We start from the raw sequence: 72,089 nt of genomic DNA on the forward strand, positions 1-72,089 counted from the left end.
CGAGGATTTCTCGAAAATCATGGCTCTTTCTGGCAAATCGACATCACCATCGAGTAGGGGAAGACTTCTTGTGTCTTGAATTACAAGAAATCATTGAGAGAAGTCATAGTTTACAAAGGCTGTTACGCCCTAATTCCAGCTCTATCTAGAATTTTAGTTCACCGAGAAATGCCTTCAAACATTCGCTGCACTGTTGTTGTTTGAGACGTTGAAAACACAATGTTCAAACATCATGTACAAACATTGGACGCGCCCACATGTGTGATACATGTTTGTACCAAGGGGGGAAGTGGCTGTCAAATACGAACAATCGTCGCCTACCTCGCATAACTGGTTCCAAACGTAAACAAGCCATAAGAAACCTACAGCGTTTGTTTACGTTTGGAACCAGTTTCATACAAGATGATCAGTAGGCTGATTTGACAGCACGTCCCCCCCCCCAGGTTTGAACACAAGGGTAAAAAGTTTATGTGTATGTGCAAACATGAAAGGCAGCAACACAGCGAAAACGCGTTCATCTTGAACACAACGTTGTATGTTCAATACCGAAGACTGGTCACAAATAAGCATTAGACTGATGCAAAATATGAAAATTTCGCTCCACAGTGCTCAAACGGTTCCAAATTGGGCCCTGATTAGCCTCCCAAAATTTGAACTCATATAGAGAGAATCTGACTTGGCACAAACCGTTTGAAGTTTATATGGGCATTACTATGGGAAAAAAAACTTTTTGTTCATTGTCTTCTAGGCTTTTTACATATTGTACTGTTAACAAATTCAATTGCTATTCTTATGGAAATTTTTATCAGCTACAACTTTGCAAAAAATCATTTTTAAGTCAAACTTCAAATTAAATAGTTATTAATTGTTTAAGAGTTATTTTACCTGTCAGAAGACGGTACTTTTTTTTTCCTTGATTTGTTTTCCGTGCTGAGCACCAATGCTACCGACGCCAGGAAGGCAGCTCCCACACCTGGACCCTACCTATCGACCCATCAACTCATGAACCGAAAAGTCTCGAAAAGCGCACCTCACGTCAAATCATTCTTTCGCTGAAGTTCACTCTCCCTCTCTCTCGAGGAGTTTTTGTTTACTTCTTCCATATTCCTGCCACCACTCACTCGAGGTGAGGGCTGGCTAAACTCGCAGGACAAGAGTTTTTTAAACCTCCAGTGAGTTTGAGGAGTTTCAGCAAGCCTGGTTATGCCTCAGAACATCCCGGTGGCGCTGACTGGGATTGAATCCAGACCTGCTGGGGTGAGAGGTAATCACATGAAAACAGTGATACAATTATCATTTGTACATTTTTCAAAAGTTACATTACGGAAAATTGGAAAAATATTTATTTCAGCAGGTTCGTAATGTAATATCCTATCGATTGGCGTACTTGGATTTTAATTTCATCTATAAATGACAAAGTTACAAGCGTTCAAAGCCTAACACTATTTCACCAAACATATTTTTTGATTTGCACCCCAGTATAGTCGACAAAGACGTAGTTCTACGCCAAAAATAAGCGAGCATCCTTTCCTGGAATTGGAGAGGTGAAGAGGTAACATTGGTTTTATGTAAAACAATGATGAATGAATTAATCATTCCTAAAGGCCTTTAAGGAGCTAAAGTTGCTATCGGAAGTGCTGATAGCTATTCACTTTCAAGCAAGCTTTTATTGATTATTGAGCTGCCCTTATGATGAAATCTAGGATAGCTCTGATGACAATGCAAGCGGCTGGTGATCGGAAGGTTCATGTTTCGAATCCCATGCAACGACATGTATACACTGAGGCAAATGGACCTAAGAAATTCATAAGGCTCAACTTATGAACAACAAGGGAAAATGGATGTAATTTCGGCCTAAATGCCCCTAATTTGGGCCCATACTTAAATTCAGCACTCGACTAAATTTTCAATAACGATCAAACATATACATTACTACCGTCCCAATGACTTGTTCATCTAAATAAAATTGATAAATAGCAGCTTTTTAGCGATGGGCCCAATCTTAGATCCATAGGCCAACATTAGAGCCATTTCTCCTATATGAATTTCATAAGCGTGACTTATGCTTGATTTTCTGTATCATGAGGTAGCTCTTATACGCCTTCAACCATTTCATTTTCCCAACCGTTGAAAGACGAGTGGTCACCACGAACGGGGGCCCCCTAGCCACAACGTCCACGTCAACTTTATTTTTCATAAGGCAAATCAATGACATTAACACTCATTTCTTATGGCTAAAATTCATATATGTTTCTTATGGAATTCTTACGTTACTTTGCCTGCGTGCATGTATGTAGTTTATTTGAATACCTGTGTGGTACGTGCCACGTCAGAAATAATGAAAACAATCACTAATTAAGAATAACTAACACCCATCCCTGTCTCCCCCCTCTCTCTTATTTTCGGGTTAGTTTTCCACAGTTGAACAATCGTATAATAAATGTATAATATTGTAAAATTAAACGTTACTTCACATGCAAATCAAGTATATAACAAAATCGTCAAGAAGTCGTTTCTTCAAAAGACGATTGTTTGTTGGGTACATCTTATTGATGAATATATTGCACTTATTAAATATTTGGTAACTACTTAAAATCATTTTGTATTCACTGGTGCTTCACATTACTTGCAACAAGCGTACTAATAGGGTCCATATTTAAAACAAAATCAGATTTAGGTATGTTTTTCAAAAAAGTTTAAAAAGTTCATTCTCACTCTAATATTGACTAATGGCTAAAGATTTGTTAAATGCGGTAATGATAAAAAAATCTGTGTTTATTTTAATAATTTATCCATATAGAAAGGTAAACCATAAGGGAACAATAAATTGCCTTTTGTTTTTACCTCTATCTTATGGCCATGTATACAGCATTGAATCAGAACCCACCGCAACAGCCTTGATCAATTTTCTCGGGTCATTAGGGGCGGCACCAAGATTTATCATCGATCCCTCTCCTTTGGTCGAGAGGATGGCCGGAATCCGATTTGTATTGTCTTCATCGTGCACAGAATTCCGCATCACGATGTGAGAGAATTTTGGCATTCTTGTGAATCATTTCGGCGGAAAATATACCGCCTCATAAATAAAATTTAGAGCTTTCCAAACCTATGTGGCCCGAAAGACAAGGAAGAACAGGGTATTTTATAAGGCAGCAATGTAGTTATGAGGGGGAAAGCAAAATCTAATCATTAAATTTATTATTCATTGCACTTCTCTGTCCTTTCATTTGCAGGCGTCTCGCTTGGCAACTGTGTGGAATCTTGGAAATATGGGACACACCAAATTTTTTGGATTTTTTTTCTCCTTTCGTTTCTCAGCAATCCAAACAACCTGTTCTGATTCGCATCCCGCAGCCAGTTTATTTAGTACTATAGACGAAGGATATACCCGACCAAGTCCAAATACTGAGTAGGTATTAAATTGCATCCCTTATGTCGCTATTTGGAAGGTTCCTACAGTGCAACGATAATGTCATGATGACGGCAAGGGGGCATCGTATAGCTGGGAAAATGTACCATGGTGTTCTGTTTATATGATGACAACGGATAGTGCCATTATTTTGCGGCAGAACGCTGAAGTGGGATTAAAATTCACTTTATGCAATATGCAGTTGGCTATCCGCGTGTTGTCTGTTGTTGCTATGGGGGTGTGTGTGTGCCATGATCACGAACCGAAGTTAGTAGGTAATATGCATCTACTGGGTAATATGACTTTCGACTTTTTTTCAAGTACATTTAAAGCTGCATTTTTGTTTTGAAAAATCCATGAAAAAATCTGTTGATTATATTTTTTCTCTGGTGCGTTTTACGCCATTTCCATATAGTGCCTCCATGGTGGAAGGGAAACCATATGGCATAAAAGCCGCAAAAATCCTTGACAATGCGTACGGAACAGGGAGAGGAAACAGGACTCGTGTTTAACGAGATGTTTCTGGTAACGCTAATTAAAACAAATTAAGGCATATTGTACGGCAGCAGCATGGCGCGAATCAAAACGCAAAGGTAATGCAGTTAGAGTGAACTGATCTATGGTGCATACAAGATAAAGCTAATATAAAAGGTTGGTACTTGGATTGGAAATCATCAAGCATTAGGAAATCTAGTGGTGCAAAGGGATATTTCTCGAATGTAAAAACATGTTTGAGTCTTCGGAACACTTATTCCTTCGTTCATATGGAATTATTACGCAGAAAAGGTGACCTTTATTAGAATTTTCGCACTTTTAAGTTAATATTATTGTTGGCTAATAATCTATTATTTACGACAAACATACGTTTGAATATAAAAACCAATAAATGATCCTTAAATATTGGAAAACGTTCCACAACAAACATCCAAATGATGCATAAAACATCGGGGAAAATCCTTAAAAAATATCAATATGATCCATACTTTATGTAAAATTTAGCAACACAATTGTTAAATTTCTAGAGAATGAACATTGAAATTGTACAAATTACCCATAAAAATATTGCAATTGATCCATAACACATTCAGCAGTGAACTTTAAACTAAAGAAAGTGATCCATAGGAACTCCAGTTTGCGCACTTAAAATATAGACATGTTCGGATTAGTGAAAGCAACTTCCTCAGAGCAGTCTCGTTTTGGACAGCTTGAAGATGATATAGGTTTTATTAAACTAATATAAAATCTAAGCCAATCTTAACGCTTATAATAAAACCTATTTCAGCTTCAAGCTGTCCAAAACGAGACTGCTCTGAGGAAGTTGCTTTCATTAATCCGAACATTCTTGAAGAACAACATCGGATATATCCTCAAAATGTCAAAGGAATCAACACCAGTGAAGAACAGAACAGCGATCGAAACTATACGCTTTGTGAAGGCCATGACCACGTACATGATCCAGTGTGATTCTGCGACCCATTACAGTTGTGCTGGTAAGACAACAGCTGTAAAGGAGGTTCCGTAGACGTACTCGAAGTGCACAAATATGCTGAAGGTGCAGACAGGTGCAAGTCTGTTCCAAAGAAACCACCTAGCAGAAAGAATAGTGCGAGGAGTGATGCCAGAGTACCAATGAGGTCAGCCTGGAGAAATCCCTAGACCTGTTGCAGCAGAGGAGAACACGCTGGAGGAAGAGAAATTCCTCCGTGAAAAGCGATAGGAGGCTGAGCGGGAGATTTTTCAAACCGAGAGTTATCTTCCGTCACTCTTTCAACAAAGATTTGGCTAGATTTAGGATTTAGGGATTCAGTTATTATTTTAGTTAAGCACGCAAACGATGTAGAATAGACTACTTACTAGTTACTTTTGGTAAATCAAGAATATAGCGTTTAGGAACAAATTGTAGGTTACCAAATTTTAGGATCAAATTGTAGTATCTAGATTATTAATTATTGGTTATTAAATTCAATATTTTCGCGAAGTCCACCTCCAACTAACCTACTTCAGTAGCTTGTTCACTACAAATCACTACAATTTAATTAAACGATAGGTATAGTAACAAATTTAGGCAATTAACCTAATTTTGCTGTAAAACTTTTGGAATTGTACCTTCTTTTCCTCTCTTTTTTTCTCGTTCTTACTCCGCCCTATCTACACGGTAAGAACAAAGTACCCAAAAGTAAGTTCTTTTCACTCATCTCGGCACTATAGTGCAGGTACCCAATAGTAGGTAAGGCGGGTCAAAGTAGTTTGCATTTTCTTGTGTGTAATTCGTATAGAATTTTCCCCTCGCTTTCTACCCAAAAATAAGTTAGTTGCACCCAGGCATGGAAAATCATTTGCATTCATTTCATACATTCATTTACATTCATTTGCTTCTAACTTTTTTCATCAACAGCATTCTGCAAAAAGATGTATAGAACTTGTGTAGGTTTTGTTATTAGCTACATGTTTTATCCATAACTCAAATCTGTATCTCGTATGCATCACGAACTAGAGCGGGCAGAATCTGTTACTGTTTTTCAGTGAATGTAAAATACATTCACTGAAAAACAGTAGTGGTTTCTGTTCGCTCTGCTTCGTCATGCATGATAGATATGGATTTGACTTGTTAACAAAAGTTGTAGCTAATAACAAAACCTACAAAGCTCTATATATCATTTTGCGGAATGCTGTTGAAGAAAAACAGTTGGAGGCAAATGAATGTTAATGAATGCACGAAATGAATGCAAATGATTATAGTAGATTATATAGATTATACTCAACTCACAGTTCCGTTGAACCAAACCTGACGTCTGTCATTTATGACACCGACCATTACCGCAGCTCTCCGAATCTCCCACAGGGTTTTCACTGGGCTTGGCGGTACAGCCCCGATAAGTCCCGATACTCCGAACAGCCATGATCCATAAATTAGACGTATATTATTCACGTTTTGGACACTATATTATTAATTTTGATCCATAAACCATGAAAAATTACTCCATTACTGCGTAACTACTTAGATTTACTGTCCTGCCGTATTTTTTAGGTAGAGGTGTAAGCTAATTCTAGACGCTTAAGCTCCAAGCGTCTAGAATAAGCTTCCAAAAGAAGCTTCTATAATAATCTTCTTAAGAAAATATGAAAAATAAGTGTTAGTTTTATGGGAAGCTTCTTAAGAATATTATTATAGAATCATCTTTTGGAAGCTAATTCTAGACGCTTGCCCGTCGCTTCGCACCTCTACCTAAAATACAACGGCAGGACAGTAAATCTAAGTAGGTATGCAGTGGAGCATTTTTCAAGATTTATGGATCAAAATTAAAAAAAAAAATTGTGTCCTAAACATGAATAATAAGCACGCAAACGATGATAATTTATGGATCATGTCTATATTTGGAAGTGCGCATTTTTGATGGATCATTTTCTTAAGTTTAAGGTTCATTGCCGAATGTGTTATGGATCAATTTCAATATGTTTATGGGTTATTCGTTCAATTCCAATGCTCATTCTTTAGAAATTTAGCAGAACATTTGTACAATTGTATTGCTAAATTTTACATAAAATATTGATAATATTGATATTTTTTATAGATCATCCACACTTTTTCAGGGATTTTCTCCGATGTTTTATGGATCATTTGGATGTTTTAATGGAACGTTTTTCAATATTTTACGGATCGTTTTATCAATTCTAAAGAGGCATACTTAGGGCTGCCATTATTTACTATTATTCAACTGAAAATATGAGTTCACACCATTTTTGACAACTTTGCGACAGTTTTTTTCATCTGTTATCCCGTCATTTGAATTTTAACCGAGTTTTTCAGTAATCCAAAAATCCAGTAAAAATACTGACTACTGCAAAAAAAACTAAGTGTGTATACAGAAGCAGCGGAGCTCCACACTCCTCCATCGAAACAGCACCGCAGCTGAGCTGCGAGTGCTATGAAATAAAAGTGACATCGACTCAGAGAGACCAGGCTTATATTGAAAAAATCTGGCAAAACACGAAAAAAATGTCTGGCAAAAATCTGGCACAGCCAATTAACATAGGAAGCTGCCAGATTTCTCAAAAAATCTGTCTGGCAGAGCTTAAATTTCTCTGGCTGTGCCAGATAAATCTGGCAACCTGGCAACGCTGCATCGACTTATTACCACTACATACTTCTCTCCCTTCCGCTCTCAGAATTCGCCGATTCGGTGTCTCTCGTTGTGTTTTCTGCTGAGACTGAGCAATATTCGATACCGCGAAACATCTCCGCAGTTATCTTTTCTTTCGGCGCAGGAGATGTGTGATAATCAAAAGTTAAGAATGTAGCTAAACATTTACAATAACATTCTACCAAATTTTCATGTGCGTAGTCCATTGCAACAGCTGAATGTACGAACGAATAGGGTGACTATAGCGCATTTTATGAAAACGTCACAAGTTTTTATGGCTGTTTTAAATCAATAATTACGAAGAATCCATAAAGCCTACAAGGTTACTACCAAAGGCACAAATCTAGGGAACTGCATGGAAAATGTTTTGTAGAACAACTAAATAAACAGAAATGAAAATTTTCAACATAAAAACACTAAAATGTATGAAATTTCACCAGTTTTTTGGTACTTTCAACATACTTTTCAATTTTAATGTATGACAATTAACTTTAATCGAGCTCTTTACTAAAGAGCATTGATAGCTAAGACTTTAATCTTTCATTAGGTATGTTGAAATCAGAAAACCACATTAAGATTAAAAAAATATAGCTAACCAAATTTGGCAGTACAAAAACCATAGAATGTTGAATAACTCACTTAGCAGTCATTTCCGACCCTATGTTTCATGGGGATTTTTTCATAACTTTAGGAGCCCTATCTACCCTGAAAATATGTAAAACCCGGAACCAAACACCCTGTATAAGTAAGTTATCCAAATTTTGTTTCAACAGAACTCCCAAAGTTTCAAAAACTTTGGTTTATAACGAAGAAAGAATTTAATGTTTGATATGCCCTTGAACAATGATGACAAGGCCACCACAGGGTCCATCAAGAGGATCATTTCGATAAATGAAATAGTGTGCGGCCCTTTTAACAATATAGTCAGGTTTAAGGAACTTTTCAGTTATAACGGTGATATGCACGTTATGAACTCTCAAAAAGTTAGATAGCTCTTAGTTAGTTTTAAGCATATCAGTAATCATGTATATTAATGATTTCTGTAAAAATTCCAATTTAGGGGCAGTAATGCTTCCTAAATCAAAATTATCAAAATTTCCGTTCGTATTCAGTTGGCTAGTATGTATTTTGATTTCTACCCGGTGCAATAGCAGCATAGGCAGCTCCATTTACTCGCTGAACATTGTTAGCAGCAAGGGGATCAAGTATAGATGAAGAATTCGATGTTTGTACCTACGAATATAGAATTTGTTCCTCGCTGACCGTTGTTAACAGCAGAGGAATTTGTACCTGTTTGGAAACGTTCAGCGTTTCCTACGATGTCGGTTAGAACGAGATTGTAGGATCGCTTTGCGAGTCTTACATTCTCAAAACTTGGATTTGTGGTTTTCCCCACAATTTGAACATTTAAATTTCTTAGGATCTTCCTTCACAAGTCAGTCGTCCTTTGCGTGAGAGGAATCACCACAATTCATGCATTTAGCTGGTATGTAGCAATTCTTAATTCCGTGACCCCATCCCTGGCACTTACGGCACTGGGTGAGGTTTTGGAAATTTCCTCCAGTCTTCCTGATGTGTTCCCACTTCACTCGGACATGGAGCATAAGGCTAGCTTCTTCTAAGTCCTTAAGGTTGTTTAGTTCACTAGACTTGAAGTGAACTAAATAAAAATCATAAGAAATCCCGTTGCGTGAATCGCCAGGATGGGATTTAATTTTCATTTTGATTACTTGGAGTGGCACAACTCAAAGTAATTTCGCCAGTTCATCTTTGATCTGATCCAGGAATTCACCTATGGGCAGAATTTTCAAGACAACCTTGAACACACGTTCAGTTTTGGCGTCGTAAGTAAAACATTTATGCTGCTTCTCAGTAAGATACTTGAGAAGATGTTTGAATCCGTCCAAGGTTTCAGCCAATACACGGCATTCACCCCGACGGCCAATTTGAAGTGAAAACTTGAACTTCACGAAGTTTAAAAGATCCGTGCGAAGAGCATGGAAATCGGAAGTTGTTATCACAATAGGGGGAATCATCTTGGCATTAAGCCGGAAAAGTTTACTAGAATTTTCCTGGATGATGGATCATTCTCATCATCCGTGAGCAAATCAAATTGATTGCTCAAATTAATTTCATCTGAAGGGGGATCAAGAGTTTGCCCTTTTCTTTTGCGCTTAGGCGCCATGGTGGCAGAACCAAGATTCTCCAAATCGACTTCCAAGCAGATTACTATACGAATCTGAAGGATCGAAGAGAAATTTTTCAAATCGATATCCAAAAAAGATTACCTTGGGTAGGGTCCAAACAAGGATTGAAGAGGAATAAGAGTCGAACAAGATAGAACATTTACAGGTATATTGAGCACTGAAAAGTGCTGTTTAAATTAGTTGTAGCTTTGGGTAGTAGTAATACTTCCTCCAGCAAAAGCAAATAGATCCGCACGACAAGAGAGCACGATGCGGACTGATATCCTTCCTTAATGCTGAGGATTTACACAGCATTATAATCGCTTCAATAGAGTCCATGTACTCGAGTATTTAACTTAAAGACCCTGTAAAGCAAATCTAGTAAACGTACTAGTACAGTTCATGCTAAGCGATGCTATTCCAATCTCGTTCTCTCTCGCATATGGGTCATTGTCAATTTGCGCTCGGTAGCCCTCGAGCACGAATGTTGAAACCACACGTCCTCAATGTGTGCTACCTTTTGCATTCATGCATCTCAAATGAAATACACCCTTCGGCGCATCCCGGATGCATTTACATTCAATCTAATCTAATTGATTTTCAATCACTCTGTTTCTCACCTCTACAGTGGTCGGTCTTCCGCAGCCTTAGGCTTGCCAACCAGCAACAACGACACAGCTTGGTGAAGTACTTAACAACACTCCATCTCATTTAATTTAATGCATATATTCACACATAATGTGGCTTCTGGACGTGCCGATGTGGTCACATTTTGTTGGTCGAGCCTGACAGCAGCCCCCAGCTCGCCCATCTCGAAACGTGCCCCAATCAATGCCATCCGATCAAACCATGGAGCCGCGGGATTTGAAGCGTATGTGTGTTTATCCCTTGGCACCATCTCCTCGCTTTCCATCATCCATCAGCTGGACTAGAGATTTTCGACGCCAAATGCATCCCAGACTTGTATATTGGTATCATGATGACTTTGCCGTGGTCGATCCATCCATTCATCTACCGACAATCGAAGAAAGGTTCACTTTGCGGCTTGTGCAATCGTGCTCCTGAAGCCGCTTTCTTTCAAGCACGTTCGATGTCGGCCGACCACTGTATCTCTCTTTCTCACTCTGATAGATCTTCAATAGGCACCCGGTTGAAGTGTCAACCCGGAAAAGAGCCGATGAGTTTGCAATCGCACACAAATCACTGTCGCTCCGGCCGGCTTCCAGTAGCTCCAGTAGTGGCACGAGAGTGCTGTTAACAATGTTGATGCTGTCGGTGCTGCTGCTGGGTGTCTGGGCTTTGTATGGCATGACTCATGTCAATTTTTAGGTTCACGATTTTTGCATAACCTACAACTAATGTTCAATATCACCGAAACAGTGCCACTGATTCGATCATGCCAGCCGTTAGATGGGTCATCGTTTGTTTTTGCTACCTTCCAAAAAGAAGCTGTCCGAAGCACGTGTATTCTTGGAATTTATTTTTGTCAAATTCTGTAATATGCTGTTCGACGCGTAGCGTAAAATTTCAAACCTTTTGTTTTTTACTTTTTGCTAAATTTTCCCTTCAGTGAACAATTTTGGCCCGGTACGGTACGGTCTGAAAATTAAATTACAAACAAAAAATACCCACACGCTGGCTGCCGGAGAACTGCTCCGCGCAACTGTTGCAGATTGGATTTCACGAGGTTTTTGCAATTTGGCGCAAAGTTTTTGCTTCCCGGAATATGAGCAGCACCAGCTGCTTTTGTGTGGTTTCTGAAGCCATCGGCGCACACACACACACCGCAGGTAAACTAGGGTGTAGTGGTCCCCAATTTCCATGAGTTTGGGACTTTGTTTAGCCAAGTGCCGGAGTGCCTTAGTAACCTACCGGTCGGTCGTGTGCTGTCGATTTGGGTGTCTGGTTGCTAGAAGGAGCAAAAAGTGTTGATCATGAGGAGGATTTTTTTCTCAAGCTGATTTTTTCTTCTTCAGGATGGTTTTCAAAAACAAACCATGTGCGGTAGTAAGCCTTTTGCATTGCACGGTGCACAACGCATTAACGAAATTTGATATTTACGCTTGATTAAATCGATTGGGAAGCTTGAATTTTAGGGGGGCTCAGTGGTTAACATTAATGGAGTGCTGAAAATTCAGATTTTATTAGAAGCGCATTAAATTTTAACGCATACCCATAGAGGGAAGTTATATGTTCTGCTGTATATCAATAACTTTTCAAAATTCAACATGCAATAACAAAATGCTCCTAACGCTTCTAACGTAGCGCAACAATAGGAGTGTTTCCCTTATGTTGCAAATGTGTGGAAATAAACCATTTATACAGTTTATTTGTGAAACAAGCTATAAATGGAATTGGAATCCTGCCTAATGTAATCCACATGGTCATGGTCCCACTTGTGTATGTATGAATGGACTAAGCGGAAATTTATTTTTCACTACCTGGTGAGTCGTAGATTTCATCATGGTGTCCCTGTGACCGTTATTATTTACGCACACAAAAATATTTATTGATTTTGTGCATACCATGGTATACCGGTCGATAGCGATGATACTTCTATGATATTATTCATTAGGGGACGTCTCCCGCGCAGTGTTTAACATCCAAACCTCTCACGTCAAAGTCACGAGTTCAAATCTCATCCCGAATAAGTCATGAATTCCACAAGAGTGTAAAAATGACTATTTAAAAAAATATATTTATTAAATTCAGGAGACATCACAATTTTAAGACATTAAGCGATTTTACCTGAAAGCGTTGATTACACACTAGTTGGCATTCGAACATTTGCAATGAATTTAGTAGTAGTAAAATTTAGGTCCCTGCCAGAGATGCCAGATTTTTTTTCATAAGTCTGCGAAAAATGTCTCTGAATTTCAGAAATGTCTGTAATTGGGCTGCATAAAATTTGCAGAAGTTTTGCGTGTGACCATTCGGTCATGAAATAGATTCGGGGGTTCGGTCATGAAAAAGATGCAAAATTTTAAATGTCATTAAAAGTCATGTTCGAGCAAAAAAGACCTGCGTTTAACGAATGGAATCTTATTGGAGTTGGAAATGCATCCATTTACGTCGTATACGTGAAAAACAATTAATAATAAAAAAGATAAATTACGATTACACGACACATGAGATCGGCTTCAAGTTGAAATTAGTTCCCTCATATTCAGTGTTGGAAAATATCAAAACATCAAATCTCACCAATGCCCAACATCACGATTGATTTCGTAGACAAAAATCAAGGAACAAACATCCGCGGTTGATTTTGCAAGCTGTGATATCGCAGCTCGGAATATCAAGCTAACAAAACCAACACCAACTGCAAATCTTACCAAACTGTGGTGAGATTGAGTTTAATGATTTTTGCTTTACACCCGAATGCAACTTCCATAACGGCTTGCAGCAGTCCATTCGCATCTGCCATCGGCAAACTATGCTTTCTCTTTCTAAGAAAACGATGTGCAATGGAATCATTTTTGTGTCGAGTCAACTCTCAGCTGGATTTTTGCATGTCTTGAATAGTCTCTCAATATCAATGGAGCTTGTAAAATCAATATCAAGCATGATATTTTTAACCAATATCACGCGTGATATTTTCATGTAGTTTCCATTGGGAATGTACATTACATTTTTCATTAATAAAACCAATGACATCTATCTAAATTTCACATAACATTTATGTGATCACATGAGTTCTATACGATAAATCACTTAAATTTAATTTGACATATAAGGTTCATGTGATTTTGTGGTGCAATTCTCAAATATGATATCACATGTATTTGAATTTCTAATGAATATATTCCATTGGATATATGATTTATTCTTTGAATGTATACTCTTCTAGAATGAGTAGGTTTTTAAACTACGTTCTCTAGAGTTTGAGTAATTTAAACTTAAATTTGAGTCGATCGTATATGGAATTGCGTTACTTACTTAGTAGGGGAAATGGGTGTAATGTCGGCCTAAATGCCCCTGATTTGGGCCCATACATAAATTCAGCAATCGACAAAATTTTCAATAGCGACCAAAAATATTCATTAGTACCGTTTCAATGACGCGTTCATCTAAATAAAATTGATAAATTCTTTACATTTGATGAAAGCGATGGGCATAATCTTAGATCCATAGGCCAACAGTTTTCCTTCAACAACAGCTGGACGTTTTTGCTACTTGGTGTCACAAGAATAGGATGGTATTGAATGCTTCCAAATGCTCCATCATCACTTTCTGCAGAAAAAAATCACCCACCTGCTTTACGTACAGCCTTCATGGTCAGACACTAACCTTCAACTAACCTTCAAAGAGCATGTGTCATATGTCACCAGTAAAGCATCTTCTCAGCTTGGCTTTATTTTTCGCTTTGCTAAAGATTTCAGAGACACTTCGTACACTTCGTGCTTGAAAACGCTTTATTGTTCACTGGTCCGTTCGACACTGGAATACTGTTCAGTAGTTTGGGCGCCGTTTTACAACAATGCCACGAATCGACTTGAGTCTATTCAGAGGAGATTTGTTCGTTATGCTCTTCGTTGGCTACCCTGGAGAGACCCTGTAAACCTCCCTAATTATGAAAGTCGTTGTAACTTGCTGAGCCTACAACTTCTCAGTGCTCGCCGTGACGTCGCTAAGGCTGTCTCCAACAAACCGATACTTATATTAACTGACTCACACAGCGTCGTTCAAGCGATCACCTCGGAAGCACCAAAACACCCATGGATCCAGGCGATTATCAAGTACGCCCCACCGAACACTCCCAGACTCACCAACAAGGTACCCCTACAGGACGTCAGACGGTGGATCATGCGGACCATTCGAGCGGCATGGGAAGCTGAGTGGTTCCGCAACAGAACTGCCTTTATCCGCAAAGTAAAAGGGTCAACTGAACCATGGAGAGAACTGGACAACCTGAGGGATCAACGCGTGATTTCGCGGCTTCGAACCGGGCACACTAAACTCTACTATAACTATGGTGGCCTGCCGTTCCGCAGAAGCTGCATCATCTGTGGGGTACCCTACACCGTCGAACACATCCTGTGCAACTGCCCGGAATTCCAAAATCTTCGGGAGTCACTCTGCCTAACTTCCAGCATCAGCGATCTGCTCGGGAATGATACTTCGGCCTCGGCAGCACTAGTAACCTTCTTAAAAGAAGCCAAAATCTACCACTCGGTATAGCAGGAATTTCTTTCGGCCGTCGGGACATCTCAGCTGGATGGATTTCCCCTATTGGACCCATGCCAGCTGAGCTCTGTTTTGTTTGGATTAATCGTTTGTAGCTTGTCTTAAATCATTTTGTTTTCTGTTGTTCTTCTGTTTCATTATTTTATATATTGTTATTTTTTCATATAAGTTGAAGAGCCAGCAACCAAAGTTATTAACTAAATGTTAATATACCATGTATCTAGAGGTTACTCACTCTAAGCCCTCTCCTTTCTTCGGAGATGAACTAGCCATAGGCTAAAAATCTCCTTAATAAAGAACTAAAAAAAAAAAGCTAAGGCTGTCTTCATCGCCAATCTCCTGCGTTCGGACATTGACTGTTGTCCACTTTTGCAACAGCTTAACATTAATATAAGACGAGTCAATTTGCGAACCCACTCTTTCTTTACGATCCCGACTTGTCGCAAAAACTATGGTGCAAACGAACCAATTACTAGCATGTGTAAAATTTTCAATAAATGTTATAACTTTTTTGACTTCAATGCTTCCCGTGCTAGCCTTAAGTATTTATTTTATAATGTTTTATCATCCTGATTAAGTAAAGATAAGTGTTTCCTGATTAAGTTCAAGTATATATGTATCTGTAGGATTTTATGTCATCTGTTGATACGAAAAGAAGAGGTTTTCCGCCCACTTGAGAAGGGGCAAGTTTGGTCCTTCTGAAGTGGGCTTTTCCCTCTCAAATAAATAAACATCAGTGCCATTTCTCCTATTGGTCCTTTTGCACGCCAGAAGCGGGGGAACGAGCACATCTTAGTGATAGATTCAATTTACCACCACCTAAATATGCAGAAATCGACAATCAAAACAGCAATTTATAAGCTTATTAATACAATTCTAAACACTTCGTGCTCAAAAAGTGTTGATGAATCAGGATCAGGGTTAGTGCTAAGATTTGTCATTATCATTGACAGACTTTCGCGCGATATTGACAGAATTGTTCATCACATAGTCACTGACAGACTTGATTCTCAAAAAAACTTTCGTCAATGGCAAAGATTCACCTGGTATCAAAAAGTGTAATCTCGTGCATTCTGTGTCACATTATTGTTATCCAAGTAGTTCAGAACGTAGATGCTTGTTTACTTTAACGGCTTTATTTAATTGTGTTGCTGAAGTCATCTTATTTCGTTACAAATTTAGTTAATAAAAAAATCTACACATGTTCGTCACTGACAGCAATTGACATGGTTTGCCTTGACTGTGACTGTTAGCTCAAATGAGTTGAGATTTTGCAGCACTGATCAGGGTTGCTGAAACGGTTCAAATAGGAAGAAACATCAAAATTAAAAAAAAAGCCAGCCCAAGTAGCATTGCAAGTTTTATTGAGGTCTTAAAGCATGCTACAAGCAGATATGCCAGATTTTTTTTTCAGAAGTCTGCGAAAAATGTCAGTGAATTTAAGAAATGTCTGTGAATTTAAGAACTGTCTATAATTGGACTGCATAAAATTTGCAGAAATTTTGTGTGTGACGGGGGGGGGGGTTGTTAACGGGGGTTTGTCCTGAGATAGATGCGAAATTTTAATTGCCAGTAAAAGTTCTGTTCGAGCCTCGGTTCGAGGAAAAAGACCTGCTTTTAACGAATTGAACCTAATTGGAGTTTATAATGCATCCATTTACGCCATTTATGTTAAAAACAATTCATAAAAAAGATTGATTACGATTACACGACAAATGAGGCCAACTCCAAGTTGAAATTAGTTCACTCATATTCAGTGTTGGAAAATATCCGGAGAACTTCGAGATTAGGGCGTAATTGCTTTTGTAAACAAACACGTCATTTGTCAATTTCTTGCGAATTAAAGCTCAATCTAAAAAACTAACAACACTAGCAGGTAGAGGCTTGGTTTTTCTATCATTTGGTATAGTTTGTTTGTAAGATTGTTCTTTTATTCGCGAGAAATCGGCAATTGACGTATTTGTTTACAAAAGCAATTACGCCCAAATCTCAAAGTTCTCCGGATATCAAAAAATCAAATCTCACCAATGCCTAAAATAACGCTTGATTTTCGTAGACAAAAATCAACAAACAAACATCTGCGGTTGATTTGCAAGCTGTGATATCGCAGCTCAAAATATCAAGCTAACTAAACTCACCAAACTGTGGTGAGATTGAGTTTAATGATTTTTGCTTTACACCCGAACGCAACCGAAACTTCCATAACGGGTGGCAGCAGTCACTTCGTGTCTGCCATCGGTGAAGAGTAAAAAGAGATAGCAAACTATACTTACTCTTTCTAAGAAAACGATGTTCAACGGAATCATTTTTGTGTCGAGTCAACTCTCAGCTTGATTTTTGCATGCTGTGAATAGTCTCACAATATTAAAAGAGCTTTTAAAAGCAATATCAAGCATGATATTTTGATCCAATATCACGCGTGACATTGAGAGTGTATAAGAGTAGAAAAATATTATTTGATTGATGATTTTGCCAACACTGCACATAGACTGAGTAAAGCTTTACGAAATTTTACTGGAATTTGTTTTGTAATATGAGCAAAATCTCGATGTGCATATGAAATTAGTACACGAAAATTGTTTTCATGTAGTTTCTATTTGGAATGCACATTACATTTTTCCATTAAAAAAAATTATATCTCCTTGAATTTGACATAACATTCATGTGATCACATGAGTTCTATATGATTGACATATAAGGTTCATGTGATTTTGTATAGCAATATGATATCACATGAAAGGTATGTGAAATTCTAATGAATATTTTCCATTGGATATGTGATTTATTCTTTGAGTGTATGCTTCTAGAATGAGTAAATTTTTCTCATATTCTAAAAGATTTATGAGTCTTGGAAAAATTTTCTCAGTTTACAAGTAAACTACGTTTTCTAGAGTTTGAGTAATTTAAACATCGACTCATAAGTTTATTTATTTATTATTTATGTGTTGTTTCATCTTCGATACTTTACCTAATATTCTTAATCCTATTTTTAAAAGTACTTTTGCTAATCACAAAATCGAAATCCTCGTTAGTATCGTTAAAAGCTCGCAGACAAGCGTCGAATGGATTGTTGAAACCGTAATCAGTCCGGTGAGCTTCTCAACTGTCGGGGTGGAACGTATAGAGGGACATCCTGTAGTATTTGAGGACAATCAATGTTACCACGCAGTAAGTCGAAAATAAAGGGTGATACGGTCAAAATTTGGTCAATATCAACTTGACGTATTTCTTTCAATTTTGCATTAAAAAAACCTGAACACCCCTCATTTTGAAGGTGTGTGTGTGTAGAATGTTGCTCCTATTTTGATTTTGGAATTCACTCTTCAGTTGTCAAAATGCCGTCCAAGCAAGAAGAGCAGCGTATCAAAATTTTGCTCGCGCATCGCGAAAATCCGAGCTACTCGCCCGCAAAGTTGGCAAAATCGCTAAAAGTTGCCAAATCAACCGTTACTTACCTTACCAATCAGGCTAAGGCCTTGTTGTCCTCTGCTGTCCGAAGAAGTCGTCTCCACTCTACTCGATCCATGGCCACAGTTCGCCAGCCTCGTAGTCTGCGAAGGGTCCGCAGGTCACCTTCTACTTGGTCGATCCACCTTGCCCACTGCGCGCCTCTTCTTCTTGTTCCTGTTGGGTCGCTTTCTAGAACCATTTTCACTGGGTCGTCGTGCGGCATTCTTACGACGTGCCCAGCCCACCGTAGTCGCCCAATTTTTGCAATGTGGACGATGGATGGTTCTCCCAGCAGCTGGTGCAATTCGTGGTTCATTCGCCTCCTCCACGTTCCGTCATCCATCTGCACTCCACCGTAGATGGTACGCAACACCTTCCGTTCGAAAACACCAAGGGCGCGTTGGTCCTCCACGAGCATAGTCCAGGTCTCGTGGCCGTAAAGGACCACCGGTCTAATCAGCGTCTTGTAGACAGTCAACTTCGTGCGGCGGCGAATTTTATTCGACCGGAGCGTCCTCCGGAGTCCAAAGTAGGCACGATTCCCTGCCATAATGCGTCTTTGAATTTCTCTTTTTCGGCGGTCACCAGTGAGCCCAAATACACGAACTCATCGACCACCTCGATTTCGTCACCGTCAATCTGAACTCGGGGTGGGAGGCTAACATTGTCTTCCCTAGAACCTCTTGCTTTCATATATTTTGTCTTTGATGCGTTGATGGCAAGTCCAATCGTTCTAGCTTCAGCCTTCAGTCTGATGTACGTTTCCGCCATCATCTCAAAGTTCCGTGCCATAATGTCAATGTCATCGGCGAAACCAAGGAGCTGGATGGACTTCCTGAATATCGTGCCACTCGTGTCTATCCCAGCTCTTCTGATCACGTCTTCTAACGCGATGTTGAACAGCAGACACGAAAGTCCATCACCCTGCCGTAACCCCCTTCGAGATTCAAAGGGACTCGAGAGTGTCCCCGATACTCGAACAACGCACGTCACTCGATCCATCGTCGCCTTGACCAATCGCGTCAGTTTATCCGGAAATCCGTACTCGTGCATAATCTGCCATAGCTGATCTCGATCGATTGTGTCGTATGCGGATTTGAAATCGATGAACAAATGATGTGTGGGCACGTTGTATTCGCGGCATTTCTGCAGAACCTGCCGAATCGCGAAAATTTGGTCCGTGGTAGCGCGGGCACCCATGAATCCCGCCTGGTATTGCCCCACGAACTCTCTTGCATATGGTGACAGACGGCGGCATAGAATTTGGGAGAGTACCTTGTAGGCGGCGCTCAGCAGTGTGATCGCGCGGTAGTTGCAGCAATCCAACTTGTCGCCCTTTTTGTAGATTGGGCATACGACACCTTCCATCCACTCCTCCGGTAATATCTCCTCCTCCCAAATCTTGGCAATTACCCAGTGCAGCGCTCTAGCCAGTGCTTCACCACCGTATTTCAATAGCTCACTTGGTAGTTGATCTACACCAGTTGCTTTGTTGTTCTTCAGCCGACCGATCTCCTCCTCAACTTCTTGAAGATCAGGGGCCGGTAGCCTGTCGTCTTCTGCGCGTGCTCCAAGGTCTGTTGCCGTGCCACCTTCGTTTTCTGCTGCTTCACCGTTGAGGTGCTCGTCATAGTACTGCTTCCACCTCTCAATCACCTCACACTCGTTCGTGAGAAGGTTACCGTCCAAGTCCTTGCACATATCGGCTTGCGGCACGTAGCCTTTGCGCGAACTATTTAGCTTCTCGTAGAACTTCCGTGTGTCGTTTACGCGGTACAGATTTTCCATCGCCTCGCGATCTCGATCTTCCTGCTGACGCTTCTTCCTTCGGAAAACCGAGTTTTGTCTGTTCCGCGCTTGTCTGTATCGCTCCACATTCAATCTCGTGCGGTGTTGCAGCATTCTCGCCCGTGCTGCATTCTTCTCCTCTACTAACAGTTTGCATTCGCCGTCAAACCAGTCATTTCTTCGGTCCGGGATTGCAGTACCTAGTGCCGCTACAGCAGTACTACCTATGGCTGAACGGATGTCCCTCCAGCCATCTTCAAGAGAAGCTGCGCCAAGCTGCTCCTCCGTGGGTAGTGCAACTTCCAGCTGCTGCGCGTAGTCCTGGGCAACTCCGGTGTCCCGTAGTTGCTCAATGTTGGGTCGTGGCGTTCGACTTCGACGTGTGTTATGCACCGTCGAGAGTTTTGAGCGCATGCATACTGCAACTAGGTAGTGGTCCGAATCTATGTTCGCACTGCGGTACGTGCGGACGTTGATAATGTTGGAGAAGAATTTCCCGTCGATTAGAACGTGATCGATTTGGTTTTCTGTGTGTTGGTCAGGTGATCTCCAGGTGGCTTTGTGGATATCCTTGCGGGGGAAAAAGGTACTTCGAACTACCATACCCCGGGAGGCTGCAAAGTTCACGCATCGTTGGCCGTTGTCGTTCGATACGGCATGCAGGCTGTTTGGCCCGATTGCCGGTCTATACATTGCCTCCCGTCCTACCTGAGCGTTCATGTCGCCGATGACGATTTTGACGTCCCGTTGCGAACAGCCGTCGTACACCTGCTCCAGCTGCGCATAGAACGCTTCTTTCTCGTCGTCGGGTCTCCCTTCGTGTGGGCAGTGCACGTTGATGATGCTGTAGTTGAAGAAACGGCCCTTAATCCTCAACTTGCACATCCTCGCGTTGATCGGCTGCCAACCAATCACGCGTTGGCGCATCTTACCCAGCACTACAAAGCCGGTTCCCAGCTCGTTGGTGGTGCCACAGCTCTGGTAGAAAGTAGCCGCTCGATGCCCGCTTTTCCATACCTTTTGTCCCGTCCAGCAAAGTTCCTGCAGTGCTACGACTTCGAAGTTGCGTGGTTGAAGTTCGTCATAGATTAACCTATCGCAACCCGGGAAGCCGAGCGATTTGCAGTTCCATGTTCCGAGTTTCCAATCGTAGTCCTTATTTCGTCGCGTAGGTCTGTGCCGATTGTTCCGATCCGTATTTCTTTCTTCGGTATTTGCAACTTTGTTTTTTTCCAGGGCGGCTTGTTGGGCCTGCCCCAACCCCCTGTCTCGCCGGGGGACCATCGTGCACAGCTCTGTTTAGAGTCCCACGCTGGCACTAGGACGGTGATCAGCCGCTCCTAACATGGAGAACAGACGCCGTTTTGAGCCGCACCTCCATGGTGAGCAGACGCTCAGGTTTGGTGAAGCATTTCCTCTATCACCGTACTATGGTTACCGCGCCAGTGTTCGCGTCGCACCTCTTCACTTTGCTATTGCCGGACTGGCAACATTGCCCAGGCTACGCCAACCAGCTGTGTCCATGTTTCAGCTGGTAGTCTTTTGTTATCATATGACTCGAGGAGGCGTGAAGTAGGAACTTGTGAGGACCAGGGCTAGGTATTCCGCTCCTTCCAGGTTGTCAACTCACCATTTTGTAGCCCAAATCAACCGTTACAAATGTAATTAAAGTGTTTGGGGAACGTTTGTCGACAGCCAGAAAGTCTGGATCGGGGGAAATCGAAAACCGGAAGCCGCTGAGACGACAAAGAGAGTTGCCGGTAGTTTCAAGCGAAACCCTAACCTCTCTCTCCGAGATGCCGCAAATAAGCTGGGTGTATCGTCTACAACCGTGCATCGAGCCAAAAAATGAGCCGGACTATCGACTTACAGGAAAGTAGTGACTCCAAATCGCGATGATAAACAAAATACGACGGCCAAAGCGCGATCCCGGAGGCTGTACACGACGATGCTGACGAAGTTTGACTGCGTGGTAATGGACGACGAAACCTACGTCAAAGCCGACTACAAGCAGCTTCCGGGACAGGAGTTTTATACGGCAAAAGGAAGGGGAAAGGTAGCAGATGTTTTCAAGCACATGAAACTGTCAAAGTTCGCAAAGAAATATCTGGTTTGGCAAGCCATCTGTACCTGTGGCTTGAAAAGCAGCATTTTCATAGCTTCCGGGACTGTCAACCAAGAAATTTACGTGAAAGAGTGTTTGAATAAACGTCTGCTGCCTTTCCTGAAGAAACACGGTTGTTCCGTACTGTTTTGGCCGGATTTGGCATCTTGCCATTACGGTAAAAAGGCCATGGAGTGGTACGCCGCCAACAACGTGCAGGTGGTTCCCAAGGACAAGAACCCTCCCAACACGCCAGAGCTCCGCCCAATTGAGAAATACTGGGCTATTGTCAAGCGGAACCTAAAGAAGACCAAAAAAACTGCTAAGGGCGAGCAGCAGTTCAAGGCAAACTGGCTTTCTGCGGCGAAGAAGGTGGACAAGGTGGCTGTACAAAATCTGATGGCAGGGGTCAAGCGTAAGGCCCGGCAATTCGGATTTGGAAAAGCGGAAGCCTAACTGAATATTTTTCCTGAATTTTATACTAATTGAACTTGAAAAAGAAATTTAATTTGATTTTTTAAATAAACGATTTCACCGATTTACACGCGTTTTCCCTTGACCAAATTTTGACCGTATCACCCTTTAACTAGTTGCTGAATGCTTGTGCGCCTAGCACGTAAGGTTTCCAAATCAATCAGCATACAGCGTGTAATGTAGTCAGGCAGATTTAGCGGGTCGTTTCATGGAAGGTTGCGCAGCGCGAATCGAATGAAAACCTTCTGATAAGGTGTCCAGACAGAGGCCACGTATTCCAGAATGCTACGTACCAAAGTACAGAACAATGTTTTTTTTGTGCAAAAATGTCTGTAAACTGCCACGTGTAGCGTCGAATGCATCCAAGAACCGTAGAAGCTTCAACCGTGACAAGTGCAACATGTTAGTTAGTCAATAGTAACACCAAGATCACAAATTGAGGTAACACGCTCTAATGACACGGATCCAATTGTGTATTGGTGGTTGACGGTGGTGCTCCGACGGGAAAACGATATCACCTTGCATTTTCCTATGTTGACACTCATACCATTTTCTTGGCACCATAGGAGTAGCCCATTTATGTCATTTTGCAGGGCGAGGCAGTCGAGTACGGTCACGATGACTCTGAACATCTTCATGTCGTCGGCGAACATTTGCTTAAATGAAGAAATCTGAAGGCACAGATCGTTGACGAAAAGGACAAACAGCATTGGGCCGAGCACACTTCCTTGCGGCACTCCTGAAGTAATTGCAAAGGCCTTCGAGCGTGCAGAATTGATCGAAACGAAGGAATGGCGGTCGGTCAAGTAAGAGAGAATCCAATCAACTAACCAAGTAGGGAATCCAATAGCTCTTAATTTTTCGGTAGCGTACACGTGTGGCACTGTGTCAAATGCTTTTGAAAAGTCGATGTAAATGGAGTCCACCTGTCGCCGGGCTTCAACCTCTCGCAACAGAGTATTAGTGTAGCACAGCAAATTTGTAGTAGTAGAGCGGTGCTGGACAAACCAATGCTGGAACTCCGATATTATAGGATGAACCACATTGTACAGAGCATTATGCACTAAGGTTTCAAAGACCTTGCTAATGCAACAGAGAATTGATATTCCACGGTAGTTTTCAGCTCGGTTTTGATTACCCACTTTATGGATTGGCACAATTGAAGCTGTCTTCCAAACATTGGGAAATGATCTTTCGCTCAGCGAACGGTTGAATATGCAGGAGATCGGAGAAGTGAGTGAGCGTGCGCAATATTTGAGCAGAGATGGGGGAATACCATCTACCCCAGGGCCTTTAGAAACATCGAGGTCATTCAAGGCTTTCATAACGTCGTCCGGTGAGAAGCGCAACGTTGGGATATTCAGGTTGTACTCGTGCATGCGATAGAAACTTGAAGGATTTAGAGGTGGTGAATTTGTGTTGTAAACTGATTGGAAGAAGCTGGCAAACAAGTTTGCAACATCGACAGGGGAGCTAGCAGCGATCCCGTTAAACTCAACTATGTCCGGAATACGATTACCAGACCGTTGTGATTTCACGAACTTCCAAAACGCCGATGGGTGCTGCTTCAGATTCGCTTGCCTTCGCTGGACTTACTCCCCATAGCTAGACTTCAACAGTCCGTTGTATCTCGTTTCGATTAATCGGAGACTATTTTTGCTCTCGTTGGTTCTGGTACTGAAATAGCATTTGCGCGACTTACGCAATACGTTCCGCAAATTACGTAGCTCAGGGCTCCACCAGGGTTGCACTGAGGTTAACCTCGTAACACGCCTCCGGAGAGGAACTCGCGCATAGAGTGTTTCATACAGATTGTCGTAGAATTGGTCAGCATTAGCGTTGACAGAAAAACCATCCAGAATCTGTTGCCAATTGACAGTGGAAAGTTCATTATTCAACGAGCCGAAATCGCAGTGCCTGAAATCCAATTCAGGTGGATACGAATCACAGTCCGATATCATGGGCGGATTGCAGTCGGCATCAAGTCGTAAGATGAATGACTTATGATGATGATCGATATCCAGTAGAGGGACCGGAGGCTCAAAAAGGGACCGGATGCGTTTGATGGTAAATAACCGTTCACGTCCTCGTCGATATGTTATATGCCATGTAGTGTGGAAATCCGTTACTTACTTAGAAGTGGTCCTTTTGCACGCCATCAGCGGAGGGAACGAGCACATCTTATTGAGAGATTCAACTTTCCACCACCTAAATATGGAGAAATCGACAATCGAAAGAACAATTTATAAGCTTATTGGAGAAATCGACAATCAAAAGAACTGTTGATGAGTCAGGATCAGGGTCAGTGCTGAGATTTGACATTGTCATTGACAGACTGTCGCACGATATTAACAAAATTATTCATCACATATTGAGTGACAGACTTGATCCCCAAAGAAAGCCTTCGGCAAAATATCATTTATTTTTTTGTCAATGACAAAGATACACCTACTAACAAAAAGTTTAATTTCGTGCATTCTGAGTCCCATTATTGTTATCAAAGTAGTTCAGGATGTAGATGCCTGTTTACTTTAACGGCTTCATGTAAATGTGTTGCTGAAATCATCTTGTTTCGTTACAAATTTAGATAAAAAAAATTTACATATGTTCGTTACTGACAGCACTGTCATTGGAAATTGATATGGCTTGCCTTGACTGTGACTGTTAGCTCAAATGAGTGACCAAAGCAAAATTGTCAATATCACCGTGTATTGTCGAGCTTTTGCAGCACTCATCAGGGTTGCTGAAACGATTCAGATAGGAAGGAATATCCATTTCTCGACGATCTAATGGAGAGTACTGTAGGTACAACGAAGCCAAGTATGATGAATTGGCGCTAAACACTAACGCATTTGTAACGATTTTATAAATACAGTTTTAAAATAAGATATTTCAAACAACATATTAATTACATTTTTCAAAATAATTACACACCTGGGGGAGAAAAACTTGGCTTAATATAAGACACGTGTGATTCGATAAAAGATGTAAAACAGTTGAACCAAATTTTAAAATTTTCACTTGATTACAAAAGCCTGTAAATATCTAAGGAAAAAACTAAAAAGTCTGTAAATGTCTGTAATGAAAAAAATGTCTGTGAAAAAAATAGAAGTCTGTTAATTTACAGACATGTCTGTAAATCTGGCATCTCTGGATATAATTCTAAATCATGGTCTCCAGAACCCTCTTAAAACCAAAATTGTTACTTGGGAAGTATGATGAATTGGCGCTTAACTGTTGTAACGATTATATAAATACGGTTTTAAAATAAGATTTATCAATAAACATATTGCTTACATTTGCAAAATAATTACACACTTGTGGGAGATAAACTTGGCTAAATTTTAACACAATTTGCTGATGCCAACCTTTTTACCTTTCTCGTTCACCAAGTTGTACCGAAAGACTATGATATCACTTGAAAAACACAATTTCGTTCCAAGACCCGGAGAGACGAATGGCGTATACCAATAGACTCATCTCAACGCGATCGGAAAATGTTTCTGTATGTGTGTACATATATATATATATATGTATGTATGCAAGTTCGTATGAGTGTAACTCACTCAATTTTCGTAGAGATGGCTCGATCAATCTGAGTGGAACAAGTTCCAGAATATATGTTTCAGATCCCCATAGATCGCTATTGATGTTTTTCCCGATCGGAATTATGGTTACGAAGATACGAAAAAAAATGTGAATTCCAAATTCCACTGGGGAATTCGAAAAAAACTGAAATATCAAAAACTCATCATGTGACACCTTAATCACATTAGAATTTTACTATAAGATCAATGGTGAACATATTCAGACCCAATGATCACAATGGCCTCTTCCAGATTGGTCCTCTGGGAAGTGGACAGATCCTGACATGCGCCAAAATGCATAGTGCGATACCTCAAATCACATGGAACTCAATATAATGATTAGTCCAAGTATTTATATTGATTTTCCTTAACTTATAGATCCTTTGAAAAAGTTCGCAGTGGGGTTTCCTCTCGGGTTCCCTTTGATTTTTCTCGATTTTTTCCACATTTTTACGACTCTTATTATTAACTTTACACGGCAATGCACCCGCTAGTGTGCGTACGTAAAACGTCACTAATCTCTATAACAGTGACTCGTTCGAGTGGTGGATTTGAAAGCGTGCGAATTTCTAATGCGTGTTGCAAAATGCATCGCACGTGTAATTTGATTAAAGATGGAAAACAGCGTAACCAAATAAATTTTAAAATTTTCACTCGATTACAAAAGTCTGTAAATATCTGTGAAAAAAACTAAAAAGTCTGTAAATGTCTGTAACGAAAAAAATGTCTGTGAAAAAAATAAAAGTCTGTGAATTCCCAGACATGTCAGTAAATCTGGCATCTCTGGTCCCTGCCCTTTGGTTCAGTGTGGGTTAGGGCGCGTTCTGCCAGGTTGATCGAGACAGATTTCATGTGTGGGTAAGTGACGAACATTGTTATGTGCTTAGGTGCTTACACAAACATGGTAGACAGCGCAGAAAAATTTCAAACCGAAGTAAAATTAAAATTTTAAATTAAACTGTAAAACGGAAATAAAGCACAATAACACAAATCTATTGGCAAAGATTGATTGATTTGGTGTGGTCCAGCTTAATCGTGCACACCCTTTACTAAATCGACTATGCTGAGCTGACCCAATTTAAACGTTGTGTCCTAGGCCAAATCCCGGAAACGATCGATTAATCGGTCAATCCCGTTCTACATATGTAACCGATCCCCACTGGGTCATGCATCGACTCTGAAATCCGCTTAATTGTCGTCGTCGCTACAAGTGCCGCCCATATGGAATTACGTTGTATTTTTCCGACCCTTTATTTTGCTCTACCGACTTAACCAATTCTTTTTCGTATTCATCAAAATCCGGGATTGCTTGTAGCCCTGTGTTTTTCTACCCTCCATACCGATAGGACTATTCTCTCCGATTCGGGATTATGTTGTGTAATCCTTTCCGCTCTACATCGGCTAATCCATTGTACTATAAAAATTCACAGTCGAGTTGATACCCATGGCTTCGTTTCAACTATATTTGCCGTAGCAGCAGCAGCAGCACTGCCCGTCCTCTGTTTCACTTCCCATCCCGAGCATCTCTAGAAAAGTTTGATGTTTTCGTTTCACCATCACCGCCTCCGAGTTCGCAATCCGCAACGTTGTTTATGTTGGCTAATCCTATTTTCAACGCAGCCGGTCGGTTGCAGCGAGCAAGATTCGGCAAACAATGGCGGATTTCTCGTTGCATTCCTTCCGCTATCTATCCGTCAGCCCCTTGATTCTGGTGGCTAAGTAGTTGAGAGTCTTCCGCTCGGTGTTCACAAGTTGGCACCCGACGCGCGTGAAAAATAACGCCACGGAAGTGAAATAGAACAAAAGCTACCTTTCATTCAGCAGGCAACAGGCATTGGCTCGTAAAGAATTTTCCCAAAAACAGCAATGTTTGACTGAGCGGAGTTTTCCGGAACAAAAGAAAATATTCTCTGAAATTTGCTTAATCTTCTTTCGGTTGTTGAGTGCAGTGTTATTGTGAAGAGAGCTGGGGATTGTAAATCTGCCAGGAATGAATTTACCTTACAGCCACAAATAAGCTCCCCCTTTTAACACAAACATGATGGTGAATTATCACCCGGTGGCACGTGTTTTAATTAGAGTAAGTTCCCATGTATCCTTGCAGGCACATCATTAATCACATTTGACTAACGAGGAGAGCTGCACCTGTTTCGATTGCATAATTAAACGCTTAATTATGATCCTACTTAAGACGACTATTAATGCACTTGGAAACGAAAGTCGAAAGATCGATTATCTCGTCGTTAATCTTCTGTGCTCGTTATGCCATGCCGAGTGAGGTTCCAAGAAGACGCTGAACGAACGAAAAACTCTAGTCACCACCTACCTACCGATCCGGCGGCTCAACCGCCCATCACCAATATGTCTACTGGACGTTTTGTGAGGGAGTTTCGTTGAAAAAATATCAAATTACGTCTCCCTCCGGAGCTCCGGAGCTGCGTTCAGAAGGTAGCAAAATATGCTTCCAAATTAGAAACCTGACTTCACTCATCTGTCACACCGAACCAACAACGCGCCGAGCGGCAAGACGGCGACAACGCACCATCGCATCACTGCTGACAGTTGCTGATGGTACGCTTCGTTGCTTTGGACGAGTCCTACAACCTACAAAATCTGAACCAAAAATTGAGGGACAGAAAAATGAAGGAACCGCAATTCCGCTTCTCGTTTTCCTCAACACATTTGACCGTATGCACCCGTTCCTGTGTGGAAACGGATTTTCGGTATGCAACATCTGCCAAATATGCTCAAATCCACGTTCGCAAAACCGGACGGTTGAATAGCAGCACAGTAGCGGTGCAATTCATTCAGTTTAACAAAAAGCAATCCTGATATGAACAGTTCTAAAAGTTTGTTCCGTTGCATTTTCGGTATCCGTTTTGAACCATACAGTTGGGAAATTGGGACGTTCCTTAGCTGTAAGCAGGGCTGTGGAATCGGAGTAGGAAGGAATGCAATCGTTTGAAGAGGCATTCTGAAATCCTTGCGTCCCGTACACAGTTGAAAAAAAAGTAGTATAAAATTTACGTTACTATGATGCACATAAAAGGAGCATCATATATTATACAATGTTGTATAGCGGTAGTAACTTAAGCTGTAGAATCCATCTCAAGAAAATATTATAACAGGAAAAATGTGAACTTTCCCTTAGGTTTCGTGCACTGTTCGGACATGCAAGAAACATTAGCTGTTATGCTTCAAGTCAACTTCATTAGCAATCAATTATTATTATATATCGGTCCTTCAACGAACTGTTCCGTACGATTTTTTAGTTGAAGTAATAAAAAGCTAACTAGTGCCCAGAATAAAAGTAAGCTGGTGAGTTTTCCTGAATCGTTTTCCCTACAAGTTGTGGTCTATTGAAAGACTTGTTCTTTACTTATTTATATATTTATTTATTCGTCAATCAAAAACGTAGACTAAATAATAACATTATAACTTATGATCTATGATTTCGTAGTGTTTGGAAATATTTTTTTCAGTTTTAGGGGTGACATAATTAGGTCTACCATTTCACAGTGTAGATTATAAACAGACATCATCCGATTTATCGGTCCATATTTCGCGTAGTTACTGCGGTGACGATCTACCGCGAACAAATGTCGATTACGCAATTGACGAGAAGGTACATAAAAATTAAGCCTTGATAATAAATAGCTGAGTCAATGCGTTGCGAAGCAATATTGTTCACGGAAGAGACCATAGCATAATCTCGACGCTCTTTCAATGACTAAATGTTGATTAACAAGCAACGAGCTTCATAAGATGGGAGAGGAAATTCTGTCCATCCCAATTTATGTGGTATATATTTAAAAATTGCCTTTGGATTGACTCTATTCGTTCTTCATGCCTTTTCATATAAGGTGACCAAACAACACTGCAATATTCTTATATTGGCCTCACATAGGCAACATATAGTGTTTCAATTGTGTAAGGATCTTGAAAGTGTAAACCAAAACGCTTTACAAAATTAAGCATATTGCCTGCTCTATGAATAATTGTGTTATAATGATCCACAAATGTTAGTTTAGAATCTAGAATAACTCCTAAATCTCTTATTTTATCACAACTTTGAACAATTTGATTACCTACATACATACATACATTTATTTGTACAACATCACATTTAAGATAAGACATAATCAACAATAGTACGCCACAATACTCGGTTTGCGGCTGCCGCTCTCCATCCTCGGTCATGCCCAATGCTCGCTAGATCGCGCTCTACCTGGTCCGCCCATCGTGCTCTCTGCGCTCCACGCCTTCTTGTGCCAACCGGATATGTAGCGAACACCAACTTTGCAGGGTTGTTGTCCGGCATTCTTGCAACATGCCCTGCCCACCGCATCCTTCCGGCTTTGGCCACCTTTTGGATGCTGGGTTCACCGTAGAGTGCAGCGAGCTGTTGCTGGATGCGTTGGGTTTCTGGTAAAACTTCAGTATTTCTTGGGAACGGCACAGCAGTTCCATTTCCTCGCACTCCGCTTCTTCCAGGCGGCGTTTTTTCTCCCGAAAGATGCGGGTCTGCTGTTTCCGCTTCTGTTTATACCGTTCCACGTTCTGTCTGGTTCCATGCTGCAGCATTACCGTCCGCGCTGCGTTCTTCTCCTCCAAAATCGCTCTGCACTTCTCGTCGAACCATTCATTCCGTCGACTTCTCCCCACGTATCCGATGGTGCCTCGGCTGCGTCGGTGATGACTGCTTTTACTGTACTCCAGCAGTCCTCTAGAGGGGGCACATTAAGCTCGCCCTCCTCTGGCAACGCTGCCTCGAGGTTCCGCACGTATGCTATGGCAACATCCGGTTGCTTCAGTTGCTCTAGGTTGTACCGTGGCGGGCGTCGGTACAGTACATTGTTGGTGACGGAAAGTTTTGGGCGCAGTTTGACCATCACCAGGTAGTGGTCAGAGTCGATGTTAGCGCCACGATAGGTCCTGACGTTGATAATTTCGGAGAAGTGCCGTCCATCAATCAGAACGTGGTCGATTTGCGATTCCGTCTACTGTGGTGATCTCCAGGTGTAACGATAAGGGAGGCTGTGTTGGAAAAAGGTGCCACGTATGGCCATGTTCTTGGAGGCGGTGAAATCGATGAGTCGTAGGCCGTTCCCGTTCGTCAGCTGGTGGGCGCTGAACTTTCCAATCGTTGGTCTGAATTCCTCCTCTTGGCCTACCTGAGCGTTTAGGTCTCCTATGATGATCTTGACGTCGTGGCTTGGGCAGCGATCGTACGCGAATGCGTCCTTGTCATCATCAGTGCTTCCGGAGTGAGGGCTGTGCACGTTGATTATGCTAAAGTTGAAGAATCGGCCCTTGATCCTCAACCTGCACATTCTTTCGTCGATCGGCCACCAACCGATCACGCGCTGCTGCATTTCGCCCATCACGATGAAAGCTGTGCCCAGCTCGCGTGTGTTGCCGCAACTCTGGTAGATGGTATGATTACCTCTGAACGTTCGCACCATGGATCCTGTCCAACACACCTCCTGCGGCGCTACGATGCCGAATCCGCGGTCCTTCAGTAGATTGGCGAGTATTCGGGTGCTCCCGATGAAATTGAGAGATCGACAGCTCCACGTGCCGAGTTTCCAATCGCAAGTCCTATTTCGTCGCTGGGGTCGTTGCCGTTGGTCTCGGTTCGTATACCTCTGTTACTGATTTTCCGTTGCAATGCTTCTTAACGGCTGGCTCGCAGGGCCTGACACCAACTCCCTAACTTTCCGGAGGACCAGGGTGCACAGTTGTGCTTAGTGTCCTTCACTGGCACTCGGACGTAGATCAGCCGCCCCTAACATGGGAACAGACGCTGTTGTGGGCCGCTCCTCCTGGAGAACAGACGCTCAGGCTTGCCGAAGCAAACCCCCCCCTTCCCTGTCAGCCTATGACCAAAGTTCCCACCGGGTTTGGTTACCCGATTTTCCCTAAGGTTGCTCACAGTTCCCGGCCGGTACCACGGGAGGTAGGGATAGGAGTTGCTGGGAAGAGGCTAGTGATCTCAATGGGATCTGTATTGCGCATTACCCAGCATCAACCGACCGATTACCTAATGTAATACGAATATCTGGCTTTATTAGTTTTCTACTGTAAGTTATAAGATTACATTTTTTAACATTCACATAACATAAAGCATTCCAACAAACTTTAACAACACCACGTATAAAAACATGAACTTCATTCTGAAACGTATTCATATCATCATCATTTCTTATCTCTAAAAATAGTTTCATGTCATCAGCATAAATAAGCACTCTGAGATTTTTCAAAATAAGGGAGATATCGTTAACGTACAAAATGAAAAGAAGAGGTCCCAAGTGCGAGCCCTGTGGAATTCCTGACGTGACTTGAATTGGGATAGATTTTTTCTCGCTGAATCTTACAATTTGCCAACGGCCTTAACTTAATCCAGGTGAGGAGTTTTATCTCAATTACCATTTTTTAAATTTAAAAATCAACATTGGAATGTCAAGTCTATCGAACACTTTACTGAAGTCAGTGTAAAGAGCTTCAATTTGATTTCCCTTGTCCACTGCAGTTAATGAGTAATCAACGAATTCCAGGAGGTTTGTTGTGGGTAGAACGACCTTTAAAAAAGCCGTATTGTGCATGTGTTATTCTATGTTTTATTTGGCTGAAGATATTTTTGTTTATGATTGATTCAAATAGTTTAGTAATGCACGAGATGAAGGAAATCCCACGATAATTTCGGATATCAGATTTTTTACCAGATTTATAAATGGGCATTAAAAAAGATTTTTTCCATTCCTGCGGGAACGTACCAGACTCAAGTTACATATTAAACAGCCAGTATAAAGGGGTTGTGAGCTCAATTGCTGAATTTTTCTTGAAGGCTGGTGGGATTTCATCTGGTCCTGAGCCTTTAGTGGCGTCCAAATCTTTTAGACCAGTCAAAATATCTTGAACATAAATATTTCTAACACCAACATTACTCGCAAAGTCAGGATAGTATGAAAATATTCATAATCACGATCAGAATTTGGAGTACGTCTCTTGAAAAAATATTGCAAAAAGATTACATATATCTTCTGAATTATTTCCTACTTTTTCGTCTAAAGTCATTTTTGATTGAAAGTTGCACGAATGAATTTTAGTTTTAACGTTATTGAAGCAATTTCTTGGACATGATTTAATTTCATTTTCAGTTTTTTATGTTGTACTCATTAAGTGCAGCAGAAACAGCAAAGCAAAGCTGGTCAAAAATATTCAAATATTTTTCCAAATTACCCTGATTATTCTGTTTTATATATATTTTGTGAGCCTTTTGTTTTCGATTCTTCAAATTAATGATTTGCTTATTGAACCAAACCGGATTATTGGAGCGATAACTACGTCGTCTTCTTCTAAATGGAATTTCCTCTTGTGTAATTTCCATTAAAATTTTATAAAATACGTCTATTGCACAATCGACATTCTCTTGATTTCTCAAAACTGATTGACAATTAATTGTACCGTAAAACGGGGTAACATTGATCGTTTTTTAAAGTATATTCTAAATAATTTTTACGGTAATGAATGTTTTTCAAGTTTTATATTTTTTAAACAAGTACTGAGGATTCAAGAGTCAATTCGTCAGTAATATGTTTATCAAAAATTAAAGCATTTGCACTATTTTTTTAGTTTTGTGAACGAACTTCAGATTTTTGATTTGGGGTTACTTTGATAATGCTCGATGAATGTAGAAAAAAATGGGTGAAACTCAAACAATTTAGTTCTTTAAATATGAAACTTTGAATTAGTACATAATCAGAATTATCATAAGCAATTAGAAAACCACATTGAATTTGTGATGGCTATTTAGGAAAAACATTTCATAAGTGATGGTTTGAGTGCTTTTTCAAACAGGCGAAAACACGAAAATTGTGTTTTAATATGTTTGTAAAATATGTAACACATACTATAAAAAACTGTATACGATATCAACGGAAATACCCTAAGCTACAATATAAAACCAATTTTTCTAGTTTGGAAAAAGTGCAGCGACTACATTTATTCTTTACATTTTTACATTATACTATCAAAGTTACCCGCATTATCAAAGATACCCCGTTTTACGATACTCAATTTATACTTAATATTGTCATAATTAGCATTATCGTAATCCAAGACATCTTCGTAGTCACAGTCGGTACTGAGTGCAGCTACTGCCTAGTGACACTTGGGCCTAAGATCATGACCATTCCGGCCACTTCTCGAATCGCTGGGCCAACATACAATTTTACATTATAGATCGTGTAAATGTATGAGACATTTCATGTAATATTCAAATTTTGAATGCAATCTTCCATATTTGCAAGCAACATTTCCTGCAAGCTTCTAGTTTTCGTGAAAAAGAAGTTTACATGCATGAATCCCTCCCCATGGACATGGAGGTTGACGGTACTGAAGCAAAGGGTTATGTTTAATTTCTTTATATTTGCAACGATGATGATTTCCTATAGTGACACATATCACCTTCTTAATGCTTCAGTATGCCTCAAACGATTAATTCTTGGATGTTAATAGAACTTCCTTGATGCAATCGGCTGCTTCATGCAGACTGAGCAATTCTAATTATAGTATCAGATTTGTTCTGTATACAGAGGAACTGGGAGGGCTTATTAGAAACTTCTCACCAATAGAGTAATGATCTTCTAGTTAATTTTGCATGTAATTTTATTAATATTTTATTTTATTTAAGCATATTATTTTTGTTACAGTCAATTTGCATTAGCATATGATACAAGAGATTTAATATTACTTGCTCGTTTTTGCGTAAAATAATCAATATTTACTTTACTTGTAATTACCTTTGAAAGTTTTCTTCAAGTTTTTTTTTTTGTGATCTGAAAATTTACCCAGTTTGGTTAGAAGTTTCGAAGCTAACGCATGTCCACAGGCCTAATAGAAAGATAGGCAGAAAAAGTGTATCATGAAGAATGGTTTCATGCAGGGTTGCTTCCACTCACTTGCTATAGATGAGTGATTTTCGGAGTTTTGAATTCGTTAGATGTTGTAATGGAGATTTGTGCTGTTGGATGCGAAAGGAGATTGGAGGGCGGGTGTTTGACGCATAGAGCCTGTCAATTTCGCTTTCAGAGTGTCGCAGTCAGCGGTTTTATGATTCGTGAGCGCCCGCGATTCGTAGAATCGTTGATTGTGACTGCAAGTGGATTTGACGGGTTTTGTGTGTCGGACGCTTGTTTTTGGCCTCTTCTTGTGTCTAACATGTGCAGAGTATCATTATAACGTCTAATGGTTTTGAGATTCCTGGTGGCGTGAAATATATTTGTGAGAATATCTTTTTGAGATTTTAACAGTCACGTTTTGTTTGTAGCTTATATTTTATTTATTCATGTAATTATCGTAAATAATAGTTATTCAATAATAGATAGTTCATCCATATATTCGTACTTTGACGCGAAGCGCTGTGGATTATGAGATGCTCGATGACCCTGGAGGGATCGATTTTGCTTACTGAGCAGAAAATCATAGATTTAACCCCAAGCTCTTCAACAGCACAATAAATCGCCACCATCATTTGTATATTTGATATTGAACATTAACCTTGGAAACTATTTGCATATCAAGCGAAAACGTAGTCCTGTAATATCGCGAAGCGTTATGGTTCTGAGATGCTCGATGACCCTGGAGGGATCGTTTTTGCTTACTGAGCAGAAAATTATGGGTTTAATCCCAAGCTCTCCGTCATGTTTCTTAAAATTCATTATCACTAAACAAAATTAATATGTTCTTTCCATAGCCGGCTATCGAGAGATTAAATAAACAACAAATAAACAATACATACTTTTGGTTGCATCGCCAACTTGAGGTGAATCCTAACCGAATACCCTACCCAACCATCCAACTCCGTAGCACTTATGAGGGTGTCACTAAGTCGGTGGCCTCTCGTTAAGTAAGTACTACATCAACATTTCCTTCCCTATCCCTAGTTATGGTGAAGATGGGCGTGGCCGGGAATAGCGACAGTCATGCTTCTGTTACTCTTGTTTAGATTGGAACCAATGTTTACTCCTCAGCATTATTCCTGAAAGTAGTCTAACTGAGAATTTCAGAAGAGACGTGAGTGTCGCTAGTATCCAATCTACGAAGTATATCATAACAACGCTAACGCTAACGCTAACGTTAAGAAGTTTACATGCATGAATGTTTGCATGCATGGATGGTTACATCACCAGTAAAATTAAGATTTTTTCTGTGTAAAAAATTTTCAGAAATCGATATCGATATAAGATATGAAGAAAAACAGACTGCCGACAATAGTCACAGGCATCTGAGAAGATTGGAGCGTTTGAAAAAAAAAATGTTTCACCCCGTTCTGGCCAATGGATCGTCGATTGTCGATTGGAATGGATACTTAGCAAAAAATTCTGAATTATAATTGTGATGTAAAATTCATTCACATAAACTTATATTGCATTTCACGCAAACGAAACTTGGAAGCAATGTTTTTTTACAATTATGGGCTTTTGTATACATTATTTGCAACATTTCAGGAAATGTCTCAGAACTTAACACGATTTAAAATGTAAACTTGGATGATATGCAACGCTCCATTTATGTGCATCATATTAAACAGAATTTTACACTACTTTCTCGAACTGTGTATAATAGCTGCTTAGGTTGATGAGGATAGAACGGTTCCATTTCAAATGACAATTTTTTAAACCAACCTCTACCGATTAAGGTGAAAGTTAGTGCTTTTCCGTTGAAACTGACTCGACACCCTTTCGAACCACACCCAAATTCAAATTGCACCAATGGCTTGGTGGTCATGAAATAGATGCTAAATTTGAAATGTCAGTTGCCATGTTCGATCTAAAACGGCTTGCTTTTGAAAACTTGAACCTAATTGGAGTTGGGAATACATCCATTTTTGCCGTATACGTTTAAAACAACTAATAAATAGAAAAATTACGATTACACGGCAAATCAGGTCTACTCAAACTTGAGATAAGTTCACTCATATTCTTGAAAACGTAGTTAACTCATAGACTTTTTTTTTATTATAGTCACTTTAACACTCTTGGGTCATTCGTGACTTGTCCGGGGTGAGATTTGAACTCTTGACTTTGGCGTGAGAGGTAGAGATGTTAACCACTACGCCGGGGTCGCCCCCAACTCATAGACTGAGTAAAACTTTCTGAACTTTTACAGGAATTTGTTTTCTAATATGAGCGACATTTCGATGTCCATATGAGATTAGCACACGGAAAAAAGGGGGGGGGGGGGATTTGGAATACACATACAAATTTCCATTAACAAAACCAATGATATCTATGTGAATTTCACAAAACATTCATGTGATTACATGAGTTCTATATGATAAATCACTTAAATTTGATGATGTGTCAATGAGGTTCATGTGAATTCGTGGTGTAATTCCCAATTATGATATCACATGAAGGTTATGTGTAATTCTAATGAATATTTTCCATTTGATATGTGATTTATTCTTTGAGTGTATACTTCTAGAATAAGTAAATTTTTCGTCGATTTTTTGTCATATTCGAAATGATTTATGAGGCTCGGAAAATTTTACTTAGTCTACAAGTAAACTACTTTCCCTAGAGTTTGAGCAATTTAAACTTAAATTTGAATCGATCGGTTATGCCGTGTAGTGTGGAAATCCGTTAGTTACATAGTACTGGTCCTTTTGCCCGCAAGCAGCGGGGGACCGAGCACATCATAGTGAGAGATTCAACGTGCCACCACCTAAACATGGTAATACCACCTAAATACGACAATCAAAAGAGCAATTTAAAGCTTATTAATACGATTCTAAACACTTCGTGCTCAAAAAGTGTTGATGAATCAGGATCAGGGTTGCTGAAACGATTCAGATAGGAAAGAATATCGAAATAAAGATCATCGAGAAATGGAGAGTACTGTACAACGAATCCAAGTACTATGAATTGGCGCTAAACACTAACACTGTTGTAACGATTTTACAAATACAGTTTAAAAAAAGATATATTAAGCAACATATTCATTACATTTTACACACCTGAGGGAGAAAAACTTGACTAAATATAACACAATTTGCTGATACCAACCATTTTGCCAATCTCGTACACCAAGGTGTACCAAAAGGCTATGATATCACTTGGAAAACACAATTTCGTTCCAAACCCGGAGAGACGGATGGCATATAACAAAAAAAAACATCTCAACGGAATAGAAATTTTTTCTCTAAGGTACAGTGGGGTAAGTGGGTAAAGGAAATCGTATAGTTTATGTTTGTTGGGTCATAGCATTTGCAGATTAAAATTAATCAGGTCATGTATATTATAATGATTAGCTTCAATCGAATCTGTGCAGGCTTATATACTTGATTTTTATACAAAAATATATGGAAAAAAATAACACAACTTTTTGAAAATAGTGTCCGAAATTTTCACTTGCCCCACTAGTGGGGCAAGTGAAAAAATGGTCGTGTTTTTCAAATCAGTTTTAAATTTGATATTTGGCATAATTTATGTGAATTTTTCAGATTTCCAATAAATACTCATCAACATATGGAAACGATAACAACTTTATTTCCTTTAATCGAACATGTTTATAACCTGAACTTGTTAAATCTTCTCATACTCTGGGAGAGTTATTAGGCTTTTGAGCCCGTTTGCTTTTCTTAGTTGCTTTTGATTGTTCCTCTGCATCCTTCTTCCTTAAGCGTTCGAGAACCTCTGACGATGTTATGACCTCCACGCCGGCACATATTTTCCTTCTCTTCTGACCTCTAGTTGACGGCTGTTGCTTAACGTGTTCAAGAAGGATTTCCTCGAATGATTTACCAGGCTTACGCTTAGTGGGAGGATCTTTAGTCACAAGCGATAACGACTTGGGAGGATATGCTTTGCTCGAGCTTCCTGCAGTATTATCAAATCCATGGAAACTTGATTCACTCGAGCTATCGAGAACAGACGCAGACGGTATGTTTTCCTGAGCTGGCGTATGATCTATTTCACTTGGAACTTCATTTTCGTCATTGGAAAGCTTGTTTACACTCTGTGCCTTTTGAAACCTTCTCCAGGCACCTACATCGTATTTTTCACTGGGAATCACATTATCGCAAAACGGATAGATTCTAGATTTACCGAATCCACTTTCCAATATGGTTCGATCCATATCATTCCATACACGAGAAATGATGGCTGAAAAAACAGATTTCGGCATTTTCACCCCATAATTCTTAGGTTGCCATGCTATGACTGCTTTGTTGTAGCTCAGTTTTAGTGGCTTAAACACTGCAAGATCCATCGGCTGGAGCAAATGGCTGGTATGCGGGGGTAGTTTTAGTATGATCCCTTGTTCTTTCAGAGCTTTTTCGATAAGTTTAAGCGAAGTATGTGACGAATGTCCATCGTAAATAAGGACAACAGGTCTCGCCTTCGGAATCGCTTTCAAAAACACACGGTCGAAATAGTTCTCAAACGTGGTCGTTTCCATCCATCCATTCTGGGTAGCAGCATAGGACATTCCAGGAAATTCGTCACTATTCTTAGCTGTCCAAGAATCCCACACATTTTTACCTTTGAAGATAATCAGTGGTGGCAACTTGTCTCCTGCTGCATTTCCACCTAACAATACAGAGAAATTTTCTCTGCCCGGACCCGCATTTACCCTATGCGCCGCAGTTCCCTTTTCTCCAACCACTTTAACTCGGGATGGTTCCAAACAGAAACTTGTCTCGTCGAGATTATAGATGCGATGAGGTGGAATACCCGTGGTAATTTCCTTGACCATTTTGAAGTACTCTGCTATAACGAACGGATCAACATTTCTTTTTCGAGCAATTTCTACCGCTTGTGGTTTCTTTTGGGATAGTCTGTGACGACACATAAATCCTCTGAAGAAATCATTTCCCACGACGAAATTTTTAAATTGAGTTTTCAGGCCGCTATCTTTTATATACTGTCCAATCGCCAAGAGGATTTCTTGCTTGGAAAGGCCGAAACCCCATTTCTCCATTGTTTTAATACGTGCGGCTAACTTGGCTTCAATGTTCCATGGGATTGCCGTGTCTCTTCCCAGATTGGAACTCTTTGCCCCACGTCTTCCTTTCAGCCGATTATTCAATGTAGAAACCGGAATGCTGTAGCGTTTTGCTGCCTCGGTTTGAGACATTTCATGGTTTCTAATAGCCGCCAACGCCTTGAACAAGTTGTGTTTCGGGTAACCCGCACGCGCCGTTTTCCTCCGGTAATTACGAACCATATTTACCTGGAGAGCAGAAAGAAACTCATTCTCAAATCAGTACGTTTTCATTTGCCCCACCCGCTTTAAAAATTGATGGTGATTTTATTTGACTTTTTTTGTGTCAACACCGATTACCCTCTAGAATTTTGTCGATAAAATGAAGAACTATAAAGAAAACCAACTCACCAATGCACAAGGAAAGTATTTTCGACATCTTTTTCACAGAAATATATCAAATTAAGTGTACACGCAACCAACTTGTACCGGAGTGAAAGTTGACAGGTAAACAAACTTTTGCTCTTCTTAGCTATAGCGGTTGAATATCGGATGACTTTCACACTGAATGAAATGTTCTGAATGTTTTCGAAGGTTTATGCGTGGAAATAAATGGTACGCTTTCTCACTGAAATATATTTACATATTATTTTCACTAACCCCATTTACCCTCTTGCCCCACGGTGCGTTAGTAAGGTTTAGGAAAGCTTCAAGAAGTCTGGCCTGTAGTGAAGTTAGCATGGTGTGGTATCCACTAGTTGCCTACTGCAGCTCCACTAAAACCCATTCCTTATGGGGTGTTTACATCTGCAAGTGCCCTCCTCTCGACACATTTCAACGACGAAATTCTCCACGTTAAGGACGGGCATCTCCCTTCGCACTGCCTCGAACTTTGGACAGTCGAAGACCACATGCTCCGGCGTTTCATCGACGTTGCCACACTCCGGACAAAGGGGTGACGCTGCGTGTCCGAACCGATGCAGGTATTTCCTGAAGCAGCCGTGGCCAGAAAGGAACTTCGTTAGGTGGAAGTTGAATTTTCCGTATTTTCTGTTCATCCAGGTCGAAAGAATCTGTATTAGTATATGTGTCCATCTACCGTTCTCCGTCGTGTTCCACTTCGGTTGCCACTTAGCCAATGACTCCACTCTCATAACTTTCCGTACTCTTCCGGCTTCTCTTCAGGGTGATGCTGATAGGGATCATACCGGCGATAACGCATACTGCTTCCGACGAGATGTTTCTGTACGCACTCACGACTCGCTTGGCCATGAGCCAAAACGTGCTGCTCAATTTCCTTTGGTTCTGCTTCGTTTCCAGTGCTGGAACCCTCCATACCTCAGTATCTAGCCAGAAGACGGCTCTTGATTTTGCTAGGAATAGAGTTCAGCATGATTCTAGCTATCGCGTTGATGGCCTTCGAAGCCTTCTCACAGGCATATTCGACGTGGCTGTTGAAGTTTAGCCGGTCATCGATCATCACTCCCAGGTATTTTAACACACGCTTCGAGGCTATGGCGTGCTCCCCGACGGTGATTTTTGCCAGCTGTACGGCTTTACAGTTACTGACCAATAACACTTCCGTTTTGTGGTGGGCTATCTGCAGCTTCGCTCCTTGCATCCAGTTACCAATCATGTCGATGGAGCCCTTGCGGAACTCCCGCTGTGATCCTAATCGATCTCTGTCCCATGTTTGTCTCGTATACCAGAACCCAGTTCTGGAAATAAGTCCTTAGGATCATGTACAGGTAGTCAATGACTCTCATTCTATGCAACGCTTCGGTGATGGCCTCCCAGCTGGCGCTGATGAACGCATTCTTGACGTCGATCGTTATCACGGCGCAATATCGATCTACTCACCTCTTCTGTTTGGACGCCTTGTCACCTCTCTCGATTACTGTTCGAATTGTATCCACCGTCGATCTCCCTTTCCGGAATCCAAACTGCCTCTCCGACAATCCGTGCTCACTCTCCGTGTATTTCGTCAGCGTGTTTAGGATGATCCTCTCCATTCCTACACCATTTTTTGACACGATTGAAGGGCATCTACTTTGATGTGATATTAAAAATATTTTTTTGTTGTGAATGACCGTCTTAAACAGTGACAGCTCGTTCGTGTGGTGGATTTTAAAACGCTAGAATTTTTAATGTGTGTTGCAAAATACAAATTGATAAAAGATGTCAAACAGTGTAACATTTTTTTTTCATTTGGCTTTTGATTACAAAACTCTGAAAATATCTGTGAAAAAACCTAAAAAGTAAGTGTCTATAACGAAAAAAATGTATGTGAAAAAATAAAAGTCTGTAAATCTGGAATCTCTGCCCCAAGCAATCACGAACAAATTCCAGGATTCTTATTGATTGTGTGGTTAAGTTAAGCATATAATGAGGAACTAGAACCACAAGTATTCAGAAAAATCATTATTTTCTATGAACTCTTTTCCATTCCTGCATTTACAAAAAGACGTTCAAACACGGAGGTTTGATTTTTATTAGACCCAATTATCAGTTCAATCCAACTAGGTTCAGCACCCATTGAGAGACACACTAACCCACTTGGATGCCAAGTTTTGATACAACCAACAACGAATAGCGTCTTATCAAAGACACAAATAGATTTTATTTACCCTCTGGATCCCACTTCAATTCAGCAGCGTGTCAGTCCAGCGTGAGTTCGATTTTATTGATAATCTAGGCCCAACAAAACAAAATACCTTCAATTTGATTTATTTGCAAACATCCTCAAACATCATCCAGCAACTATATTGTATGAGTCTTGTGACATACCTTTAAGTATTGAGAAAGGATTCCGAAATATTTCCCTGAATTTCGTAAAAAAATCCCATATTTTCCAGGTCTAAAATTGATTTCCCCGAAAATCCCTGATTGACAAAGTTTTTACAGGTAATTGACACTCTGTTATTGTATGTATTGGGTGAACTGATATTTGTGCTCTTAAATTTTTGAGGTGATAATGAGATAAATCAGAGAGAAGGATTCCACAACGATTAACCTTAAATGCTATGATGAAAAATTAACGTATAATTGCTATATGTTTCATGTAAGGCCAAAAAAATACATAAATGGGCCCACATGTAAATCACTTTTTTGCCTTCAAACGAAAGGGCACGTAAATTTTAATATTCTGTTACGGTGAAGGTCATGGGTTTGAATTCCTTGGGGGTATTCTGTACCAATAGAAGATTCCATCTGAATGTCTTTTTCCTACTTAAAAGCGCCAGATCAAGACTGTTCTCATAATTCTTATTCAAAGCCCTTAACTTTCAGCAGGAAGCTTCTAAAAATATTGACTTTTAGAAAACGATTTGACTAAAGGTGTTTATCAAATTAGAACAAATGAACATTAGACAGAACAAACCAACGGCAAACACCCCCATCCCATACATACATTACTTTATTTTGTTTGTACTCGGATACCAGTAATGACCTTCCCTCTCCAATCGAATCCACACGCCAAGGATGGTCCTAAACTGAAGGAACTTGGAACAAATATAAGATTTTCCCTCCACACATTGTATTCCGTGTATGAGTATGTTTGTCGTGTGCTCTATAAACATATATAGTGATAATAAGCAGCAATCGAAAACAACGAAAGGCAATAATCATAAAGCTAAAGTGTGGCAATTTAAAAGCGCACGGTCCTTGGTTCTGGCTTATCGAGTGGGGATGGATAGACTGTTGGTGAACTGGTGCACAGTGAGGTAGGTATACTGCGTCCTCCAGGGAACCGTTCCTTGGGTGGCACTTGCTACAATCCACGGAAATGGGTGCTTTCATTGAGTGTTGGCAATTGAGTCGAGCTGGCACTTGTTTTCTTTAATTTTCCTTCATTTCACCCTTAATGGTATCAACTTGAGACGGTGTGAGCAGAAAGCCGGGCTTGAATCCAACCGGTTCGGCCGTTCTACAAACGTGATAATTGGGCGAGTTTATTAATCACGGTAACGTGTTCGGTTCATTTAGTGAACATAACTAGGGAGCAATACTCCGTACAGTTTGGTTGATCTTGAATCAAAATCAGCTTATACTTATTTCTGTTTTACTTGAAATTTCGTCTACTTCAAAAATTGTACGTTCAGGATCTACGCCCATAACATTAACATTAACTTCATTTGTTTATTAGAAAATTTCCACTCTTCTCAACTGACCTATGTCGACTTCACAAAAAGGGTAAAACCGTCTATAGGTGTAGAGCTGTTTTCATTCAAAAGCAAAAAAAAATATCCTTGCAAACTTCTCCATAGCCCTTCCCGTTTTAGTCTGGAAACTGCTTAACCCCATAAAGAGCTAAGTATCGTCAGGAAAAACAAAAATCCATTTAAAACTATTTATACAGAACAAGGAAAAAATAGCCGACAGTGAACGAGACTGCTACACAGGAACTAAACAGGACGATTGACACACCAGCAGCCCTCAAGCTATTCGTTCGTATGTTATATAGGTACGGATCCAGGGTTTGTGCTCCGCGGAACCATCCTCCCACTTCTCCACGTTATTGCACGTCAACGAAGAACGTAAATATTTGTAAATTACAACAATAACATTTCTCCCGACTGACGTTTGAAAGGAAAAACTTTTATACCGCCCGAATCGAGTCGAGTCTCGAGAATGCGGGTGATGGGTTGAAAAATTTCCTTGCCTCCGAAGGTTGAGAATGCCACATGTAGGTATATGCTTTTGTGTTCGTTTGGATTGCGAATAAAAACCGTTCCTTTTATAACAAGTTCAGTTCCGGAATGGTTTTAGCAGGAGAAGTAGAAGGATATGCTGAGTGTCAAAACGGGAAGAGTGAGACATATTTGGTAGAAACAAATTTTGAAAACACGAACGCTGGCATATTGGCGCGAAACTGCGGATTGTTTACTGCAGTCGTTCAGTGAAAGTTTTAATGGTACGTTGGGAAAGTTGATGATGAATGCAATATCAGATCACCGAAAAAAAAACTTACAAATTCGGAATCGAGTTAGTCAGAACTTGATTACTAAAATGTATGATAATTTTTCTTGGATCGTAATACCGTAAATACATTCCAATATTCCAACGGTTATTGTCCGAATTTACAAAGGTTCAATCTTACCCTAAACCAGGGTTGTTTCCACTCACTTGCTATAAAAAGATGTTTTTCGGAATTATGAAATCATGAAATAGTATAATGATAATTAGTACTTGTAAGTTACAAGAAGAGGTCATGAAGTATATGTTTGACAAATAAAATCTGTCAATATTGCTTTCAGTGCATCACAATCAGCGATTTTACGACTCGTGAGCGCTCACTCAGAGTGAACGCTCACGAATCATAGGATCGCTGATTGTGACGCACTGAAAGCGAAATTGACAGGTTTTATGACTCAAACGCATACTTTACACCCTCTTCCTGTTACTTAAAAGTACAACATACCATTATAACATTTACTGATTGCATAATACTGAAAAATATTTTTTATAGCAAGTGAGTGGAAGCAACCCTGCCCTAAACTAATCTTACTTTCCCTACTAGCTGGCTTTTCCTTTCTCATTCTCACATTTTGACTTCTTCTGACCACCGACCGTCATACCCCGTCGATCGTGCCAATATCCCATCGGTCGTCAATCATGCCGATGATGATGTCATTGCGACGCAGAATAACATCATCTTGATAGAGCTGCCCGTTGACATGCGGATGATCCGGTGACTGCCATCCTTCCGGAATGTTCTCGTCATTGTGCTGTCTCCTACCAATGATCACTCTATCGCTTGCCAAATGCTGAATTTATCGCCATCGTCTATAGATCGAACGGTTGCCGACGAGATTCTCTCCACTCATGAATCGTCATTTCCTACATGAAACATGTTCTTTACTGAACCAGGATTTCGTATATAGGTGTAGTTACCCTCAGTCATGGGCAACTGAACCAACCGGTGCGCACCGTGTGCTGGTTCGTGTTCAAAAAATACTCCTGTGTTTATGTAAGCGTGTACCCTGGTTCGGTTGAGTTTTAGTGTACCAGTGTGTTCTAAATCAAAACCGTGTGCCGGTTTTCGAGTTGATGTTCAGAACCGCAGCTTGAAAACCGAAAACCGGTGTGCTAGAATTTTGGTTTTGGTACACGAGATATAAACCGTGTGCAGGGTTCAATTATATGTTACCAAAACCGGGTATACCGTTCTTGGTTCGGAACATTGGCAAGAATTAAATAGCAGTGCTCCCAAAAAGGTGAGTAAAATATTTGTACCAAGCGACAGTTATTAATTCAATTGCCAAATATTTTGATAGACAATATTGGTAGCGAAGGAACTAGAAATCATTTTGAAGTCTGACAAATACCCTTCGATATGGGTATTTTTGGAGTCCGCGTGACGCCTATAGTCTGGAAATCGATAATCGATACCTTCTTGAAATCCAGAAGGCGGCATCCTGTTGCAGATAAACTGAGAAATCCTGTCAAATACCCTTCGATATGGGTATTTCTGGAATCGGGGTGACGTATAAATACCGGAAATCAATGTCTGACGCCATTTTGAAATCCAAGATGGCGGCTTACGGTTGTAGGAAAACTGGGAAATACTAGCAAATACCCTTCAATATGGATATTTTCGGAATCGGGATGACGTATATAGACCGGATATCAATGTCAGACACCATCTTGAAATCCAATATGGCGGCTTCTGGGTATATAAAAACTGGGAAATAATGTCAAATACCCTTCAATATGGGTATTTTCGGAATCGGGGTGATGTCTAGAGACTGGAAATCAATTTCTGACGCCATTTTGAAAACCAAGATGGTGGCTTCTGGTTGTAGAAAAACTGGGAAATACTGTCAAATACCCTTCAATATGGGTATTTTTGGTATCGGGATGACGTATAAAGACCGGAAATCATTGCCAGACACCATCTTGAAATCCAAGATGGCGGCTTCTGGTTGTAGGAAAACTGGAAAATACTAGCAAATACGCTTCAATATGGGTATTCCCAGTTTTTCTATAAAGGGAAGCCGCCATCTTTGATTTCAAAATGGCGTCAGACTTTGATATCCGGTATTTATACGTCATCCTGATTTCAAAAATACCCATGGTGAAGGATATTTGACGTTATATCCCAGTTTTTCTACAACCGGAAGCCGCCATCTTGGATTTCCAAATGGCGTCAGACATTGATTTCTGGTATATATAAGTCATTCTGATTTCAAAAATACCCATATTGAATGATATTTGGCATTATTTCCCAGTTTTAATATAACCGGAAGCCGCCATCTTGGATTTCAAAATGGCGGCAGACATTGATTTCCGGTCTCAAGACGTCACCCTGATTTCGGAAATACCCATTTTGAAAGGTATTTGACAGGTGTTTAAAGGTGTTTAAATTTTTTTTTCTATAACCGGAAGCCGCTATCTTGGAGTTCAAGGTGGCGTTGGTTGACGATTTCCGATCTCCGCGTGACACCGTTTCTGGAAATACCCACATTGCGTAATACATCATTTGAATTCACAGTTTTTCTGTATTCAAAAACCGCTATTTCGACTTGACACTGCATTATATTATTCATCAAATACAATTTCTGTTTAGTTATCTGCCATCACTGGCAATTCTGAATAATGCGCACCACGCACATAAACACACAACAGTACCGGATCGGTTCTTGAATTCAAAACATCATCCTTGTGAACACAGAACACCGGTACTGGAAAATCAGAACCGCACCGTGTGCAGCAAACTGGTGAACACGGTGCGGTGTTACTTGCAACTACCAAACCGAACCGACAGCAGCACCATACACTCGGTACAACAGATCAGCACATTGGTTATGCTTTAGAAAACCGTACCGGTGCTGTACCGGTGTTTTGCCCATCACTGGTTACCCTAGATATATATTTTTGCAGTTTGAGTCTGATTAATGACGACAGTAAAGTAATAAATAGCATTACGGGATAAAATGTCAGCCTAGTCCCTCACTTCGGCCTATCAAGCAAATAACTAATTCATTCAGCAATAATACACAATAGTAATGAAAAACTAATGCCACATCTGCTGTGGCATGGTAATCCATAAATGAATTGCCTATTTGTGGGACAAATTTAGAACATTTATTGCTTAAAAAGTGTAGTGAAATCTTCTTAATTTTCGGATTTAGGGTGCCATGATCTTGCCGTATTATTGCACTAACGAAAATCTAGACTTCGGTGGTCATAAAAAACCTGATAATGTCATGAAATGAAAGGACTTACCTTTACTAGCCTAATAAATCACTATTGCAATTTTCACTCTTATTTCAAATTTAGAAGATTTAACGCTTTTAGTGCTATACAACTATGGGCCGAACATTAGGGACGTAATTTTGAGAAGTATTCCTTAATATTTTAAATTTGTCCAACCTCTTAACGGAAACCCTTTATGAAGAGCCTTAGTGTGTTGGTTTATTTCCTTTACATTCCGTTATAATTGCTTATCTTTTGACAGATACGCGTATTTAATCTACTACTTGCAGACTTCATCAGTGCCAAGTACTCAACACCACAAGTATTCTTTATTACAGTACTTTCCCGTTTTTTATCAGCCCCATCTGAAATTTTACAAAAACGGGAAGCTGACAAAATCGGGAAATTTTTTTTCAATATTTCAACCATCAAAATGATTTCAAAATCAAGTTTAACAATTATTCATTCACTATTAATGGAATTACTGATAAATGTTACTACTCTACGACAAACGGACCACCAAATGTCTCGAAAAGTTTGCGTACGGTTTGTTGAGCCGGTACTTACTGTTCGGTTTCCTTAAATTCCGCTTGATTTTCAGCGCTGCTACCAAGGCTGAACCTCCATATCTCAGTATCAACGTAAATACACTAGCCAGGAGCCGTCCAGAGATGGTCGGTATGATTCTGGCTACCGCATTGATGGCCTTCGCTGCCTTCTCGTAGGCGTATTCTACGTGGCTATTGAAGTCAAACGGTCGTCGACCATCACTCCCAGGCACTTCAACACGCACTTCTAGTTTATTGCGTGCTCCTCAACGGTAATTTCTGACCGCTGCAGCGCTTTAAAGTTACTATTGGTATTGGTATTGATACCATCTCACTTTTGTTGTGAGCGATCTGCAGCTTCGCTACCGTGAGACGACGTCGTCCGCAAAGCCAACAATCTCAACTCGTTTGGGTAGCTTCAGCGTTAGACCGCCTTTTAAATCACGTTCCAGAGCATTGGACTAAAGATGGAGCCTTGTGGAATTTCCACCGTGATCCTAGTCGATCTCTGTCCCATATTTGGCTCGTAGATCAGAACCCGGTTCTGGAAGTAGCGTCGGCCTTCCAGCTGGAGCTGTTGAACGCATTCTTGACGTTGATCGTTGTCACAGCGTAATATCGATCTTCTCTTCACTTCTGTTTCGACGCCTTCTCGGCTCTCTCGACAACTGTCCGAATTGCATCCACTTTTGCTTTTCCTTTTCGAAATCCGAACTGAATCTCCGACAATCCTTGCTCACTCTCCGTGCATTTCATCAGCCTGTTCAGGATGATCCTCTCCAAGAGTTTTCCGAGTGTATCCAGCATGCACTGATACGAGTTGCTCGTTGGTGACTTCGTCGTTATCTCCCTCTCCGTCTCCTTACGATGTAGGTGGCCAGGTCGTTGGATCGTGCTTCGAGAAAAGTCCTTCCACGATGATCCTTCAGGTTCTCAAAGCACATTTCAGCGAGCATGACTTGATATCTGATCTTCGTAATCAAGACACGGTGTGCGTCGTTGGCAGCAGCGTCTCGAGCCAGCTCCAGTTGACAGTTAGACTTGCTCTGCTTTATCTCTCGATTATGTGCTCGGAACATTCCTCTACGTTCCTCTCTGTCTGCTTCTGTTCTTGCTCTCTGAACACGTCTTCTTGCCAGTGATGCCAGGTATACAGATTTATCTTTACATACAGATTACAGATTTTTGAAAAATATACCGATTTTTCAGAGTTATCAAAATATTTTACATAATTTTTATATTTCTTAATTATGATAAATAATAAGTTCGAATTGACTTGGAATCTTTCGAATGGAGTTCTGATGATCAGATATTCTTTTTTATCGTTGTAAGGGATATTAGTTTCCCTTTCTATTTGTTTAATTAAGCATGTCACATGGTTACAGATACGAAGATTAATTAAATATATTTTTTGTCAAATCGGTAAACAAGCCATTTTAAAAAACCCACAAAGTGGTTGATTACAATTTGTGAGTCGAAGAGTCAACTGAATATTTTTATATTTGAAAAGCGTAATTATAGATATAAAAATTATTGCATGCAATTCCACTAAACTTCCAGTAAAAGTTATGTATTATGTCCAATGTCCAGATAAAGGTTTTCGTAATCTCAAACATTAAAAATCAAATTCTAGGAAATTGTGATAGTTACTTCATTACGGAAATTTTCAGCCGGAAACAGATTGGTCTCTTATAACTGGTACTTAATGTTTTGTATTTTCAGACTGTAGAAGAGTTACAAAACACATCAAGATTGTAGGATTTCAAGATTTTTAAAATAGACAAACTCTTTAGAAAGCAATTTTTAGTCATTAATCATTATGCTAAACTTAGAACAAACTCCTTGTGAACTATGAATTTGCTCAATGGAGATTTACGTTAATCCGCACTGAGACCATAATACGGAAATTATACAGATTTTTGTCAGCCAGATACAGATTAAAAAAAAAATTTTGCAATGAAAATACAGATCTAAATACGAAAAAAAATGTGGCATCACTGCTTCTGGCTCTGAAACAACTAGCGCGGAGGGTGCTAATCGCCTCGTTGCAGGAGTAAGCTGGAGGTTTCACTTCAGGTCGCAAGCTCTCGTCCTCTGTACTGCCACAGGATTCCGTTGGCCGATGCCATATCGGATTGCCTGATGGTCACTATGGGTATATCCTTCACACACTCTCCAATTCATGTTTTCCACCAGCGACGGACTGCAGTCCGCATAAAGTGACGTCGATAATGGATTCCCGACCATGTCTGCGAAAAGTGCTGGTGGTGCCTTTATTGAACAGCCTTATTTCCAGCTTCACCAGAGCTTCCAGCAGAATGTGCTCTCTTGCGTTGGTACATCTGTTTCCCACTCTTCTGCCTAAGAATTGAAGTCTCATCCGATGACTACCGGTCTTCATCCGATCAGCTCTTTGGTAAGTCCAACCAGCGTTTCGTAGAACTGCTCCATGGTTCATCGAATGCGTGGCATATGAATATTCCGTTAATTATGGCGATCACGAAACCTGCTTCTTGGATGGAGTCTTGGACCTAGTTACCTTTATCGGGAGGGACTCGATACAGCTGTGCAGTGTCGCAATAATTGAGGTTTATTTGAGTTACCTCTGCTATTGTTGCGACAAAACAATTAAATTGGAGTGAAATGCTTGAGAATTCATTCTTAAAAATCAAACAGTTCAGCAAAATCTTAAGGCTGACTAAATCGGGAAAACAAGCTGACAAAATCGGGAGCTGACAAAATCGGAAAAGCACTGTATGGCCTATGAACTTTATTTGATAACTTTATTTTGGTATTGGTGAAACTATTCGCGATGACGCCGACTCTGTTCACTCCTATAGGAAAACCCCATAAGTAAATGTAGAGTTACGTGAAACAAAGCAGATCGTTTCTTATCATTTCACCCCACTGAAAAAAACCCGTAGTCAAAATGTTAATCTTTGTGTGAAAGGATGGGTCGACACGGTACACACGCTATTTCTAAACAACACAAAATAGAGAAGTGTATAAAAACAATTATTTTAGGAGCATTTCACCATGGTACAATTTGTCTACACGTTGATTTGTAGTGTTTCAAACTTTGAAACTGTTGATAATCTTTCTCTATCAATTCAAGTGTATTGCACATTGAATGACACTACTGTTCAAAACAGATGGATTTGAAGTGTTTTGTATATTTCAATGCGATGTGAATTCTGCAAGATAAACATCGAAAACATGAGTTGTGACTTCATCCTTATCAACCAGCCTCATATATGAGGACAACCGTGGTCCAGTGAGATCGTACAAAGACAATGGCAGCAGCACCAACAGTCCAGGATCAAATCCCAAATTAGACCCATTAAAAAAGTCATGGGTAAGTTCTGTCCTCTGGCACAATTTTGGAGTCTGTAAAGTAGCAGTCGACAAAGTAGAAATTGTAGAACATTGAACTATGATGTGCAAAGAGGGGGGCTGGGGGAGGGCAGCTGACCCCCCTAAACTCAGCAACACAAAGGCTTTCGGTTAAATTTTTATCGCCCCTGCCTAGCTCGAAACCTGGCTACGCTCTTGTGTGGAACATAGACTCCAAGTGTTTCACAATTCAAACCAACAGTGTTGAGACATGGTTCACAGCATAAGATTTACACATGAAATGGATGTGTTTCACAATAACAGCAAAATTAGGTGTGAGACAAATTATGATGACGTGTGGAATTTTTTGAGTGCTGATAATAGCTTCTTTTATTTTTACATGACCGTGGGGATGCACAGTGGTCTAAAAGTGCCAAAACGTGCGTTTTTTAGTTTATGCAAAAACGGTCTATTTAAGCCATATAGTGTCGGAGAAGTTTGTGCACTTAAAAAGCCCCTTCTATTAAGACTAGCTATTTCACGATTAATTCACCTAGCAGGGTGATGAAAATTAACTTTTTTTTTGTTTGTCAAGATAGCAAAATGGTGTCTTGAGCAATCTTTAGACAATATTAAAACAAACATTTTTGCTCAAACGTCAACCCTCTATCTCTTATGTTTGCAGAGATATGTATTTTTTTTTGTATGAGCCTTCAGAAAATCAGTTTTTTCAAATAACTTTTCAGGAAGTAATTTTTTGACATAAGTATGTTCTACACTAATGTTAGTTTTTTTTAAATACGCCATTTTGTCTTGGGATGCAAGTAAGCAGGTATGCATTGGGCTGAATTTTAAGTATACTTTCAAATGTAATCAACCTGGTTTGCCCAATTTTGCCCAACTTCGAGCTATTGACCTTGGAAATAGTGCTTATTTTGGATCAAAACCTTGAATATCTTAAGAAATATTGAGAATAGGGACTTGCTTCCCTATACAAAATGGCGTATTTTAAAAAACAAACATTTGTGTAGAACATATTAATGCCAAAAAAATTGCTTCCTGAAAAGTTATTTGCAAAAAATGATTTTCTGAAAGCTCTTACCAAAAAATGACATATCTCTGTAAACATAAGAGATAGAGGGTTGACGTCTTGAGCAAAAATGTTTGTTTTAATATTGTCTAAAACTTTGCTCAAGACACCATTTTGCTATCTTGACAAACAAAATAAGTAAATTTTTCATCTCCCTGCTTAAAAGAAGGGGCTTTTTAAGTGGACAAACTTCTCCGAAGACACTATATGGCTTAAATGGACCGTTTTTGCATAAACTAAAAAACGCACGTTTTGTCACTTCTTGACCATGTGGGATGCAAAGAGAAAATTTACAAAAGCAATCTGTCAATGTTACTTAGGAGCTAATGCATTGTTCGGCTTGCTATTACTTGACTTGACAGTTCGTTATATGAGTGGTCGTGAGATGATCTATTTGGCTCTATTTTTATTCTAACAGCACCGTGATTTATGTTATCTGGATCAACCGGCAAGAAAACGCTGTCTCTTCCTCATCAGTTATTACCAACCATGCAATGCGATCCAGTTCTTGAAACTGCCGAAAACATCAGCAGCGCTGGTGATACATAACATATTTAAGCTCTAACCATGTATCATTAAATGCGATAAGGTGGCAACAATCGTAATGCCATCAAAACCATTCTTACTTTCCCGCAATGGGCAGTTGAAAAATGATTTAGTTGTTTTCATTTTGACGAACACCATTTGGGTGAATCATGCCTTCTTATAAAGTTATTTAGAAAACTATACCTATTTTCCGCAACGTGGCACGACATATACCAAGCCTAATCATAGAGGAAAAGGAGGAGCTGTCAAATAAGCACAAGAGCACCAGAGAAATTCGGGTTCACTTTAGTTGTTCGCAGATGACAGGCGTTGCAGTTCTGTGGTTATTACCTGAATACTGCGAACTAACTCAAAATGCTTGTCATCTGGGAGCCGAGTCGAGCTGTCAAACAGGAGCCAAACATTCAAAAGAGCTCAGAAGTCATGTGGGTAATTACTGTTTGTACCACAAGTAAAGGTATTCCCGGAAAAAAAATAACCTTACAATTACAGTAAAATAATATAAAATCACAACAAAATCTATTGCCGACAATCGATCTTATTGTATGTATACCATGCAAGTAAATCTAAATTATTGCTATAAAAATAGATCTACTATACGTCCCATATTGCATGAATTTTCAACAATAGAAAAACAATAAATTCAGTGATAAATGGCTCAACTTTGTTCGGGAAAAAGTGATTTTTTGTATGGTTAAGATACATAACAACCCCCTTGTTCTATTGTAGATTTCCCATGTACCTCAGATTTTATGGTGCAAACCATAAATGCTATGGTTATTTTTATCGTTGTGAACAGTAAAATTTATTTTAAGTACAATAAATTCTATTGTATGATTACAATACATTTCATTGAACCTCTATCGTTCTTTTTTTTACGGGTTGCCACATACTGAAAACAAATTAAGACTTATAATTATGAAACTGTCGAAACATCAACCTTAGTAGGCGGAAAATGTAAATCATCGAACGTGTTGCTCGAATAAGTAAAGTGTTTTTATTTGATATCAATAATAATGCCAAAACTGGGTTTCGAATTGCTGAATCAAGAATTTTATCAAACTTTATAAGAGTCATGTGAGCTTTGTAAGCAGGTGCACTCCCAACACCATGTATACGTTATTTGTGAAGCAGAGAAGGAGGAGCCAAGAGTTCATTTGACAGCATGTAGGGGAAATGTCTCTAATATTGGCCTATGGATCTAAGATTGGGCCCATCGCTAAAAATCTGCTTTTTATCAATTTTATCTAGATGAACGCGTTATTGGGACGTTACTAATGGATATTTTTGGTTGCTATTGAAAATTTAGTCGATTGCTGAATTTATGTATGGGCCCAAATTAGGGACACTTAGGCCGACATTACCTGCATTTCCCCTATATACGATTTCGTGAGCTGTTTCAGCAAAACAATTTGAAGCTTCGAAAGATTTTCAAGAAAAACTACTCATCGTACTGTTTCTCGAACAGATCAGGAGTTCCACAGGGTAGCACTTTGAGACCAATGCTCTCTCTTTATTTGTGAACGATATAACGTTTATTCTACTACGTGGAGGTAAATTGTTTTTTGCCGATGACTTGAAGATTTATCTAGTCATTCGAGGCTATGCCGACTGTTTAGAACTACAAAACCTTCTTGAAATCTTTAATGATTGGTGTGAACGTAATTTTATGGTCCTGTGCGTCTCAAAGTGCTGCGTAATTAGTTTCCGTCGAACTAGGACTGCCATTTTGTTTGATTATAACGTTGCTGGAACTGCAGTTCAACGTGTCGATCACGTTAAAGACCTCGGTGTCATGTTGGATGAAAAGCTCACATACACTCGCCACTTCTCAACCACGATCGACAAAGCTAATCGACAGCTTGGATTCATGTTCAAGATATCTAAGGAATTTCGTGATCCTCTGTGTTTTAAAGCCCTTTACTGTTCATTGGTACGCTCACTACTGGAATTCGCGTGTGTTGTCTGGAATCTTTACCAAGCTGTATGGAGTGGACGATTCGAAGCTGTTCAACGCAAATTCGTCAGATACGCACTGCGCTATCTTCCATGGAGTGAACCGCTGAATTTACCACCGTATGCTGACCGCTGTCGTTTACTGGGTTTGGATACTCTTGCTAAACGACGAAACATATCGCAGGTCGTCTTCGTTGCTAAAGTTTTACTCGCAGAATATGATGTTCCTGAGTTACTGGCCAAAATTAATCTATATGCTCCTGCCCGAACACTCCGTCCGAGAACCTTGCTACATGAAGTAGTACATGCAACCAACTATGCTGCAAACAGTTCCTTTGTCGCCATGATTCATCAATTCAACGAAGCCTCTGACCTATTTGACTTTGACATCAATGCCTCGAGGTTTCGTCATCGTTTGCTGTTCGCCAATTTTTAATCTTTAATGAGTTACTACATTTAGATTTAAGTGTTTCATTGAGACTATCAAGTCAGATGGACTATAATAATAATAATAAATAAATAAATAAATAAAGATGTTTTTTTGCTCACTTAAAAAATCAAATCTACAGAGTTTGCAATACCCAGGTTATTACGCAAGAAGTGAAAGTGACGTCAACAATGTGTTTACGTATGTATGAGAATGAGTGAAAAAAGTTGCTCAATTTCACATGCTGAACCTTTGTAGATCGAGGTTGATCTTCGATAGAACGAAATTGCAATCATGTATAGACCCAATTTAAGTACAGTAAACTGACATAACATCCACGTACCTGGAATGTTTTCATGTCATCAATATCCGAATAATAAGAATATCCAAACTTACATGTTGAAAGTGAAACATCGACTGCAGCTAAATTATCACATAAGAAACGGTATAAAATGAAATTGATGGCTTCATATTACACCGAGGTCAGGGACAAACCCTAAGTATTTTTTTTCCTTGATTTGTTTTCCGTCGATCTTGTTTTCCGTGCTGACCACCAATGCTACCGACGCCAGGGAGGCAGCTCCCACACCTGGACCCTACGTATCGACCCATCAACTCATGAACCGGGGACCAACGGCTTTACTTCCCTTCCGAAAGAAGGCGTGATCAAAAATGCTATGCCTCAGAACATCCCGGCGGCGCCGACTGGGTTTGAACAGTTAACAATTTACAGTTCTTAGGCCTGATATTCGCAAAGGTTGAAACCCCAACTTGTACTTCACTATTTAATTCTTTGAATCGGTCGTAGGACTTCCGTAAAGTGGTCGTCATCAACCTTTTTTGAACTGACTGACACTTACCATCTTTTATTATTGTTACGTAATCACGCTGCCCAGGCATTGCTGTGCTGGTTTCATCGTCTTCAAAAAACTGCAAAACAAGTTCCTTCGAATCCTCAATCCACTGCCTAACATCGAAGCAATAGTGGAGTGTACACTTTATCGTTTAAAAGTTGCTTAGATTGTGTTGTCATATACCTGGTTGCGTTAAATGTATCTATAATTTTCTTAACTGTCTATGATCTAGGTAATACCGTCAAGAGCTGAAATTTCTCAGTTTTCGTTGTATCTTCTTTCGAAAACTTTTCTGTCAGCTGTTCAATAATTTCATTAAAATCGCCAGTTTTGTTATCATCTAAGTTTGCTTCTGCATTAAGTTCAAATATGTGCTTTCGAATAATTTCATGATATTTCTTCACAGCATAATTTACACAATTCATTATTTTTCATATCAATTGGTGATGTCAAAATACAAGATATAGATTTGTTGAAAAGTTCAATATTAACTGCTATGCCTCAGAACATCCCGGCGGCGCCGATTGGGATTGAACCCAGACCTGCTGGGGTCAGAGGTAGTCACGCTCACCACTACACCACCGGCACCGCTTAAGTATACATTTGTTCGGCCTAAATTTGGCATCTTTTATCGTTTGCGGTTATTGCTGCAAAATGCAACGCAGTTAAAATCGCACTTTTTAACAACGCTTTGAAGCACATCTCACCGCATCTACCACAACTGATAACAACAAACGAATTTTGCAAGCCTTTCAAAGACGATTGTATCAATAAAAGCGATGATGTTGTCACTATTCCATTCAGTTGCTTTCAAACAACGTTCAGAGCTAATAAGATGTCACGACCAAATTCAATCATTTGTCTGTTTTTGGTGACAACATTTTGTGTATTGACCATCCAATCGGCAGACAATGTGCTCTCGACTGCTCCGGCTGAAACCTCCGGCAATGGCTTTGGATATGAACTTATTCAGTCCAAGCTGGATTTGTTGGATTATCGGTAAGTTTAACTCATTTGGATAGGAAACAGACACATAATAACACCTCGTTTTCAGTTTTTCAGAACTATTTGTTCATCTGAAAGAGCAAGGTGAAGGGTTTTTGAACAACCAACGAAGTATTGAGGCCGAACAGCGTCAGCTGAATCTAATCGTCGACCGTCATGAGCGTAAAATCGTCAACCTAGTGGAAGGCATGGAGGATGCTTTCGGAGCGAACGTTAGTCTAATTACGGATCAATCGCGTCAGATTTTGGAACTGCAAACTTTCTGCTCCAATCACGATCACATTCAGAATGAACTGTTGAAGCTAAGGCCCAAGATTGCTTTAGGGATACCGGATTGTTCGGAAAAACTGAGATCGAGATCGGAGGTGTGTCGTATGTCAATTGCAGAACAGAAAACGACTGTCTACATGGACCAACATCGTTTTGGAGGGCATTGGCTGGTTGTGCTGCAGAGATTCGATGGGTCGGAGGATTTTCATAGGAACTGGTCTGATTATCGGAACGGATTTGGAACAGTTGGCCAAGAGTTTTGGTTGGGACTAGAACGATTGCATCAGTTGACGAAAAACACGGCGTATGAGGTGCTGATGGAAATGGAAGATTTCGCAGAAAATTATCGGTACGCTCGATATACTAAGTTCGCAATTGGACCGGAGGCAAACCATTATTCGGTGGATGAGCTCGGCACATACAGTGGAACGGCAGGTGATTCATTTACGGCGCACAAGTTGAGTAAATTCACGGCTCTAGATAACGGCCCCAGGAATGAATGCAATAAACCCTACACCGGAGGTTGGTGGTACTTTGAAGGACGATGTTACGACACGTGAGTTGAGCGTTTATGTTATCGGTTGAAAGTATTATTAATTGATGATTTCTTTTTCTCTTAAAATTTCAGTCACCTCACTGGCAAATGGGATAAAACCGATGGATGGACTTCGATCGTTTGGAAAAGTTTTGGATCACCAGCACATACTGCCTTGAGATATGCACGAATGATGATTCGAAAAGTTTGAATTTGAGTGGTTCCATTACTATTTTTACAGATTTTTTTTTGTATGATAAAATGCGTGTCATTAACTAACAATTTGTTGAGCAGGCCCAGGCTAAATATCGAATAAAAAGTTTTTTTTAATCATGTAAAATTAAAATCGAATGCCGCGACCCAACATTGAGCAACTACTCAGCTTTTCACAATTACTCTTAAAGATGGCTGGAGGCAACCTGCAACCGTTTTCATAGGAAATCTAATGTGGATTTATGTATGTTACCAACATTTAAGTTTTGGTTTCCGTAGGGGCAAGGGAACGAACGACTGTCTCGCGCTGCTTTCCACATAAATTCAGTTGGCTTTTGCTAAAAAGGAGCAAATGGCTTCTGTATTCTTGGATATCAAGGGGGCTTTTGATTCAGTACACACCAATTTTCTTAAATCATGTTCGGTACTTTTTTGCAGGATTTTTTCGGTAAAATGTAATTTTTACCGAACCCTTTGTAAAATATATCATTTTACCAATATTCCGTAATCAGAACTGCTGACTTTACGTAATTTACATAAATTTACCGAAAACTGTAAATAAAATTTGCAGATCGAAACTGTAAAAGGCTGCGATTCAGCAATTCTGTAAAAATTTTGACGAATGTACTGTACAAATAATCTTTTACAAACAGAAACAGCAATAAAGAACCGAATTCTGTAAAAGTTACTGAACAGATTTTCGTGCTGTCAAACTGAATATTGGCTGCCATTTCGATGTTGCGTGTCTTTCGGTTCTACGTTGTGAAACGTAAGTACTTTACTTTTAGGAAGACTCCGGTCAATTTATGCCGAAAATATAATTAATATTATTTCAAGGGCAATTTTTTCAGACGTCATGAACTCAATGTCCTCATCTACCGCAAAAACTGCATTTTAGCCTTCGATTTTAGCACGGTTTGCTACTGAATCGATCGAGTCCGGGTTCTTAAACGATTTTTATGTACAAACGAAAGATGAAAATGCCTTTTCAAAAATATATGGTTTAAAGGAATGAATCTTTTGGTTTGGTGACCTGGTTCTTACCAGTTAATTAATCAATAAAAATTAAAATTTTTACGATTTATTCTGAAAATAAAGTACAGTCGATTCGGTAAAAAATATACTGAACGCTATGGTAAACTTTACTGATCTTTCAGTAAAATTTACATTCCAAATTAGTAAATTTTGACAGCTCACAAGCGAAGAAAATTTACAGAACAGATTGTAAATAAAAAATTACCGAATGGATTACCGAATGTTCAGCTGTTCCATATTCGGTAAAAAATTACAGTATACTGTAAAAAAAATCTTAGTGTGTATCGGTTGAAGTCCTTTCAGACAAACTCCAGACTTGTGGCCTTTCTCCATTAATTAATAACTTGTTGTACAATTTGCTGTCAGAGAAACGTATGAGCTTTTCTCATGGAATCTCTACAGCTTCACGATTTAGCTACATGGGTCTCCCCCAGGGCTCATGTTTAAGCCCCCTTCTGTATAATTTCTACGTCAGAGAAATTGATAATTGTCTTAGTGACAACTGCACGTTGAGACAACTTGCAGATGACGGTGTAGTGTCTGTCACAGGATCCAAAGAGGTCGACCTGCAAGGACCCTTACAGGATACCTTAGACGGGTTGTCTACTTGGGCTATTCAGCTAGGTATCGAATTCTCTGAGTCGTTTTTTCTAGGAAGCATAGCCCAGCACAACCGAAGCTTCAACTTTTGGGTAGGCCGATCACTCATTCTATGTCCTTCAAATATCTTGGGGTCTGGTTCGATTCAAAATGAACCTGGAGATTCCACAGTGAGTATCTGAAGCGGAAATGCCAACAAATGATCAATTTTCTCCGATCAATTACCGGAACGTGGTGGGGAGCCCATCCGCAAGATCTTCTAACGTTGTACCGGACAACGATTTTATCGGTTTTAGAGTACGGTAGTTTCTGCTTCCAGTCGGCGGCTAAAACGCACATCATCAAACTGGAACGGATCCAGTATCGCTGTCTTCGTATCGCGTTAGGATGCATGCACTCGACTCATACGATGAGTCTCGAAGTGTTAGCGGGCATGTTGCTACTATCGGATCGGTCTTCGGAATTTTCCCTCAGGCTCCTTTCCCGTTGTGAAATTATGAAGCCACTTGTGATTGCAAACTTTGAGGAGCTTCTTGAGCTAAACCCTCAAAATCGTTTTATCTTTCTTCTTCTTTCTTTTATTTAACATCGGTCTCTGTTCCGCAATCTAGTGCCAATCACCGACGGACATCGATTGCCATCCATTGACGGCAATCGAATGTGCAGGAAGACAGCTTCCACACCTGCGTAGGATATCGCACCCATTCAAACACACATGGGCCGGGACCAACGGCTTTACTTGACGTGACCAGAGATTTTTATGCCTCAGAAAAATCCCGCCGACCTCGACTGGGATTGAACCCAGACCCATTGGGGTGAGAAAGCAGTCACGTTTACCACTACACCACCGGCGCCGGCTAAAAAATCGTTTTATGTTATTGTACTACGTGTACATAACACAGGATGTCAGCCCTTCACAACATAATCCTCATCGTGTTTGCTTCTTCGACTTCGGCAATTCAGTTAATTTTGATTTATCTATGACGCAAGAGATTCGCGGAATCTCAGAGCATCATCGTTCCATGATTGCTCCGTCAATTTTTGCTGCAAATTTTGGCCAAGTTGATTCCGCAAGATCGTTCTTTACAGCTGGATCACTAATAGAGGCGTCCGGTGGTTTTGGTATTTATAACGAATTTCATAGTGCCTCTCGACTGCTTCAAGCTCCTTGTTCCGTATATGTTGCTGAACTGGCAGCAATACATTATACGCTAGAAACTATCGCCTCACTTTTATTTTTACGGATAGTCTCAGTTCTGTCAAGTCTATTCGCTCCATGAGGCCGGTAAAGCACTCCTCGTATTTTCTCATAAAAATACGAGAGCTTCTAAGTGCTTTATCTTTAAGATCTTTTGTCATCACCTTTGCATGGGTCCCATCTCATTGCTTGATACCGGGCAATGAGAAGGCGGACTCGCTTGCAAAAGTGGGCGCTATGGAAGGCGATATTGAACGTTAACGTCTGACAATCTCTGCCACAAATAGGTGTAACCGGTCAGCCATGCAGTCTTCCCGTTTTCAAGTAAAAGTGGCTTAAGCGCCACTCCCGAAGGAGACCACCTACCAGGGATAGGGTTGCCCGACCGTATGAGACCTTTCAGGGGAAGGCTCTGATTTTCCCAAATTTTGGGCGGGAGGAAAGTTGGCTGATCGAAATGGTTCGAGTGCAAAAACATGCAACGAATTCCAAAATGCAACTACTAGAAGCGTGTGATCAACTGTCGGCCGGCGACGAATCTGGCTAGCACGGTGGTTCTCATCACAGGTAAACCGTCTCGTTTCCTTCGGATCAATATGTATGCAATTAGGGAGTTGCTCGGTTGGATTCGGAGCCAACCTCCCCAGTAAATTAAATTAGCAAGTAAATATATGCTAACGAAAACCCAGCAACATGAATACCTATTCAGACAGTATCACTTCATCGGGATCTACTCTCAGCGATAACTATCTACTCTCATTCTACCTTTCCATAGATCCCTATTCCTATCGTGCGGGTGTGTGTGCTTGGCTTTGGGTGCTTATCAATGAATCCAATTCACTTGCATTTATTCGTTGCTTTGCACCGGAAAGAATTTGGCGCAAAATCGAATTAGAGCAAGTACGGTTTATGCTCGTACGCCTCGTAACCGTGCATAGGAATGGTTACATTTTAGAGTCACATGCGCATGGACACTCACAACATATAGTACATGTACTCACGACCTTTTCATGATGTTGGTGATGGACACCGCGCGTTCGACGAATGAACGAACGGGGTGGTGAACTCTGCTGGTGGTGAACTCTGCTACTTCTGCGTTGTTCGACAGCGGATGAACCGATGCGTCTTATTCATCGACTCGTGGTCTTGCACGACGCGGTACGAGCGTCGGTATCCCTTTGGTCGTCACCAACGGGAGGAAAAACCTGTTGCTAACTTACTGGGCTGTTGAATGGCCGATCGCCTTGCCTAGGGTGCGTCTTTGATATTCGCGTCCCTCTTCCGGCGTACTCCGGGAACTTTGAAGCTGACGGTGGGGTCCGAAATGGCCACGGATGGTTCGGTGTGGTGTGTTGGACGTATATCGGCACTGCCACGAATCTACATTCGAAAAATAACCATTGTACCACGCACGTGTCAGCACGGAATTACATCAAGCAAATTGCATGTTCACTTTTACCTGCTTATTCACCAAAGCACAACCCGATAACACACAACCTGAGAAAATAGCACACATTTCTCACTTCTACGCTACGAAAAACTAATGGAAAGGATGTTGGTTAAATAAAGCTACACTAATCTAAACAGGTATCATGTCACCTTTTGGACAACACCACGGCGTGAGAACTACTTTGGGCCACTCCTGCCTCTTCCACGGATCAGTTCAAAGTGAACGAGACTAAGTTTGAAGATCCTCAGATTAACCGCGATCAGTCTTGTAAGCGGTCACGGTAGTCGACACATTTTCTGTGATAATTGACTGCCTTTGCCTTCGACACTTGCAAAGCAAGCTATCATAGTACAGTACCAAACTAAAATGTCGTATGACAGGATCTGTCATACGACACTGTCGCCGAAGACCGTCACGAATGTATGCATTTTAGTTTTTCTCATAATAAGAGCTGCTGATGGTGTGCTTGTGTGAATTCTGAAAATAGCAAGCAATGATGTCCTAGTAATAATATTTCTGATCAGAAATGGTTTGATTTACACCAAATTGAGGAATTACAACGAAATCACACTTGTCATATGATAGCTATTTTGATAATTTTCTTTTAGCTCGAATGTTATTCTACCGCTCGTGTTGTGTGAGAGAGACGACGGTAGAGCATGATTGTTCGAATACAAACAGATTGTCACGCACGACAACGAAGCGAGTGTAGTAAAAAACGTCAACTGTTTCAACCCCTCGTGATATTCAAATCTTCGCTACCGGAAATCACGAAGTTAAAATTCGTGATACCGAAAATTGCTCTCACGCTCCCATTAGTTTCATTGCGCGCAATTTTTGCATCTCTTTCCAAAGAACGATTTCTATCCCCCAACCAACTTCGGCCCAAAACCAGGATGGGAGAGAAAATTAGGGAAAGGTCAACACATCGTGAAAGGATTTCCAACGGGTCGACGTTCGCGGTAGCTACGCGACGATCGAGCAACCCAGCGCCTGTAGGCTGATACGAGATGATCAAAGCGATCACAAATGTGTGGGGAACTCATTTAATTTTACTTTGCGCATCTGTGTAACTGGTGAACAAAATGAATATAAAGAACTCTAATCGGTGAATATTCATTAGGCAAGTTCATAAATGTATCTCTAGTGGTAATTAGTTATTTAAGTAGTTAACAAATATTATTGAATATTGATGGATTTTTACGACAAACAAAATAGATAACGACATATATGCTCGTTACATAGGGCCCTTGTCGTATCTCTTCGGCTTCACAAAGGATCCAGGTGAATTAACTGGCACCGACTTTCGTAGCTTGGAAAGCGATGAGGATCTCTCCAAGGAAATCGTCGAAGGGTATTAGGGGGCAGTATTCTAACACTGACCGGACGAGGTAGCAGTAAAGCGACTTCAAACAGTAGATATCCGTAACACTTTTAGCTATCCTGAAAATGAAGCCGAGTGTTTTGGATGCCTTGTCGTTCACGTACGAGATATGATGGCTGTATGTGAGTTGACAATCTAAGATGAATCCCAGATCCTTAATGTGATTCACACGATGTACATCAATGCCTTCTAGGATATAACTGAATGTAATTGGATGGATGTGATTACTGAACATTTTGTTGGATTTACAACCATGCTGTTCAGTTGACACCAATTAGCAAAAGCGTTGAGTTGGAGTTGGAGAAGGTGGCAGTCAGCGATGGCTCGGATTCGAAAGAGATCGGTAGTCGTTGATTGCAACTTCCAACTGACGATCAGATAGATGGGATGCGAACCATCGTAAGAGACTTCCGTTTATACCGAGCACTGGATTGGCGATCGCTATAGGATGGTTCAACTTGTCTGTTTGCATTTGGTCTGTCATACTCTCCGTAATGTACGAGGTGAGACACAGAAGGTTGGAAGTAGTCTACCGCCCTTTGGGAGACCTTCATGGATGGACCACTTTTACGGATTTGCCTGAGTCATCCCCATGGTCATTCGGGCCCATGCTTATTTTACGACCCCAAATTATTTCTTATAACACAGTTCCACGTGTTTTTGAACAAAAAAAAACGTTGAACTCTCGGATCAGTTTTATGGATTGACCATTTAACGGAAGTTTCAGATCTTCCAGACACCATCCAGGTCCTTGATTATGTCATGACTTCAAATTCTTTCTTGTATCACAGTTCCACATACTTTCGAAAAAACCGTGGGGCTCTAAGATCAGATTTGTGGATTGACCATTTTTAAGGATGTTCCAGATCTTCCGGAGGTCTGATGGCCTTCCAAGTATATGTTTGTGTTACAACCCCCTATTAATTTATATATGAAAGTGTCAAGTATTTTCGAAAAACCGCAGAACTCTAGGATCAGTTTCATAGATTGATTACTTTCACGGAAGTTCCGGATCTTCCACAGGTCGGTTCGATGGCCATTTGGGTCCATGCTTATGTAACGACCCCAAATTAATGTTAAAAAAAACCATGGAGCTCTAGGATCAGTTTAATAGATTGTCTACTTTTACGGATGTTCCGAATCTTCCGGAGAACGGTCCCATGGCCATCCTGGTCCATGTTTATGTCATGAATCAATTATTTTTTTATCTTACCACAGTTCCTAATGTTTTCAAAAAAAAAAAAAAACGCGGATTTCTAGGATCAGGTTTGTGGATTGACCACTTTTACGGATGTTCCGGTTCTTTCGAGGACCGTTCCGTTATCTCCTGGATCCATATGTAGAAACCATAACTGTATTCTGGCTAGTTATGAACATTTGTGTCCAAAAATCTAAATTATAGATCTTAAGCCACTTCCAAAACCATACACAGAACTTAAAAAAAAACGTGTTACGACTCTTTTCACTTGTAAAGAAAGTAGACAACCCTATTTTCAATATCTTAAAATCGAAAAAATCCACAGACCCTAGAAATTCTAGTGGTAATGCACTTTTTGAAATTCATTAATAAATGGCTTAATTATGCCATTGCAAACTTGCCGTTACACGCTTTTCGGAGGCTTCGTAGTCGGCGTATAGTTTTTTACCCACAGTATTCAGAGTGTTAAACACTTAAATAGTAAACAAATTGAGAGAGCCGTTCATCGAGAATCTTATCGCAATCTGTACATATAATGTAACTATATTTCATTCGAATAAAACCAACCAATTCCCTGAAAATGGCCATTTGCTGTTCATTGTTTTGCACTTTGCAGTACACTTTGCGCTCAATCCATAGAAATCGGATTCAACAATCCATGGTTTTCCACTCTCCCACCATCATCATATCGGGCTGATTGTGTGCGGCATTGGTAATTTGATCCCAATGTTTATTTTGCGATATGTTCCTCCAGTCCACACATATGCCAAGAGCGTCGTCATCATATGCGCTCTGTACCATTGTACCTTCCTCTTCGTCCCTGTGAAAATAGGACAAGGATCGATTCCGAAAGACGCTTCAACTGTGCACAATAGTGCAGCAGAAGAGGTTTGCTTCAGATCAGATTTTTGCCCGAGGGGGTTGAAAACTCCGGATCGTTTCGTTATCACAACATTATAATGAGAAAAAGCAAATAGGAACCGAGCATCATCACACGATATAGTTTACAATTGAAACGTGGTTCAATTTTTGCACTGTCGTTGGTCCTTCCGTGGATGTTACCTCAATACGATTCACTCGATTCTGGTTGGTTGGGCGGAGGGGTAGGTGAACGGGACATGTTTTACCATAATATTTTTTTCACTGCCGATGCCGCCAAGTGTAGCACTTCGCTGTTTGCTGCCATTCGAGATGAGATCGCGAAACTCCGGATTTGTTTGTACCGCGACGACACCCTTTTTACGGTACCACTTTCCGATGGGTTTGTGCCCCTCTGGCGTATCAGGACAATTGTCCTTGCACCATTTAGCCGTACGTACAGCATGTTGTGTGTGTGTGTATTCTCCAGTCAGTGCGCTTCATGCATATCCAATTACAAATAACATCACTCGGAACAATAAGTTTTAATTGAGAGACGTGTTCTTTTTGACGCCGCTTGTAGAAAAGGTCGGGATCAGGTCTATGGCGGACGGACAAGCGGGGCTCGTGTTTCACTGACAAATGCTGGCCTCGAAGTGACAGGTTATTTGGGGTGGTTTTCCGAAAGAGGATTGGATTTGAGGCATCTTTCAGCTTACATAGTTCATTAGGGAGAGCTTGCTGCGTTGGTTGAATCTCGCTTGTGATGATTTCAATGTTCTTTTAAAATTTTGCAAGACCTTTAATTTTAAGAAATGGCATCCGATATCGCCGAGAGATACTTTAAATGAAACCCTTTTGACGCCCAAAAGTTGGAAGCGTAAATGAAATTGGCTCGTTTTAGATCCTTGTCGCTTCATTTAAAACACTTCTCCCAACGGGTCCATTCATTCGCTTAATCAGTCGCGTTGAAGGTTACCAAATTTTAGAATCATTCCATTTGATATCATTTATGGCTGAACGAGATGGTCGCCTCACTGATATCAATTGACGATTAGAATGTATAATCATCTGGTAACTCTACCACTGTCGAACTTTGTCAATTTCGTGCTCCTGACTGGTCGAGGAAAAGGTCAACAGTCCTGTTTTGGCCGATTGCCTTCCCGGGAGCCCTCGACAAATGATTGCCACCCATACACCGCACAATAGGCTGGAAATCTAAAGGGTTAGAGCCGCAAAGGCAGAAGGCTTGGGGAAATCGAACAAATGTTACATAATTGTGTTCATTCAATCCCCGGTGTACAGCTCCAGGCACCGTCCAGAACCCACCGAGAAAAGGGGTGAAAATTACCGGTCAAAACATTTACTCACGCACTTAACCCATTCCTTGTCGCACCTTGCTTACAATCTAGAACGTGTTCGTTCAATACGGCTGGAAGTCGGACGCAGCCGATCGAAACGACAAAGTTCCTGGTCAGAACAGTGCCGGTCGTCGGGTACCACCCTTCCGTCCACTATTGCTGTTTTGTTCTCGGTTGCTGTTCTATTTACGACCGAGCCAGACACAACTCGACCCAGCAGCAGTCAGACGGTTGACCCCGGAAAAGACTGACAATGACGTCCCTGCTTCAGACGGCAAGACCAGGCTGGACATGGGGCAGGGTACGCGAGTTAGATGAAAGTACAGTGAATTTAAATGACAATATTGTTTCCTGTCCTATTTCACCAACCCCTTTTTGGTCCGATTGAGGGATCGCCCTTCCCCCTTTCGCTGTTAAGGTGTTGGTACGTGGTGGCTTTTCTGTGTCTGAATATCGATCGAATGTTTAGATAAATTTTCAATTTGAATAAAGGAAAATCATTGTTTTTAATATGCACCAGACACGCAGCTGGTGGTTCCAATGATTGAAAGTTTATTAATTTTCCTTCCCTTCTCGGGGAAAACCGGCTGGGATTGCAACAGCCAGCACCTCAATTGAGAAGCGTAGTCTTTTAGCATATTATTTGAGGGAACCATAGAAAACTCTCAGGAAGTGCTGTCGTGGTAACTTTAGAGCTGATTACTCCATGTTTTTTTTAGATGAGTGCGCTCCGCTCAATTCAAATCCATGTGCCTTTCGGGTTGGTCATTTTCTCAATTCTCTGGACTTAGAGTATCATTGTGCTTTCCACACAATACACAAATTCATGTATTCTGTGGCATAGAAAGTTCTCAAATAATAATTGTGGAAGCCGGCAAAACGCTAGCTACAGAAGCCTAAAAAGCTTTGAGGTAGAAGAATAAGAATAAAAACAAGAATAAGAAATGAAGAAGCAATGATAAGGAAACTCTTCGCATCATTACAGAGGACAAGGCAATATTCATCTTTATACAAGCGAGAATATTGATCTCTTCATGCGGATTCCATAGTCCATGATTTAGATACGTAGAATACTTTGAAATGTTACTTGGGTTGAAACGGGACTATTATTAGCTACAGTCAGATTTTAAAAGAAAGGCAAAGGCCATACTTCTTTTTCTTCTTATTTGCATTTCAAGCTTATTGCTTAGTGGATATTAGCTTATTGCGTGCTCTCAAATTAGTGTTCTAAATGCACTTCAACAGTTATTAATTGAGAGCTTTCGATGCCAATACCAATGAATGAATTTGTATCTTGTGTGGCGCTATTCCCAGGGAAGTCGAAAGAATTTCCAACCCGAAAGATTCCCTCGACCGGATTGGGAAACGAACCGGCCTCCTCCGGCTTGGTAATACCGTGCCTTTACTGACTAGGCTATGAGGTCAAACAGCTCCTGCAATGTTCCAGATGTTCATAGAACAGTCCTGAAGATCCCGGAATTTTCCTCAAGTTCTTGGTACTACTCTGAAATTCATGTAATTTCCTTAAAAAACTCTAAACCTTTGTGAATTTCTCTGGACTTCCTAGAGACTCTGAAGACTTCTCTGAAATTATCTTTTCAAAGATCTTTCATTTTCCCTGGACTTCATAGAACTGCCTTGCCATACTCAGGGAACTTTCCTTAAAATATATGTACATTCCTGAACATCTCTGAACTTCCCTTAAGTTACCTCAATTTTCCTAACGATCAGGGAGCTGATCAGAAGCCCCAGAATTTTAATAATTTCGCGAAACTTCCCCAGAAGTTCTCTAAACTTTTTTTTTAATTTGTTGTAATTTCGCTGAAGTCGGTAAAACTGATCTTCCCTTAAGCACTAGGAACCTCTCTTAAGTTCTTTCAATTCTTTCAAAGCCCTTGGTCCTAACCTGATTTTAATAAAACTACCCTAAGAATCCCTTGTCTTCCATGAAAAACCCTGAACTTCTGTGAGATTCTAAACATATTTCTGAACTTTTCTAAACATCTCTGAAGTTCACTAGATTTCTTGAAAATTTTAGAACATCTCAACAATTTTTGCAACTTTCCTGAAATTAATGGAACAGTAATGAGCGTCTCCCAAGTCAAGAAACTGCCCCGAAGCTTAGTGCACTTCATTTAAAATGGTCACACATTTTTCTACATGTTCGTGAAACTTTCCTGAAGTTCTTAGAGTTTTTCTGAAGTTCTGAACGATTTTTGAACATCTATGAAGTTCCCGGAGTTCCTTCATTGGGAAATAAAGCCATTGGTCTCCGGTTCATGAGTTGATGGGTTGATGGGTAGGATCCAGGTGTAGGAGCTGCCTCCCTGGCGCCGGTAGCATTGGTTCTTAGTGCGGAAAAAAAAAAATAGAAAGAAAACAAATCAAGGAAAAGAAAAAAAGTTTTTTTGAAGTTCACTAAATTTCTTTGAAGTTCTCGAAGTTTTTCTGAATTTTCTAAACTTTCCTGGAGTAATTTTGACTACTCCGAAATTTCCAGTACCTTCTGAAGGTTCACATTTTTTTCCTGAAATTAAAACGAAATAATGAATCAATTAAAGTAGTTAGTTAATTGTCAATGAAGTTCTCGAACTTCATTTTTTAAACTTCCTTAAAACTAAGTTTTCCTGAGGTCTAACGTGCTTTCCTGATGTTGTTAGAACTGCCCAAAAAAATCTCTGAGCTTCATAAAGTTTTCTACATTTTCCTGAATTTCACAGTGTTTTTAAAAATTTCCAATAGTTTGTTAACCTTCTTTGAAGCTCGTGGAACTCTCCCTAAAATATCGTATTTTACCTGAAATTTCTGAAAATCCCTTAAGTTTTTACTACACACATGCGCTGGGACCACTGGTTTTACTTCCCTTCCGAAGGAAGACTTTACCAGAGATTTTTATGTCTCAGAAAAATCCCATCGACCTCGGCTGGGATTGAACCCAGACCTATTGGGTGAGAAAGCAGTCACGCTTACCACACAACCAGCACTGGCCGGAAATTTCTATTGATATTCTTGAAACTTCTCCGAAGACCCTACAATGTTCGTTGATTTTTTGGATCATTCCTGAAATATCTCATATTTCCTCGAAACTTTATAAAATCCTGCAAGTTTTCTGAAGTTCATGGGACTGCTTTGAAGTTCTCTGTGCATCCTCTAGGTATTCGAAACTTACCTGACTATAATAAAACTACCTTCTAATCATTAATATTCTTCCAAGCTCTTTAAACTTTCTGGAAGTTTTGGGAACATCTTAAAATATTTCGCAAATCTTCGCTGAAGTTTCCGAAATTGTTTTAATTTTTCGAAACTGCCATGAAAATTGTGGAACGTCGTTTAGCATGTTCTCACAATATCCTGATATTCATATAACTGCTCAATCGCTTACGAAACTTTCATAAAGGCCTCGGAACTTTGCAAAAGTTTTTGAAAATTGAGGAACTCCTACAGAGTTCCAGCAATTTCCTTGAAATTAATTGAATTGCCCTTAGGTTCTCTGATCTTTTCTGATGTTCTCAGATATTCCGTGCTATTCTTCTTATGATCCTGAAATAAATAGAACTGTCCAGAAATCTTCTATACTTTCATTAAGTTCTCTGGGCTTTTGAGAAGTTTCCAAAATATTAATAATACTTTGACTATATGTTTTGAAGAGACCGAGAAGACCGCGAGTAATCGGTCAAATCATTTAATTTTATAATGAGAGAGAGAAGGATTAGTAATTT

The 72,089-nt window shown here is 40.2% G+C and overlaps 1 protein-coding gene across 1 annotated transcript; it reads left to right on the forward strand.

The window, feature by feature from the left end:
- Positions 1-4,781: 4,781 nt before the first annotated feature.
- LOC135709155 (angiopoietin-related protein 2-like) lies at positions 4,782-59,284 on the forward strand. Its single transcript, XM_065231372.1, has 4 exons — positions 4,782-4,899; positions 58,172-58,262; positions 58,318-59,094; positions 59,167-59,284. The coding sequence occupies exons 1-4, from the start codon at positions 4,782-4,784 to the stop codon at positions 59,282-59,284; spliced, it is 1,104 nt and encodes a 367-aa protein (XP_065087444.1).
- The last annotated feature ends 12,805 nt before the right edge of the window (positions 59,285-72,089 follow it).

Source organism: Ochlerotatus camptorhynchus, unplaced genomic scaffold (genome assembly GCF_037179485.1).
Source record: "Ochlerotatus camptorhynchus isolate MF236.1 unplaced genomic scaffold, CSIRO-AGI_Acam_v1.1 ptg000352l, whole genome shotgun sequence".
NCBI lineage: Eukaryota > Metazoa > Arthropoda > Insecta > Diptera > Culicidae > Ochlerotatus > Ochlerotatus camptorhynchus.

Coding starts and splice junctions, on each gene's coding strand:
- LOC135709155 (XM_065231372.1), top strand. CDS start 4,782: ATGTCAAAGGAATCAACACCAGTGAAGAACAGAACAGCGATCGAAACT. Junction 4,900..58,171: donor GACCCATTACAGTTGTGCTG/GTAAGACAACAG, acceptor TCCAATCGGCAG/ACAATGTGCTCTCGACTGCT. Junction 59,095..59,166: donor GAAGGACGATGTTACGACAC/GTGAGTTGAGCG, acceptor TTAAAATTTCAG/TCACCTCACTGGCAAATGGG.